Source organism: Aplidium turbinatum, chromosome 12 (genome assembly GCF_918807975.1).
Source record: "Aplidium turbinatum chromosome 12, kaAplTurb1.1, whole genome shotgun sequence".
In the NCBI taxonomy this organism is placed as follows: domain Eukaryota; kingdom Metazoa; phylum Chordata; class Ascidiacea; order Aplousobranchia; family Polyclinidae; genus Aplidium; species Aplidium turbinatum.
The window spans coordinates 9629382-9701470 of NC_137483.1; the positions used below are offsets into that span (position 1 = coordinate 9629382).

General features: G+C 37.8%; 1 protein-coding gene across 1 annotated transcript; it reads right to left on the minus strand.

Annotated features, from left to right (window-relative positions):
* Positions 1–4702: 4702 nt before the first annotated feature.
* On the minus strand, positions 4703–41097 carry LOC145780735 (uncharacterized). Its single transcript, XM_082592361.1, has 20 exons — positions 41002–41097; positions 37553–37640; positions 33685–33836; positions 32267–32405; positions 31819–31970; positions 28152–28319; positions 26276–26482; positions 25013–25138; positions 21978–22122; positions 21342–21452; positions 20624–20795; positions 19698–19824; positions 17744–17886; positions 17306–17487; positions 17055–17183; positions 13657–13776; positions 12498–12716; positions 10527–10672; positions 9929–10135; positions 4703–7962 (listed from the first exon to the last, which is right to left on the minus strand). The coding sequence occupies exons 1-20, from the start codon at positions 41078–41080 to the stop codon at positions 7892–7894; spliced, it is 2883 nt and encodes a 960-aa protein (XP_082448487.1). The 5' UTR covers positions 41081–41097; the 3' UTR covers positions 4703–7891.
* Between the last annotated feature and the right edge of the window lie 30992 nt (positions 41098–72089).

The following is a 72089-nucleotide window of genomic DNA, read 5'->3' on the forward strand; positions in this document are numbered from 1 at the left end:
AACTCTGGAAATATCGTACTGGCAATAGTTAAACATACAAATATGTAATTCATAACCAGATTCAAAAGTAGGCTATTTTTAGACTAAAATAAAACAGTGAAGACAAACTGTTGAGTTGGCAATGGTCGATAGTCTGCAGAAGATTACCATACTCAGGGTACATTATTCTAGTGCAGTGGTTTTCAACCTTTTTGGTGGAACGGAACCCAATGAAACATTCCAAAAGCTCGAGGAACCCCTGTTCAATAATCTAATTGCCTTATGCAAAAAAACATCGTTTGATTAATAAAATTAAATTAAAACACTCATCTTCAGATTTATTTATGTACAATAAAAATACAAACTGTAAAAAATTACATTTATTCTCATAAAAAATTCAATGAGAAACTTGAGCCTGGTGTTTGAAAACAACGAAAATTCGGGATCGCAGTGAACGTGTTAAAGTGTACCAAATTTATTAATAGTGGCAAAGCTAATCAATATTTGATTATATTTAAACAATATGCATATACTGTAATACTAAAATAGACTCTCGGATTTGAATGTAAACTTGCGGAACCCCTAGACTTACTGACGGAACCTTAGGGTTTCGCGGAACCCTGGTTGAAAACCACTGTTCTAGTGGATCGCGTTAAGCTGCAAAATGTGTTGTTACTGGCAGCCTGCATCATTTCGTTTAGTGCAGGGCTACTCAACTATAGCGGACCGCGGTCCTAATTTGGACCGTCTAGGTGTTGAAGCTGGACCTCGGGTTTATGGAAGAATAACCACATTGTCACATTTCAGGGCCATTTTAAACAGATTTCCACTAGGGGAAAGCATTTTTTCTGTGGTTATTCAAGAAGCTGGTTGGACTTTTTCCCCCAGACCCTCCAACGCTTCGCCGTCTTTTCTGATGTGCAATCCACAATAGCTTAACGTATTAGATCAGTGGTTCCCAACTTTTTAATCGCGACCCAAATCTGAGTTTGGTGAACATTTTGCGATCCAAGACGCAGATAATTTCCGTATTCTACTATTTTTTTCAATCTATGGCTGCTATTAGCTATGAATAGCGGAGGAACGAGCGTGGGGAAGTAAATGACAGCCAACTTTCCGTTCGGAGACAACACATGATGATGATGATGATGATGATGATGGTTCCTGCTGTAGACAAGACACAAACAACCAGTCGAAGAATAGTCTACTATAGAGCTCGACCTGCTTAGAGGCTAAGTAAAAGCACTGGATTCGTTGCTGAGTCAAACCGGCTTTGCTTCTTGGTGCTTAAAACAATTCGCTCGTTTTTCGTATGCTCCAGCAGGTGCTTCGTCTTTAGATGTCTGCTTGACTTTGTTCAACATCATTTCATAGTACAGCCACATTACAGCTTCACAGCACTAGGATTGTGGATAAAAATGAACTCGGAATTTAAAAAAATTGTTCAGAAATCTTAAAGTGTAAACTTTCAGTACAATTCACGTTTACAATGGTTTACTGAAAGAAGTGACTTGAATGCGGCAAAACTGCTAAGGAAGCAATTGATTTTGGTAAGAGAAACCAAAGAAATACGCATTGATGCAATCGTTTTGTCGATGTTGGGATTAAAACCACTCAATAGAAGAAAAAAAAAATTCATTGGTAAGTCAATTTACAACATCACATTTTGGTAGATATGGATCGTTTCTGCGCGACCCATATTCCGACCCTTCGCGGTCCATGTCTGGGCGACCTATAGTTTGGAAAACACTGTTTTAAATAAAATACGTGGTTAGGTTAGGTATTCCAGTGGGCCATGTGTGTTGACTGAGGCCATCTGTCGGCAAAGCTTGTCGCATGCAGCCTGTTGGCAACTTGTTTTGTAAGAATTGGTAGGTACCTACTTGGCAGTCCATCGAGATGCAAGCATCTAGTCATAATACGCTCGTCGTAAATTGGATACTTAACTGAAGCGGGCGCATGCACTGTGGCACCAAAATCAGTGCGATGTAATCAATTAAACAAGGCTAGAAATGCTGTGCGCAATGGCCCAATGCCCTCTACCCCTTGCATGCGTCACTTGTAAACCAATCATATAAAGTAACCACGCAAGCATAGTGTAGCATACTATCATGATATGACGTTTGTGTAAATTCGCTTTGATATAAAATAGGATTGCTCTAATCTGTAGCTTTTAATGACAAACCAAGAGCACAAAAGCGGTCTCGTTTTTGAACACGACAACATTACTCCGGCAATAGATCGAACACTTGGACTAGAGAAAACTACAGCAATTTATATCCTACGTATTTTAATAGAATAATAATTATAATAAGCAGCTAATACGCACTAGCTTGATAATGCTCGATCGTGTCCTACCTGCAATAGATGCTAAATGTTGGGCACATGAGAGGTCTGGCCGTTCGTGTCTATGATCATTGATTGTTTTTATGTTGGACAATCAGAAACGAAAGAAACGCCTGACTTTATATAGAAAGAAACTTGAAGATCAGTCGTCGCTGATTCGACTCTCGGAGTGTGCGTTTGAGCAACGCATTTCACGAACAAGTCACCATTCAGCGGCGTCTATTGGATGGAATAATTCACAGACAACAACTCTGTAATAAGAAGCGGAAACTCACTCTGTCAATCTCGATGACCGCCCTGCGTCAGCGGTTCAACGCCTTTAAAAGTATGCGAAACAGCCAGAATTTAGCTTTGAAGGAAGCTTTCTCAGTCCGCGGATAAAGACTTTCACAACAAATCAATCAAAACGCCGTGACTTCGCTTTCACATGCTTTTTTTCAACATTTTACACGCACTTGAACTCTCGTCTAGGTGACGCACTTGCACTACTAGAACGTAATGGCGTCAATGTCGAGGGGTTGCGGCATTTAAAGCAATGCAAGAAGTACCTGACATAAAAGCTATCCAATTTTTAGACCGACGAAGTAAAACGCTATGCTTGTATACGCCACCTCAGATGTCAAACACACGAAAACTTTGCCATCATTGCGCATGTTACAAAACCAATTGCTGTCTGAGCTTACTATAACTTACCGGTAGCGTTGCCTTTAGTGTCGCAAGTAAATACGAGTAAAACAAAAATGAAGGATTTCAAGTTTAGCTTTTTGTTTCTACTATGCATAAGCAACATTGCAATTAATTTTCTTTGATTACCTATAACGTTCTGTTTAAAAAAACAAGAACATATTATAAACTTAAGTTTAACTACAGTAAGCTGGTTACAAAACGGCCTACTTTCAAGCAGAACAGGGCATCATGAGACTGATGTAGCAATGACGCAGTTGCCTTCACAAAATCGAAAGTTAAAACTTCTAGTAAATCAATAGTAAACATTTTTTAACTGTTTTTAATATTTGACAAACTATTTCTTGAATTAGTTGAATTACTCTTTAAGTATGGTCTAACTCTGATAAAATATCAAAAAATAGCAAATACAGTAGTTTAGGAATGACATATTGACAACATAGTCTTTCTTCGGCCAAAATGGCACTTGGCATCAGATTTTGTATCTTCATAATAGCCTACACCCCATGGAGATACTGATGTCACCAACTATCTGCTAAAGTTGACATATGGTTACTGAAATCCTGTTATCGTTTTCTAAAACAAATGTTGGTAGTGTTTTTTGTCTCGGACAACTTGCGGAAGCATTTTATGACTGGTACAAAAAAAGCTTTTATATAGGATATGACTTCATGTCACAATCAAGACGCTGGTTCTAAGTTGTGTAAGCGACTTTGCGCGTGTTTTTACATAAAACGAAAGCCCAGTGACATGACACTTCCTAAATGTACACACAATCTGACACAAAACTCATCGTTTGATATCTGAGTTGGACACAAATGTAGAACAATTTCAAAACCCGCTGCACCTTTCTACCTCTAGCCGTTTCGAACCATCAAGATTATCGAACAATTTGAGTTAGTTTTTGTGAGATTGCTCAGCGGATCAGGTGCTTGGTGCTCCAGTCATTTGATCTTGGTTCGACTATCACCTTGAGCCTGTTGCACAGTGGTGGACTGTGTACACTGTACTGTGTGTAGTGCTTCAGGTATTACTTCTAGCTGATGGTGTTGGTTTGAGTCTTGGTCACGTCATACTCATATGAAGGATTACAAGTGTGCTGGTTTGTGTTCCGTCTTGCATGCAAGAAATGAGAATAAGTCGATTTAATAGTTAATGAGTTTAAATCGTACGTTAAGTAAGTAACACATTGAAAGGTGCAAGATGCTAAAACACATCAATGGTTGTGAAATAATAGCAATGACGACTTGTAAGGTTTGCTTTGTTTTCTCCGGAAGTTTACGCTTTCTGTTGTTGCATAGTTTATGTTTTGATTGGTTGTGAGAATATCTTCTGATTTAGAATAGGCTACCTCATTGGTTGTTTAATCCTGGCAGTTTCGCATTCTTGCAGAGCAAAGTTTCCGCTGGTTGTTTAAGTGCTGTTTTATCAAACAGCTGCCACTGGATGGAAAGCTTTCCAAAGGAAAGGGAGAGCTTTAACTTTAATACTGTATTGCCTTTGGTTACATTATTGCTTTCAACAGTAGATTAGACTCATCATGTTGAACTGAAAATACGTAAAATACACTGCAGTTAATGTTAGCAAACTTTATGTAAATCTATTCTTTCTTGTTGTTCTTCCAACTTTGAAGGCTTGGAATATGCTACTTTGTCTTTCTTGAAAAAAACATTGGTCACAAATTCACTTTATTCTCATCACGTTTTATTTACATTTGATTCAATTTTCGTTCATCATGATAATCAGCACATACTACTTTCGGCAGTCAAACAAATTTGCTAAAGTCATGATATCCATGGAAACAAGGATGCACGAGAGAATAGGTAGAAACCAAGCATGACACATGAAGAAAAGCAAAATACATGAACTTCCAATCATTAATCTTTTCAAGGTAATCATTCTCTTAAAAACTCTTCAGTCTGTAGCATATCAAAGCGTTTTGGTACGGTAGTGCCAAACTCAATGATAAAAAAAAATGTGGCAACGTTTTTTATCTACTTGGGGTGTCAAGAAAAAATCTTATTTGCTTGAAAGAAAATTTTCACCAAGTAACGTAACCCGAAACAAAGTTCGCTTTATTTTAAAATATTGTTGTTTTAAACAGCTCTAGCTTCTGTGCCAAAGTGGCTTCCAGTTGATGATATGACCTAGACTGGCCACCGGCCCTCGATTTACAGCCGAACCAGGGGTGTTTGAAATAACATCTTTTCAAAAGTTATAACATGAAATTCTTTACAACTCTTTTCTAAAAGGAAGGTTCGAATACTTATAGTCGTAACAAAATTAACTTGATCACCCTTCAGTTATGTCGTCATATAATACAAACACAACATTGAAAACACATCAGCATTTCACATGATTATTTCTGGAATCGCACAGTCTAACAAAATAAGTACGCTGAGGTTGAAGAAAATGACTGCTGGAGTGAAATTTTTTTCAAAATTGTTTGAGTGTACGTAGATACCATAGCTACTGTAGGCTACAAAATGTTTTAAAGACAAAGTACACTATCACCAGAAAATCTGAAAACATTTTTATGACCCAGCACATCAGCTGGTATTTTGTAGGATAACTGTAGTCTATGTCTTTTTTGCAGATATTTTCCAGTATACGGTTTATTACATCAGAAGAGTAATTGACATCAAAAACGAAAAATTAAGGCAATAAAATCGACAGTTAAACAAAAAACAACTTAAGTAAAGACATAGCCCAAGACAATAGTCTACATTGAGTCAAAGCATGCAACATTGCAACAGGCTCACGCAAGAAAAGGTGTCACTTGTCGAAAAATAAATCAACTGACCAAATGACAACCACAGGTCAAAGTTAATAAAACATTTGACAAAAACAGTTATTTTACATTAGAATCGTTGCTCCGCATTATGAAAATATTTTTTGATATAAAACAATATTGAAATGCATCGTGTATTCAAAGGATAGCCTGATGACGCTGGTTCGACTCTCGGGGTGTGCGCTTGAGCAACGCATTTCAGGACTGCTCTCCATTCAGTGGCACCTAGTGAATGGAATAATTCTCCGGCAACAATACTTCAACAATCGGAAACTTCACTCTGCCAATCTCGGTAACCGACCCTGCGTCAAGAGCCTCTACAAACAAGTATGCGCAACTACCAGGAATAACCAATCAAGGCTTTGTCAGTCCGAGGATAAAGATTCAAAACCAACCAACTTTGTAAAAGTCAAAAGTGAAGTGTGCTACAGCTGCAAGATTGTTTCAGTGAGAAAAATGATGAGTTGGTTTAGATCTCACAATAACATCGAATCGGGGCTTTCTGTTACTTACTGTCGTTACTGATATCCTCAAAAGCTCATGAAGATGAGCATTTGTGAGTCTCGTTCTATGCTTGTTTTTACAAAATTCATTGATGAAAACAACGACTCACAACAAAGGTGCGTAGAACCGAAGCAAGTAAGGACCCTTCTAGCCAGCCTGGTTATAGCTGGGTACCTTTCCAAGGTTACAAGTGATAACCAAAACACATTTAGATCTGCGATACAAATCTCATCTCCTTTAAAATTACAGTCCACCTGCATTTTAGAGACCAGCAATGTATATTCAGTTCAGTGGAAAGTTTGGTTTTCCAAGTGTCATCAACATCAGAAGACAGTGGATGAGTGATTAGCTCTATAACTGAACTGATTTCATAAAATTCTTTGAACCTGTTACAGAACTCAGGCTTCAAATTTTCCAGAAATTCGACTAAGCATGACAAATCATTATCACAGTTAACTTCTTGAAGAGTCACTTTCAAGCATGGAAAGTGGAGCATGTCAATCTAATGAGTGGCAATAAACATATGAGGGCATAAACTGACAAGTCTTTGAATGCAGAATGCTGAAGCACACAAAACCAAAATGCTTCACTGTCATCCACTGGTATCCCATCTTTTCTGTTGACATTGGAAGATCCACACAAAAAGTTGAAAAGATCCGGAACCGGATCGAGATCCGCCATTTGAACACCCCTGGCCTATACTGTTGCAGCCTACTATCAAAGGCAACTTGAATTTCTCGGTCACGTCATTAGAAACGAAGAGATTGAAGATCTGTGTCTACAAGCGGTCGCCTTCTCGAGAGATGTACTCGTGGCAGACAACGAATGACATTTTTACCTAATTTTCAACGAAATAAATCAATCAGCCAACTAACAACACTTTGGGGTACTGCACGAAATAGGGAACGCTGGAAAAAATTACAAACTGAGCATCTGGTTCATCGGCTATGATACTATAATAGTAGTATGTAAGCAGTAAAATATTTCACAACTCATCTCTCGCCCATTATTCTAAAGAAAATAACGTTGAATTTTTTTTTCATTTTTACCCTCAAAAGAAATTATCAAGACAAGAAAAAAACACATTAGGCTAAATCACTCAACAAAATAATGAAGTGATGAGTTGAGAGTATACATTTCATCTAAACTACCTTCAATAAAACGCAATTTCACAGCGGCTTTATAAATGAAAAAGGTGCCTGCATGCAGCAATAGTCCATTCATCATTTCACTCTTACAACAAAAAGCTTTAAGTTCTAAAAACGGTACTCAAAGATGAAACTTTTTTTTCATTGACGTACGGTAACTTTAGAAAGGAAGCATTGGACATACGTTTACTTACACCCAACATAGCTACAATTTTTATTGTGATTTCAGTTCACCTAGAAACGGATCTTTGCATTTGTCAATGCTCAGCATCTCAAAACACAAGACGCTTCCTCAATAACCTACACAATTTGAACATTACAACAACAATAAATTTTCAATATCGTTTACTGGATTCTTCTAATCACTGATGAAGTTGTCAAGACAATGATGTAAGTAGTTCTGAAAAGGACAGTTTTCGCAAAAGCTACTGCTTCGATTTTAGAGCCTGCTGAATTCTTGTGTCGAAGGTGTAGATGGACGGGTTGCAAGGTTATCATCTGTGACTTTTGCTGTAAATAAACACGTTTACCAGATTCATGCCATATTACTCGTGTAGCGCATTAAATTGAATCAGTAGCTTTTAAATATAATACACATTAACTCAAGATTAAACAACAATTTTTACAATTCCAGGTATAACATAGTCACCGGAGTATAGCTACTCAGAAACGACGAATTTTGCTGTGTGGATAAGGTTTCCTGCACCTAGAAACAATGACACGTTGCACTCCCTAGATCAGTGCTACTCAAACTGTGGTACACGTTCTGGCGGCGGTACGCAAGCACTTGACTGCCATTAGTTTAATATAATAATAAATGAAACAAATTCGGAGGGGAACGCGGCTGTTTGGAGGCCCACTCATTTTGATATGTTTAGAGTTTTTTAACGGTTTAGAAAAAGCTGCTACAAAAGCTCGATAATCCTGCAAGGCCGTATTTACTGCTTTCCGAACCTCCGGCTGGCGACCCACCTCCGCCTACGGGCCCACGCATAGTTAGTTTGCGCTGTATTTTTGTCTTATAATGTTACGTGCACCGGTAAGATTTAATACATAATTTTTTTTCCATTTTTACAAAAGTTTCTTGCTCGCTTTACTCGTTCAATCACATTTTATTCATTTAACCAGCCATCTTGGGCAATGGGCATGCATAGTTTTGGAAAGTGGATGAAGGGAGTAGAAAGCTTTTATGTCCGACAAAAACTAACAAAATAATGCAATATTCCGAAGTAAACACTGCACACTCAAATAGCCTCATTAATTCTAAAAATGCATCATTGAAATCCTTCTGTGGTCATGAATGAAATTTTTACGAAATGGTAAGGTGACTTAAATTCAAACCAAGCCTTCTACCCAAATCCAATTTCAATTTAGTAAATTTGGTTACACACAAAATGACTTATGGTTACATACAAAGTGTGCATTTTGATAAAAAAACGTTATTACGCCAAAAATTCAAAAAAGTAATCCAAACAGGATTATAGGCTATTTGTCAAATTTTTCGGGACAAGCCTCTCATACCCACCTGTCCAACTTTACGTTTCAGACATTACGTTTTGCATTGTCTATTTATCTTATAGAATTTGTTTTACAGTATTAAAAGTCTGGTTCTTCCACAACTTCTGTCCAGATCCGATACTGCATTGTCGGCCTATTTACTATTTTTAAAATCTCACAGTTGTTTACTCTTTGCTAAAATGATAAATGCAAATTTTTTCTCTACATTGAAAAAGTTTACCGCTATAACTTAACGCTTTCTTGCCCTATTTTTAAGAGCCATCAATAAACATAAAGGCACACTATTGGATTGCGGAGGGGGCAAGATAGTGCTCACACTGTCACGACTGCATGTTTATGTTTATTGTTAATGTAGGTTAAAAAGCAGAATAATGATATAACATTGCTTTTTTTCAACAATTAACAAACATATGAATGTTTTCGATTGATACAGCTGAATTTAGACTTCATAGTCTCCCACAAGCGCTTGTTCCATGACAATAATGTTATACAGTAGATTGTGTCTTAAACTAAAATACGCTGATTTGTTGTGATAGCTAATTCGTGAACCTTAAATAAGGTAGATAGAGTACAAGCTTGTTTAAAGAATTTAGGATCTTACCAACTTAGAAAAATATTTAGGCTACTACAGGTATTTATGACTAACTTGTTTTGACCCAACCAAAATAGCAATGTCTGAGCAAAAATAAATACTCAGTAAAAATAGTTTCCAACTGGGAAAATACGATAGATAGGCTATCTTTTAAATATTGTACCATTAATGGTGGTTTCGTTTAAAATAGAAGTTTGGTTTCGTTAATATTTTTCACACTGTAATGTCCAGCGCTTAGCCTACCCAACCAGTGAGCGGGAGCTCTTAACATAGGGCGGCCAACCATTTTAAAATATTGAAATTGTCTTATCGCTATAAAACCCTGCCATACTGCTATGCTTATCAAAACGAAAATACTTTGCGTACTTCTTTGTGCAGTCTGCATGGACACATGCCGTCTTGCTGAGCCAGCGAACTGTCTTGATTCAAGCCACCTTCCACACGACGACTCAGCAAAAACTTTTTTCCAAATCAAATCAGGCAGGTCAGAGTAAAGAAAAGGATTAAAGGCGCTGTTTATTGGCAACAAAATGATGGCTGAAACAGCATAAGCCTCTTCAGTCAATTTGCCACCTGAAAATTAAAAAAATGGCTTTGTCGTTAAGCAAAAAGATTGTGTTATTTTGTATATTTTTACACAATACATTGAACAAACAAAACTGTTTGTATGGCTATTATTTTGTACCTATGTGATGAGCGACGCCCGATTGAAAATTTAGAAACGAGAAACAAGGAAGCCAATCTTTGTGCAATGTTCGTGTCCACCTTCAGGCATGGCTTTAAGTGTCTTCAAAAAACACAGGCTGCGTGCTCTTGGCGGTGTCGAAACAGTGTCTTTTCGAGTGCCGTATTGAAGCTTTTCCTACTCGGCTATGCATTGCAGCCGACTTTCGCTATTCTCAAATTGTAGTATCAAAAACGTTTTCAAAGCTGCTGCTTTTAGAAATAGAAATAATTTTTTTACCTCCTGCGCTCACAAAACCCATGATGCAAATTGGAATCCAACAGCAAAAGTTCGTGAGAATGATTCTGGTGATCTTGCGTTGAAAAGCGGAATCGCTTTCGCTGGTTACAGTCGCTCCTGCTCTTTGGCTATTTTGGATGGTGATGCTAAAGTGTATATTTATAAATAATTTCGAGAATAACAATGTTTCAGTTTTGTCATGGTGTTTCAATTTCTTAAGTTTTATAAAAATAACCTGGGAACTTTGATGACCGACTTGTGTTACTGGTTTAAAGCCTCTACATATAGAAGTACACAAAAAGGCCTGAAATAAGTTTCCAAAGCCACTTTCTATGTCCTTAAAGAAACATTCCTCTGACAATCAATGTTGTGTGCTGGGACCATATTTATTTTTTATTTATTTGCATCAGGCACTAAAGAGACAGGCCCATATTCATAAACACAACACAAGTCACAAAACACACGTTACATATATAAGCAAAACTTATGCGTACATAGTCACGTTATAGAGAGACGTGAGACGCATAGTCAGAAGAAGCATAACACTCTGAGGTAAAAACTGCAACTAACCACTTGTTAGATGGACCTGACAGCGGTTGACAAAATTAAATATACGATTTCGGAATAGGGCATGAAACGTAGGAATACTAATAATAATAGTTTTGTAATAATAATAGTTTTTTAATAATAATAGTTTTGAATAATAGTTTTGTACGTATTGCTTTAGCCATTCGACTCTCATCAACCTTGGTTTGTTTTTGCGCATTGTCATCATTATTTTGTCATAGTAGTTAGGTTCGTGTAGTTTAGTTTAAATATAGTTTAAATTTGCCTATAAATATTTTACGCAGCCAGTTAATATTTACGCAGTATTCTACCAGTTAGTTTTGGCAGTTAGTCTTGGTCAGTATCTTAGGCTACTGCAGATTCATTTATTTATTTATTTAGTGACAGTTTTTAGGTTTTGCTTTCTTATGTTTGCTTTTTAGGCACTAAAGATGCTCTAAAGTTAGAGCGAAATGCATATGCCAATAGGGCTCTGCTGATTTTCCATGTATTTTGTAATAAAGAATGATTAATTGATACTTGATGGAGAATCGCTGGCCCGCTGCTTCTTAGTCAGGAGATCCCCTAGCATATCCTTAATGGAAATCAATATATGTAACGTAGGAATATGATGGTACGTCTGAATACTACTAATGCTAACACGCCTCGGTAATTTATGCAATGTTCGAAATGCATTAATGTAAGCAACACGCAATTTATTCACACTTGAGGATAAGTATCTGGCCTACAGTTGACATAGAGAGCTTGTACCTTTAAAGAAAACCCATTAACTTAGTCAATCTTAATGGTTCTCCAGATGATTTCTATCCTTTTTTTTGTCAAGAATTTGAAGCGCTAAGGTTATTTGTGGTTTCAGATCTTCTTTACAAGCACAATTGTTTTTGTCCAATAAGTAGCCTAAATTCGGCCTTATGAGATTTTTCGCTCATGTGTAAGGCCGATGAAGGCGTGACGGAAAGAGAGCAAGGGCTGTTTACGATATGTTTATTGTAGGATACATTGATAATAATTTCGATTTGAAACACATTGCAAGTCAACCTACTGCGTTTGACTTCATACCGCAGTATGGCAACACAAAATTTTAATAGCCCCAACACACTACCCCTACAAGGTTACCACTGTGCAACATGAAAATGTTATTGAAAAGCTTATTCTTTGGATTTTGACAATTTACATTTTAGAAACACTCCCTCCCTAGCTGGTCAATAAAAGTTCATGATATGTAGTTGACCACAAGCAACAGCGCTACTTTCTGCGTTGATCTTTGCTAAAGCATAAATTTTGAGGTACGATTTTTAGGTGTAATCCAGAAACTTAATAATGTGAAGTTAGTTATATTGTAGTCTACAAGGCCATGAATAGGCTAAATGCTATTTGGACTGTAAAGTTAGCTAAGCTTCTCACCTGTAAATTGCAGTGTAAGCGCATAACATGTAGATAAATGCCAGAAAGTTTATTATGATAAGAAACAAAGAAAATCCCCATGAACGATCAGTTGAAGAATCCGGAAATATTCGAGGAAGACATACTCCGTGTGCGGAATAATATCCGAAGTAAAGGCTTGGTTTCGAATTCTCGTTCAATTGAGAAACCGTATCGATCATGTTCTTCCATGTTAGAGATCTGGTGAAGATGACTTTGTTATTACCTGCTATGAATTGGCGCAGCCCACTTTTCAGGTTAACTTAATACAATAAATGAGTTTATTACAAAACAAGGTAGGCTATGTCTGTCTGGTCAAAAATTTCTTACGTCTCCAAGCGGTTAGGGCTACGATTGTCGAGAAATCATTACATCTCAAAACAGTTGGGTAAAAAACATTAAAAACGAAAAACAAAATATTTCTTGTTTTGAATTGCTGTAGCCTACTGCTTACCTTAAAGGTTAATTCAATAAATGGGCCAACTAAGTTACAAAACAAAATATGCATAGCTGGTCTTTTTATCTGTACTGTACAAGTGAGAGGAGTGAAACTAAACAATGACAGCATCAGTTTTCCCTCACTTTATTACATTAAATATTTGTTCAAGATCAAGTGATATTTAGACACCCTTGTTGCTAAAACTGTATACATCGATGATATGACATAATTAAAGATATTTTGAGATATTTTCTGTAACTGTAAGCAAGTCTATTCAGTCGAACTTTAAAATAGTAACACCAAACACTGCACAGTATCTTACACTTAGCTAAATTATATTCATGATTGGTTTTATTTGCAAGTAACAAAGTTCAACCATACCGCAGTAGGCCAGCCTGTCACAGACCTTCTATTTTCAGTCAAAACTCTTAGTAACAAAATATAGGTTTAAACTAATTTGTCAATATAAGCTACTTAGAACATAATTATGCCAAACCAAGTAAATTACAGCTGCTTAATCTGTAGGTCTGGAATTGTAAACTTAATCGGAGTTAGGTGTAAACATGGCAACCTAAAGTATATCGACCGTTATGAGTGTAAAATATTACAAGTAGCCTATGTAGGTAACGGCCTGCATTTGCGCTGCATTGATGTTAAAGTTATGCTTTTTTTTCAATAATTTTTATGGTCTGCTTGATTCACCTGTCCCTGTTCCAAGCAAAGGAATCGTTGTTGTCATTGCCTTGCAACGCCCACAGTCTGGTTGTAAAGTCTTCCATTTCTTTCCTGTCAACTAACGCCAGGAAAGGATTGTCTTCATACCTGTTTCAACAAGACACTTTGTGAGTAAAGTTGTCCCTTATCGCAAATATAAGTATATTTCTATGCTACAGGTTTTTTGAACGACTTTACATTAGGGCAGCCTAAGCTTACTTTACGAAAAAGTCGTTCATACTGGCAAGAAACGTCAACATAAACTCTTTATCCTTTTTGTCATTGCGGGGCCTCTGATTCATTTTCACGTTTGTCGGGGAACCGCACTAACAAAACTTCAAATTACAGTAAAACAATAACGTTCTTGCTAAAAGCGTAACAAAGAACAAGTGACGCAACAACTATCAATGTTTCTGCAGGTGATCTAAAAATTTAGCATGACGCAGCAATATACTGAAGCAAAAAATCAATTTCCCTAAAGAAATTAGGAACTGTCATGGAACCATATGGAACCCTTTAATCTCATGGAACCTCACTACATGGGTTCCACTGAACCCTTGTTAAAGAGCACTGATATAGACTGACGAAGAATATGGACTAATTACTGTAAATCATATAGGTACTTCAGCCTTCTGTAAGAAAACAACCCAACCAGACGTCGTCAAGTATGTACACATGGATACCTAGAGCTACAGCTACCATGTTCAGGTGGCCATGATTGTACACTATGTAGAACAACCAGTTAGCTTGCTCATTCAGCATAGTTGTGGGAAGGTGGCTTCAACAATGAAGATTCTTGTTGAAACGAACAAAACCAAAAAGTGGATTTCATCACTTGTTTCGGGCTGACATTTTGCAAGCAGGGGCTCCGAGAGGGGGAAGTCGTGCAACTTTTCCCCCTAGCATAGCATTGTAAAGGAAAAACGAGTAGTTTTTCGTTTTTTTTCACTTTGAGGGGAGCCCATTTTTGCCACTAAAATAATAGTGGACCAATTTAAAAAATTTACAAATTTTTGAATGAAATAAGCAGTTCCAAGCATTGTTCGATCATGGTAGATGCTACTTCAGATGTTTCTCATCAAAAACAAATCATTCTCGTATTAATGTAGGATTGTAGGCGATGTTAAACTGCTTCAAGACGTAAAATTTGGTGCTGTCAAGCCTATTGATTTCTGCATCATTAAAGGGTTTCTATTGTTTGAACTTGAAAACTGATGCTTTTGCGTTCGGCTAAGCGCGTAGCCTACTATTTTTGCTTGACTAACTGAACCTTCACTTCAAAAACTGCTTTGGCCAGGCATATTGATCCAACATGTCTGGAAAGATTAAAAATGTTCAAGCAAGATGCAATTTAGGGGAGTAAACCCTTTTGGTCTATTGTCTGCTCATGGATACCATTGCTTAAATCTATTTGGAGTTCGTAGTGTTGTCCAGATTTCATATCATTTTTGAAGTAATTGATCGATTGCAGGCTAAGCTTGTATCATTTTTCAATTGTAACCAGGCCAGATAGGAATTCTAAAGAAAGCTGTCTCATACAAGCAGCCTACTTGAGCAGTCTCAAATCTATGCTTTTCTGCATTTTGTGGATTAGTTTTAAACAATATTCACTCGACTAACCTATTCATACAGCGATAAAAAACTGTTCTATGGATGGCTAGATAACTTATCCAATGAATAGATGTCCGCCCCGATAGCTCAGTTGGTTAGCGCGTGTGACTTCGTGAACGAAGAAGCTTCAAGATCAAGCGGCGCTCGTCCGACTCTCTGAGTGTGCGCTTGAGCAACGCATTCTGAGGACTGCTCTCAATTCAGCGGCACCTAATGAATGGAATAATTCCCCGGCAACAGCACTTCAATAATCGGAAACTTTACTCTGTCAATCTCGATAATCGGCCCTGCGTCAAAAGCCTCTACAAGCGTTTTGAAAGTATCAGGAATACGGTAATCAATTCAAGGCTTTGTCAGTCCACGGATAAAGATTTAAAACCTAATTTTAGGACACGGAAATTTGTAAAGAATTATTTATGATTCACCATGACTCAAAACCGATTGAACAGCCTATGCATGATGTACATTAAATCAGACGTTGAAAAATCTTTATTACTTGACGCTGTGACGCGTAACTTTGAATTGCAAAAGGTCCGGAGTTAATTGACGCTTTGTTGAGCCATTTTTATTGCTTGTATTGTGTGCTTATAATTTTTTCTCCACTTATACAGTACCGGTACTAAAATTACCAGATACAATAAGTTCGATTAGTATCATGATTGGAACAAATAGTTTACTGGTACGCAGACTTGTCAAGAAGAGGAGACGTCGTCACCGACCCAACAATGCCTCTTCCAACATTTGACTCAACAAACAGACAAAAGTGGATAACAGGATCATCAGCAAACACTCCCGCAGTGCTCAAACACTACACATAGGCAGGGTACCTTCAGCAGTCCTAAATGCCTACTGCGAATCCATCATTCAGGAAGTCGATCTCCTGGTCCAGGATCGCCCAGCCACCAAAATCAGTGTCGGATATGGAGCAGCATGTGTAGATATTGATATATGACAGTACTGTATAAGTGTATATGTGACGACATTTTTAAAGACTGGTTGAATGTGCCAAAGGCATCGCGTATGAGATGTGCCAATGATACGACTCTACAATCTTTTCTAGACAAAACTGTGAACAACCTCAGCAATTTTGCTGCAAGTGTAGTCGCGTGGTTTTGTTGATTTTCATATTGTAAAATGTTTTTTTTTTCCTATTGATATGTTCTTAAAATCTAAACTTAAAAGGAGTTCAATTTCACGCTGAGAAAAGTAGACCAAGCTCAGCTTACAAGATATGATGCAACGCATGATACAAATTTGTTGCTTTTATTTTTGCTGAAAAAAAAAAAATTGTTGGAGCCCATTTTAGGTATTGTTTCCCGACTAGTCCTGATTTCTCTCGGATGCCCTGTTTGCAAGACAACTTACTGATCGAAATATGTCACGTAGGCACTGCCATATCCTTCAAAGGTAAGGTAACGAAATCGCGTCAGTAAATCTATGTTTTGGTGAGGCCTATGTCAAAGTGAGTCAATATTACCAAAGCATAACAGGAAGCACGTTTCATTGGTCATGCACGCTTCAAGCAGGAAGTGCATTAAAAATAGGATTACGGTAGACTCATCTTGAAACGGTTAGGAAATACTAGCTTATTGTCAAAAGCACACCAACGTTCACTGTACTGTTGGTTCAAGATGTTATGTAGTTTCAAACTTATTTGCCGTTTTGTTTTACATGAATTAGTTTTTGCGCTCGAACTCTAAATTTCACCGCTTTGTTGGTATACTGTTTGCAATAGCTGTGACAACTTTCCCGTCAAGATTATATGTTGAACTTACCAGACTTCAGAGACAAAGTAGTCCGTCTGAGATTCTGACAATGGTGCCAATGCAAGTATGAAGGCAGCAAACCAAGCAAAAAATATGGCCACAAAGATATATCGTCTCTGCGAAACTGTGTTCATTGGCCTAAAGAAGGATGAAAAAATTAAACTTAATCATTTCCAAAATACAAAAGAAAATATATTGTAGGCCATGGATGATGCTGTTATAAAATTAGAAATCATGAAAAATTTAAAGGTTAAACCTACCTTGTAACAAGAAACAAACGCATAGTAGCCATGATGGTCAGCAAAAATACTGAGCATTGTACGCTTATCAGAGCGATGGCTCCTATTCCTGAACAAGTCCTGCTGGCTCTCCACTGAATATCCCTTCGGCAATATATTTCACTGTAGGCGCTGTTGGCTACCCCGAGGCTAATCAGATAAATCTAAGAAAATCGTTTGATTGAATGAATGAAGAAAAAGAGAATAATACTATCTACAGACAAATAGGCTAAGCTGCAAACATAATAGCCATAGAAAACTACTGAACTTAAAACTTTATGATCTAACTTAAAAATTAATCAAGCCACAGATTTGAATAACATTTCTATCCAAGCGCAAAAGCTTTGCAACTAAAATTTCATTTATTCTTGAAATTTTACTTTTATAAACTTATGCAGGTGCATCAAAGTGAAGTCTTACCCCAAGAAATAAATCCGCCAGAGCCAAGTTCGTGACTAAAACTCGATGATTGTAAGCAACAGGAGATAAGGAATCTTTATTTGAGTAGAGTTGGCGAGTATTGTGAAGTATTACTCCAATATTTCCAAAGGTAGCAAATATGCCTGCATGAAGGCAATCAAAGTGTGAAAGACAGGCCTACTTTTGTATTAACCAGATAAAAAAATGATACGTAGAAACGTTAAGCAACAAAGCATCAGCGTAAAATCACATTATCGGAAAGCTTAGTAGCCTATAGAGTTAACTGGGTTGCCAGCAATAATTGTTACTTGCTCAATTGAAACTTGCTCAATCGTGGTTGTTTTGGTTAATGTCGGCTTGAGAGATACGGATGCTGCGTCTAACAACCATTTGTTTGACTGCCTTGGCTCTATGCCGCTCAATCAAAAAGTATGCGAACTCTATGTGGAGTTTTCAACACACAAAAAGGGTCAATCTCATATGCTGCACTGGCTCCCTAGTGAGTTGGACAAAAGTTCACGCTATAAGACATGGTGTTATAAACCCAATATATCAACATCAACTTACTCAATACTCATCATATCGTTATAGTTTTGGTCTCGCCCGGGACGATAAAGATACTACTGGCTATAATAGTCAATACACCGGTACGTCAACGAACGGGAAAAGTGGCAATCAACTGTACAATTAACTGTACTATACATTTCGTCTAGAACAGGGGTATGCAAACGTGCATCATTGTTTGGCCACATACACATAACAAGCTTGGTCCAGGGTCCACAACTGGCAATACTGTATCTTTTGTTCACTACATTATGACCCATGTGGGAACCTCAGTGAGATGCTCAGCGAAAGGATGTTCAGTTGTTCACTCCTCGTTCAACCGCAAAACAGCAACGGATTTTTTGTCTGGTTTTCCGACTTTATGGGCTACTACAGATAAAATGTAACTACAAGAGATGTAGCCTATGGTAAAGATTTGTTTGCTTGATTTTACAATGGTTGAACTTGTGGGGTTGCGTATCAAAAATAATGCTTAGTAAATGTTGTAAACTGGAGACATAGCGGAAACTGTCTAAAAGGTCACACATTATAAACTTCACCCCTTTCCGCCGGCCAAAAATTTTAAGCTCTTAATCCACACCTCTGGTCTAGAATCGTCTCCGTTTGGCATAGTGAGAGAACACTCTGGTGGACGAACATGCTTTATTTATACCAGTTGATGTTTTAATCAAAATACTTGATACATATTTCAACGTTTGAACACTGATACTGTTTGATAAGTGAAACTATGTTGTCTTTTGCTGCTAAACTTGTCACAATCCACATATCAACCGTTCGAAGTAAGCAAATTAGTTTTTTTATATCGGTTCAACGTTTCTTGACAACAAGTCAATGTAAAAATGGAATCGTTTCAAAAGCTGACAAATATCCCAGCTTGCAAAATTCGTTCTTTTTGAACAATACGAATTTTCGTGAGGTGGGAGATAGCAAAAAAAACCGCAAACACTGACATCTTAAGATAACTTATCAACTTTCAGTTTCCGGGAGAGGATAGTAAATCGCAACAACTGATCATATAAAATGATATAAAAGCAAAACAAAGTTGTTGTTTTTAAAATACATTTAAAAAAAATCATTGTTTGTGTATTACACAAAAACAAGAAATTTTTAAATAATTAAACAAGGATTTCACAAATTTTATAATCATAGAGAAATTTTCTCCCTCTTGTAAACAAATGACGATGATATTTGAAGTAAAGATTTGTAAGCGTATGGATTTAGTACTAAATAAGGACAACCTGAGTCTTCAGTCAAAACGGGAACCTGGGCATGATTGGGTTAACTTAATTTCACTACAGACGTTGTTTACTGCAATAATGATGTATTGTACTCTATAGGTTAGCTGGTGATGAGTTACATAAATTTTATAAACTAATTGTTTAGTTTTTACCAATAATCCAAACGAAAGCTTGAAGCACGTATGAACTGATAAGATACGTATCAGATGAAATCGGGCTCTTGGAGCAATTTTGACATTCATCTTCACCATCTTGGCAATCTTGGATACCGTTGCATTTCTAAACAAAACGGAAACAAAAGTTAATAAATATTTTTTCCATAACTTAGAGCTGTATATCAAAGACAAAAACATAACATGAAGACCCACTCATTCAATAACCAGTTTCAATAACAATTCGTTTGATTAAGCTTGGATGAAGTTTATATATTATACGCTTAAACCCAAAAGTTCACTAATTGATTTTATTGAACACTGTTGTTGCTTCGATCTCGTTAAGTGGTGGTAGCCTACATAGTCTTTTTCTCAAATATTGTAAACTGATTGGATAGTTGTTGTGGCTCGGAAAAAGAGCATTCTACTGTCGTTGAAGAGTAAAGTAGCTGCTTATGCAATTATTTTACGCCATTTTTCTTTTCAATTTCAAGCCTCTTCTTTTTTCTTTGCTTTCGGCATCAAACAATTCAGAGCCCAGTGCGAGTTCATGGATTGGCGGTTGTTTGTTTTGTTTGTCGTATCCAGGCTTACACCCGGTGATTGAAGATTTAGATTAAGTGGACGGGAAGGCAAATAAGCCAATCTTCGTGTCCACCTTCAGGCATGCCTTTAAGTGTCCTGCCACAGACACAGCCGCATGCTCTTGAGCGGTGTCGAACAGGCGCCCTTTCGATTGCCGTTCCAGGGTTCTCACCACTCGGCTATGTAGCCGACAACTTAATCGAGATTGGCAGTTAGAAACATTAAAGAAAAAAGCGTAATGCAAAGAAACAAGAATAGGCTAAGTTTAAGACCACAGATGCTACGCTTAAACTTTTGTTTAGTTTAGTAGTGGCAGTACTGTAAACTGTAAGTTACCTCACCTTGTACTGGGGCAAGTAGCGCGGCATAGTACCGAGTTTGCAATAAAAATGAGTTTTACTGGTACAATTCATCTCATCGCTTTCGTCGAAACAGTCTGAGACGTTATTGCATTTGGCTGACTCAGGAATGTGAATTGGAAGCCTAGTTGCTCCTTTGTCTTCGCAGTAAAGTCTTGATTAATAAAAAAAATTGACACATAAAATAGAGAAATAAACAATATTTGCGAAAAAAATGAACAAAAAATATTCAATTGACTCTTTAGCCTTTAGCTAGCCTATAGCTAAATGCTACAATTTTGCAACAAATTGTACCGCTATAGCTGTTCTGTGTTGTTTACGTCGTACACGATAGATACAAACATTATTCTGTGTGAACTGTAGGCTACCTGTAGCCTACTACAAGTTGGGAGAAAAAAATATGAAAACTTGATTTTTTTCTTGAGCGCTATATGGAGACCATAACAGCTAACTAATTACAGTATTTCATTTTAGAATCCGTTTGACAGCGTTTGTACTAGTAGTGTCCTACCGTATCATTGGTAGATGTCGAAGCTGAGTAAAAATAAAAAAAATCAGTTCAACGCCCTTCGGAAGGTAAAAGCTTAGCCAAACATGTGTGCTTTCGTTATTCATAGAATGAAACAGATTTTGCAGTAAAATATGCTTTGTAGCGTTATTCCTTTGAAGGGCTTAGAGTTTACATAATTTTTATGTTTACCTGTTTGGGCAATTCAATTCGTCATCAGATTTTGGGGGGTCGGTAGGATTGCAGTCCGGCATTTGGTCGCAAACTTCTTTCCCAATCAAAGCCTCCTTTGAGACATTACAACTGAAAAAAAGGCTTTTTAGAAAAATCGTTTTTAAGTTTTTCGATGCCACAATATCATTAAAGATGTACCTAAAGGAAGACAATAAAGATTTCAAAATTTTTCTTCGCTACCAAAGTAATATTTACTAGATAAGGTGCGCATTATGCAATGCCAAGCGCTTATGAACATGCAATGCAATACCACCGCATTGTTTTTTTATCTTTTTTCTTGAGGTAAAATAAATAAAATCAAGAGCGAAAAAGATCAAAACATATGGCATCTTGATTTTGCAATAACATAGCCCTATCCTTTTCCCTTGTGTACGAAACTAAAATAGTCACAATTTTCAACTAGTTAGCATTTACTAGCTTCTATGACGTTCCATACTAATTTGCTTGTATGGTCGTCTCGTTGTCTCCCTGTCGGTATGGGAACTTGTGTAACTTTTGTACTGTGTATATTGCATATTTCAAACATGTAGGCTACCTATGTTCCTGTTACTGACAAATAAAACATTGATTGATTGATTGATTGATTGAACTTACGTGAATGCACAAGCATGCCGAACATTGTAGCAATAATCAGGTAAAGGCGATGGACAAAGTGTCGCGTTGCATTCGTCTTCCGAACTTTCACAGCTTGCTATTCCGTCACATGCGGTTGTATACCGGGGGCGGTTGACGTCGAATACTGGAGATATGATATTGGACGGTTCATAAATTACATTTACAACCTTTTTCGGTTTTGTAGAGTTGTTTTGAGGCCACAGTCGTTTTCGAACAGACTTGGAATTGGCGACAAAGAAAAGTAACTGGACGTTGAAATGAAGACTTAAAGTAAATGTTAAGAATGATCATGGTAATAAACATTAGCAAAATATTATAGGTTTAAGTTAGGAGTGCACGCACTGCTAAGGGATGCGATACCTCTTCCGCGGGAGAGCGTGGATGCTGAATCATTAGCAGTGCCGGTCTTAGGGTATTTTAGGCCCTGTGCGGAATATGCTTTGCGGGCCCCAATACAATGATCCAATTCAGTAGCGTAGCTAGGTATTTTGAAAAGATAGGAGGGGGTTTTTGACAGCCGGCGGGCGAAGCCTGACGGGGTGTTCTCTGAAGGCGACACTCAGAGGCGGAGAGTCTGGGGGTATTCCCCCAGAAAATTTTGAAAAACTACTTTGAATTTGGTGCATTCTGAGAGCATGTTCAACAAAAATTTGGGTATGAATATTACTGTAAAATGGTGCTGTCCGGTGGAATAACAAAAGGATAAGATCATGTTTTCTTCGGCATTTTTCGGAAATAAAGCTGAGTCTCTATGTTTTCTTGTTAGTAATTCCTGACTGAGATATTTAAATGTTTTATTGGAAATGACAAAAATTACTGCATTTTCTGAGTAAATTGCGGGCCCCCTAATTTGCAGGCCCTGTGCGATCGCACGGTTTGCACACCCCAAAGACCGGCACTGATCATTAGGATTATAGTTACAAAATGGCGTTAAGAACCTGCATTTATTAACCGGCCTTCAACTAACCTTCTGAATCGTTGGTGACTGTAACGTTTTAGGCGTTTTAGGAGGGGTGCCAGAATTAGTGATTTCATGGTGATCTCAACAAGGAAAAAGTTTATAACCTACCGATTTAAGTGATCATAGTTGTAATCTACAACATATGATCACTTAAAATCTACATTAGGTATACATTATACAATGTACATTATTTTGTAGTATTACCACATTATTTTGTAGTGATAGCAACATTGAAGAGCTGCTTATGAGAATTACCGCAATCACATTTTGAACAAAACTCAGTTATTGCTTGTTTTGAAGTCCTTTTGCAGTCCCAAGTCACCTACTAAAATTTTTCAGATGACAGTTGTAGATAGGCTACTTAAGTTCTCTATAGCAAACTGGCATCGTTCAAAAGTCAAACTTATGCAAGAAAAGTACCGAAGTTTATTTTTTTTTAATTTCTCAAAACTAGCCAGTAATCCAGATAATATGCCATTTTAAGTAGGCTATGCTTAATTGCTACGAGACAACACACAGAAATATGCAACAAAAAGAGGAAAATCTTTCTCTTGTTGATTTTAAGAAACACATCAAACATTTTAACTGTAGGTATGTCAAAACCAATATTTTGTAACTTGGGTAATTTTCTATTACCTTAATTTTTAATGCAGAGTCAAATAGTTGACAAAGTAGGCTACTTTTATATGTGTTTGACTACTAGTAACAGTGGGAAGTTGGAGGTAGAGTATGCGTCGCAAAAATTGTTTGGGCATGAATATCCGGATTTGGCAAAAGATATTTTCAAAGCCCCAAAAACAAGTCTTCCCCATACACATACAATGCCAAACGTTGATAACACGACAATTAAGTGTGGTAAACGTGTGACTTTGAAAGCCAAATGTATTGAAGGCATGCAGTTGAACAGGGAAGGCTCACACGATTTAAAGCTAAATTAAACAGCGTTGTCATTGTCTTAAATCAAAAAGCGTCGTTGGCTGCATGGCAGAGTGATGAGAGCCCTGGGACGGCATTCGAAAGTGTAATAGTGGAAACGTGCCTTTAAACTTTTAATTTCTTTGAGAACTTGCCTTTTAAGTTTGTATCGCGTTTTCCATGACCTCTTGATTGGTTGCTGTTAAATACGCTTTCCTGACAGCGTTGCGTCTTTCCATACTCGAGTTCCAATAATAAGTCAATCGTTTTAGTGCTGCAGCTATGTGGGCGTTTACGTTGCTAGTTTATGTTGAAGTCTGAGTACATGTTGAGATTCAAATAAAGTTATCTGTTTGTTTATGACAGTTCGTCCGAGATAGCTAGACGTCAAGGATTGCGCAAAACATTACAGAAAGGATGGCAAGATACAACAACAAAAAGCGTTCACTAATGGCTTGTCTTCAGTACGTTTTTGCGATGTCCTAAAAGGACGCTGGTTCGAGACCACTCAAGAGCATGTGGCTGTGTCTTTGGCAAGATACAACAACAAAAAGCGTTCACTAATGGCTTGTCTTCAGTACGTTTTTGCGATGTCCTATCACTGCTTTTTGGGCGAAAAAGATACTAGAGCATATAGGCCATACGCAGACAACTTTCTGGCAGTCAATACAATGCTGAGTCCACACTAACGCAGCGAGCAATTGCAATTCGCTGACCATCACGGTGTATAGTCTCCACGCTAGCTATAAAGACTCACCAATTAATTATGTGTTTTTCGGCAGCCGATTGTAGCAAGAAGTGACAGCAATAAACACGGTGTTTCGCCCATGAGGCTGGGCTCATCATTATCGCGCCACTAATCCTGTGGCGTGAATGAAAATGTCTAATGCCTTCACAGATAGACGAAATGCAAATAAAAAAACAACTTATCGTGTCATCACCAAATATTTTAAATGGTGATGAGTTTGCACACACATTTCCTAAAACTTTATAGCTTTTTCGAGACATCTTATAAATGCATCCTACGTCATCTCATACAAAATGCATAAACAGCGAGTAACCAGCTAAGTAGAAAATAAATTTGCAATAAAACCAAAATTGAGATAATTTTACGTTAATCTATTTTATAAAAACTGACTTTTTTGTAAAGAATTAAAGAGCCGTGGATCAGTAGATTCGGGGTCTTGATAATAAAATGTATGACACTGGAACAACTCGATGTCGCATGATTCCTCGTCCGATCCATCACCACAATCAGAGTAATCTATTAAAATAGAAAAGTAAAAACTTTCACAATTAAATAGTGTTTTCTGCAAGTAGGCTACAGTCTAAACACAGTTGATAATTCATAAATGTAGATACAAACGACCTGTTTCAGCCTGATGCTGCGTGTTCGCTGTGATAGTAGCGGTTTGCACTATAGTTTTCGGAACACAGTTCCCTATAGTCATGTGCTATGACAAATGAAATCGAAACTCAATCTATTGTATAACCTTCAACTGAGCCACGAAATCCTGGTTTCAACAAAAACGAAACTCAATCTACTGCATAGTTGATAATACCGTACTGGCGTACTATGCTATGTTTGTACTATATCAATCGTATAGCGCTTCTGAAGTTGATGCGTTTGAAATTTGTATCATATACTGTAATGTCATGAAATGTTGTAGGTTAGGCTACGTATAAGTGATCTCATGTGCAAAATCACGGTGTATAGTCTCCACGCTAGCTATAAAGACTCACCAATTAATTATGTGTTTTTCGGCAGCCGATTGTAGCAAGAAGTGACAGCAATAAACACGGTGTTTCGCCCATGAGGCTGGGCTCATCATTATCGCGCCACTAGAGCACCAAATAGTAACTTATATAGTAAATAGAATGTATGAGTGTGAGTTGTAATAAAATTGGTGAGACTTTTGCAGTCTGTGATTGTTATGAAAAAATGGCATTAAAGTGTTGCATGTAGACGATTTTCAAGTGAATTTCCTAATTACACCAAATTTCTTTCACAAACTGTGCTACATAATTTGAATATTTTAATAAGCAACAGATGTTTGAGAATCACAATTGTTTGTGTCATGCAATCATAATGGTGATGCATATGGTGCAGTATTCACCGGTATCATATGTATACTAGGGTGGAGTACATGCATAACGTAGCTTATTAATCAGAAGTCCTGGCCGCAAAATTAGAAGTTTCAGTTTAATCTTTGACTTGCGCTGATTGACATTAAGCTAATCCGATCACAGTTTCTGCACATCCAAATCAGCTAAGTGGAATATGTTTTTCACAACAACGATCATCAAGCTACTGTACAGTAGCCCATATGACTTTCTCCTGCGAGATAAGTTGAAGCTAAGAAACAATCCCACTTTTTATGTGTTTCAAAACCGCACTTACTGTCACACCGTTGATCCATCGGTATATACGTTAACCCATTGGAGCAGTTAAAGTTTCCCGCGGCATTTGCAACGCAATTCAACTCATCTTCATGGAAAGGGCAATCGTACGTTTCATCACACACGTTCGTCTTATTGATACATGTAGCAGGGGCGCTTGAATCATTTTTCTTACAAAGTATCTCACCACTTTTGCAAACTCCTTCACCTTGAACAACAGCAATTTTCAACCAATTATGAAATGGGGTTTTATTTTCTAAACTCAAGTTTTTGTAACCAAACTTATATAGCCTAATCAATGGTGTGGTCTATACTCCATTTATGTATTATTGCCTAAGACTTATGAAAACAATAACTCTGTCTCCGTCTTTCACATAGGTCAGAACCCAGACAGCAACTTTATTTGGTCCAGATATTTACCAGATCGGGTACAGATCTGCCCAAATCTTTACCAGATTTGGACCAGTTAAATGGCTGTCCGGAGATGTGAGAGTATAGGAATAAAAGCAGCAGATTTGAGAGTAGGCTATAGGGCTAAAAGAACGGTTTTCAAATAAAGACTTGATGAAAAGACAGTTTTGAAGTTAAAAACTCAGTGGTTCTTAAACTTTTTGAGACACGCCTCCCTTATACAATTCTAACAAAATTCGCGCCCCACCTTGTTTCGAAATCAAAAAACATTACGCAGAACAGCAATTCGTTTCCAAATAAGTTGCGTTAATGCAACGGATGTAGGCCTAACTGTTTTTTGGTTACCATTTGTTTAATTCGATGATTAGTAGCAGATAATGCACATCTCAGTTCGGCTTCACAATCAAGTTTGTGTCTAGATTTTGTCTTTAAATGTTCATGGGAGTAGAAAAAACAGTTCCGCACAAATGGATGAAAACTGGAAGAAGTGTGCGTATAGCCACAGCACCCACACTCTTGTAAATGTGCACATATTTCACCCAGAACTCAGTTAGCGGCCTTGCTTCAAAGTCATCCCTTTCAGTAGAATTTCATTTTAGCTCCAAGAATTCCTCTTGTAAATTGTCTGTGGTGGGGTTTCTTCTCCCAAGCTATCATGTGAGCAATTCCGAAAGACGCTTTTACAACTTTAGCCGACGACAATTGACGAAAGCACTCGCTACTTGCAATCTTCATTTTTTTTAAAAGAGTCTTTCTTGCATTGGAAAATAGCTAAATGTTTATTTTGCTGGTCAAGGTGTTTTATTTTCAAAGATGACGCTGCGAACGAGTGGGTCTCAAAGCGTCGTTGCTCAGATTTTGAAAACATGTGACGCATTGTGGTACAACTTGGTCATTTACTATGGCATTTATAAAGTCAAAATTCAGATAATCTTCGTCATACTTTCTACTTTTTCCACTTATTTTATTTTAATAGAATTGATTAACTAAAAATAAACTTAATTAAATCAATGCTAAAATTAAAAAAAAGTTTACCCATGGTACTGTTGTAGAGTTGGGGATACTGCTGCACTTCTTGCCGCTGTCACTTGTCAGTGAGTCGTTGCCATTATTATTACAATTAGAGCTCGAGGCTGCTGTGTCAGAAAACCGTTGTGTTACGAGAGTTAAGGCGTCGCAGAAATGTTTATCAACGTCTAAAACATCACAAAGAATGCGAGATGTGACAACAACACGCTCTACATTCTGCAAACACTGGTACTGCTGTAGCACAAAGTTGCATCTTCAACAATCGACTGTTCAGCGTGGTTGTGAAGACATGTTTAGTCATAATTCATGCAGAGTTTTTCAATTTCTTGTGCCCCCCTTGTGAGTCTCACACGCCCCCCAAGGGGGGCGCACACCCCAGTTTAAGAACCACTGGTCTAGAGAATATCAAATTAAACATTAGCAAATGCATGTACTACCTTTGCTTATCTGTTTGCAAATTCCGGGTATCTCTGGATTGTCTGGGCTTTCTGGACACAAACACTCGTCAGATAGATCTTTGCAATGGAACACAGTGTCACAGCGTTTTTTGTTTGGAATTACCAGTGATCCATCGAGGCAACGAAAACAGCCGTCGTTGAAATAAGCTGAAAATGTAAATATAAAATTAATCAACTTCGACGCCTTTTCCAGAAACACATACCACGTCATTTAAAAAAAACAGGTTGTGATAACTAAACAACTAAACTCGAAATAATAACGCAATACCACGTAGTAGTAACGTCCTTGCTGCTTTATCAAATTAACTTTGGTAGATAATATTTTCCGATATTTTACCAAAGTTTTCTTTTTTTTTTGCGAAGCAGCTTCACAACCTGAGTTTTTTTTTTCAAACCCTTTTTGTCCACCACATTAGGACAGTTGGTTAAATTCTCGACTTTATGAGCAAAGAAACAAAAAGATCACGCGGTACAGGTTTGATTTTCGGGGTGTGCGTTTCAGCAACGGATTTCAAGAACTGCTCTCTATTTGGCGGCACTTAATGGATAGAATAATTTGCTGACAACAGCACTTCGACCATAAGCGTAAAACGTTACTCTTTCAGTCTCGGTAATTGGGCCTCGTACTTTCTGTACATAGCTGGCCAAACAAAATAAATCCAGCCATTGAACACAGATATTAAAGTCACTGGTTTGAAATGCTTATTTTAAATCATCAGGTATTTTGCAACACAAATCTTTTAAGCCGTGTCAAACCAATGCGCATATGAACTTCGTGTGGATTTCGTAATCATTGCGTCACTTAAGTGGACGACCAATAAGCCACAGTATTCTTTCTTCTTTGTTTGAACCCTTTTCATCACCAGACCAATAGGCCACAGTATTTTTTCACTCTTGAGCAGTGACGGTTGCTCATGCTAGATATTAGCGAAAATGAGACGAGAGCTGTTAACTAAAGCATTAAACTTATATTAACCACTCGTAAGCTCCAGTGGTATGGCTAGTGGTAGAAAAACAGGAATATTACTAACAGTTTGATGGAAGAAAGGCATACAGCAAATATATATGATATTTGGATTTTTCCCACGTAAACAATTCAGGCTGTTTGTATTTGACCTAACTCTTATTAAGAACTTCCGGTAAGCTATGATAAGAAGATAAGCCACCAAGAAACGCAACTATGCTGCATGTATGTGCATCATACAGGAATTCATAGAATCCCTGCATTCTATGCATCCCTGGCCTCATATTTTGAGAATCAAAATGAAAAAACAAATTAAACAATACTGTATTTTTAGAGGAGCGTGTTCTATTCTGTGCTCAGTTAAACTTTTGAAGCACAGTTAACGGCTTTTAACAGCAATAGCCGTTAACGGCAATAGCCGGCAACACGTATGAATTACTTCGAGGTAACCAGCAGTGGCTTTAGTTACCATCATATGTAGAACGTTCACGGAAAAAAAGCAACGGGGCCTGCGTCAGTGCCTGAAATAAGTCTCTACGCTAAGGTCTCTACAAGCAGGCCTATGAAAAACCGTTAAGATATGCTTCCAGAGGGGCTTACGTGGTCCAAAGGGAAAGATTTTCACAATGAATGAATTCAATCAATAGGTGGTAGTACTTTCTATTTAAATCATTATAACTTTTCAGAAAAGTAAGTTACATTTCCAAGGTATACTTTTGGAATAAATTTTGTTCTCAACATATATTAGAATGTTGCTCTAAAAATACATGAAACGTTTTCGAATGACAAACATATAAAAAGGCATAGACGATATTTACACTAAACATACAAAACTGTTTTCAGCATGCAAAACCGTCACATACGTCAAACCACAAATGGCGCATGTTTGTTTTCTTTTACCATTCACACCAGAAACTGGATTCCTAGTGTGAATGATAAAGGAGACAAACATGCGGCATTTGTGGTTTGACGTATTTGACGTTTTTGCAAGCTGAAGACAGTTTTGTTTGTTTGGTGTAAATCTTGTCTTAGTCTGATTTCATACAATAACATAAATACATAAAGTTTCTCAACTTGAAGCAAATGATATTGCGCATTACGGTGATTATGGGCATGATTAAATTATGCTTTTGTAGTGTAGGATATTGAAAGCATAACATTGTACTAAGTTGCAACAATGAGTTGACAAACAAAATATTAATAATCTGTTGCAATGCGCAACAACAAACAAAAGAAAGCTAAAAAAGACTCAAGTAATAGCCTGTAGCATAACACGTCAGGATTTTCTGCAGGGGGGCATTCATTGTTTTGTAGATTACGCTTGTTTGCTAATAATAGCCAGCATAAGACAATACCATACCTTGGCTATGCGTCAGATCAAGCTTAGTCTATTCGTTTTTCCTGTCAGTTTCTGATCATAAGTTGCGTAAGTTGCTAGATGTTTTGCGCTGTGCATGAATGCACTTGGACGTTTCAGGAGCTATCAAGGAAGCCATTTTGCCTCATCAGATGCAAATTTAGAAAAAGTAATGTTGACTGATATTTTCAGCACTATATGTTGCAAGATGTTTCACAATACAGTAGATGAATATAAATAAGGGCGAAACCAGCACAAGATTTCAGGAGAGGGAGGAAATCAGTATTATTGCACATGTCAGTTATCCCGGCAACGAGTCGGCGAAGACGGTGCACTCGAAGGAGAGACTGAGGGGTCTTCCCCATACAATTTCAATAACAATACCTAAAAATTACGCATTTTGAGAGTACTTTTGGCCTAAATCAATAGTAAAACTTTGTCAAACGATGCTGTAACACAGGTTGAAATGTTCATTTAAAATATTTCGGGGAGAGAGCAATTTCTTTTTTTTCCCTGACTACGTCCCTGGATCTAAAATTGATGGCTGTTGTATGTCGCAAAACTTTTTAATTGTTTTATAAACTTATATTAGTTTTTTATCATCGCATGTTATCTGTGTAATTTGCTTAAGTTATTTCTAAAATGTCTTTTAAAGAGCTGATGGGTAATCCAGTATCTGGTAATGACGTCATTTGTGCTCTGTTGCGTCATGAGACAAAATAAGACCGAATTTCACTGAAATGCGTTTTTAAGTAAAAGAAATACAAAACTTTTCAGCCCTGTTGGTTCAGTGGTTGCGCGATTGACTCAAAATCATGCGGCCTTGGTTTGACTATATCGGGGTGTGCCCTTGAGCAACGCATTTCAGAAATGCTCTCCATTCCACAGCATCTAGTGAATAGAATAATTCCCCGGTAACAACACTTCAACAATAAGCAGAAACTCCACTCTGTCAATCTCGATGACCAAGCCTACATCAATGGTCCAAACTCTGTACAAGTATGCGAAACTGTCAGGATTAAGCTCTCAAAGAAGCTTTCCCACTCTGAGGATAAAGATCAAATCAATCAATCAAATTAAGTATGTCAAAAATTAAGTATGTCAAAAATTACAATAATATTACCATTAGAACTAAACCAAAAATATTTTTACATTTTTTTAACTTTTAACATAAAATTTAAACATTTAATTTTATAATGAAATTTAACAAATGGCAATACTGTGCCAAAATTGCAAAGTGGTCAAGTTTGAAAAATCCAGATGTTATGATAAGCTGATATGGGCAAAAATCAAAATTAATGATAAAACTTTAGTGTTGTACTCACTAGTTGTGTTTGATTCCGTGGAATCGCAGAAGCATTCATCTATTCCATCGTCACAGTCTGATATCTCATCACATAAGAATGTCGTCGGGAGCACACAAGAAGATGTACGGCGTAATCTGGTTACTGGACATACGAAACCTGATACACCAGGGCTAGGAAAGCAATATAAGATAATTTCCATTGCTGTTGTTTTTTGCACAAACACTGGCTTGTTGCAATATTTTGATTGGCATCAAGAAGCAGGCAACGGGATGTTAGGTTCTGTCGAGCTTGACAAGAAACCAAATTGAGATCTTATCGAACACAGTTTGATAGAAATGGTCTGTCATAGCTAACAAATCAGTCCTCTTTACATCTATTTAAACTCTTCAGACGTTATAGCATAAATACTCTTGATATTGCAATAGTGACGTATGCATGTGAGAGCCGTTATTATTATTGTTTTCACCTGGGTGTTATCTCATCCTCTCCCAAGGGGCAATCCCGCGTGCCATCGCAAAAGTAACGTCGTGGAATACAAACTTCAGGATGAGTATCGTACTCTTTCTTACAACGCATTGTTGTGTTGCAATCGCATTCATCCCAACCTATAAATTCATACATCATAGTGATGTGCAAAAAAATAAACTTTGTCAAAGTAAATTTTGTAAAAGGAAAAACTATTTAGGTTAACAATCCGACGTTTCAGCTTAAGAAATATGTAAATGGGGTCATTCAGAGGATAATACGGAGTTACTGAAAAACTAAAACTTTTTTTCTAAAGTTATTCTGTTTCGAGTGAAAGTTTTAATGGCTTTGCGGCAGCACTACTGATTGTTCAAACTTCACCAAATTTTGCACAATGGACTTGATATCTTTTAGGCAATAGTCATAACAAAATTTCACCCCAATTTTTTTCGGGAAATCACAGCAACCAGTTCTAAAGTGGGTTGAAAATCAAGAACAGGTCTGGTACCCCACGGTGGTGTAGGTTTCTCTAGTTAAATGAGCCAGCGTTGATTTAAAACAAAGACTAACCGATGTTAAGCTGTAATGAAAGAATTTAAAAATGAGTTAAAAAGTGAAAAATTTAATTAAGGGGACTAGACTTTACTCAGTGAATTGATAGACATGACATAGACATTTCAAAACTGAAAATTGATAAACGTGAGCAAATACAGAAATAAATTGCTACTAAATTGTTCCGAAAAAGAGCCAAAAAATCATAAAACCGACCGTGCTCACAACCACCCAAACGTTGCAAAACCGATCCGAAAATAAACTTTATTCTCAACACTCTGAACACAAAAATGATCAAAATTAAACCAGCACGCTGGGCATTTGTTAAAAAAATAGGAAGAAACAACTAAAGACCAAGATTTAGCCTCCTGACCTAAATCCTAATCTTTACGTTTAAAGATTAAAATTTTTACAAGATTTCCTTGTTATAGACGCAAAACGTGTTTTTTTCGAATTGGTCATACTGTATACTCACTCTTTTACTTTGATTTAGAAAACTTTCAACGTTGTGGTGAGTGGAGAATTGAAGTTTTAATAAAATACCTCGCACAAGTGGTACACTCTTAGCCAAAGCTATGATTTAGGCTGGAAAAAAATTAAGACTTCTGTAAGAGTAGTCTGTCTGTAAAGTTAAGACTTCTTCATTTTGCCTTCAGTAAATATTATTGTAATAAATTTAAATATGTTAAATTTGATTATGTTGCTGGGTTTCGTATGCTTATGGTTCAACAAGACAAACTCTCTACCGAAGCTCTAAATACGTTAAGACCTTAACAAACAAGCGTAGCCTACAATAACGGCAAATGAATTAAGACATTGAAAATTTACAAAATTGCTTTAATTGTTGAGCGCTTCTAGTTATCTTACCGAATAGGCAATCCAAAACGCCGTCGCATATATGTTCATTTGGTAACAAGCAAAAGTTGTGATGAGTTTCATTAATATACTGAGAAGGGCATCTGAAACCGTCGTCGTCAGTGTGAATGGTTGCGTCATAGATTATTTCATCTTTACCGTCGCTACAGAAAAAAATACTGTTATTGACTACAAAACGATTACGGCAGGCACAAGAAATTTTTCATGCGAAGCGACTGTGAGCAGTACCGTGTTAAGTCGGGAGCAAGATGGGCCCACCGTCTCAGAGGGCCAAGTAATAGACTTTTGCGTTTCAGTAACAATGTGTTTTTTAGTTGTTAAAATTTACTGCGTGTACTTCCATTGAGAAGATAAGTTAGGTCTGGTACCAGTGAGATGCTGGGCCCTTATACCAAAACATCTCTAAAAACACCACATTCTCTTGAAGAAAAGTTAAAATATGACAACATTAGTAAAACCACCTGTATTTGAAATACAACAGGTTGGTTGTAATTGAATACTTGAAACCAAGAACGGTCCAATTCCCACAAAGGTGTGTTTAAGATAAATATGTTTTAATTATTTTATATTATTTTATGCAATAATTATTTTATTATATTAATTACATTTGAAAGAAATTGTAAATAGCGCATGTGGTGTGGAAAAAACAACCCGACAGTTTGTGTTAACGTTTTCCACATACTATACTTGTTCAAACAAAAAACTATAACTTGTTTTCCGTTTTCCATTCCGCATACTTCGTAGCCTAAGGGCGGGCTTTTGTAGCTGTGCTGGTACTATCGTATATATCAGAACAGTAAAAACAACTGGAGAAAACTTGTCCAAATATTTGTTGAAAGTTTAAGGGTATGTAACTATGTATTGATAAGACAGCAGTCTACGACAGGCTGTTCAAAATCTAATAAGCTTAACCGAATGTTCATAATTGTGTAGTTTTTTAAATAAGTTAAATAGTTCAGAAAAAGCAAACACATTTTATTCAGTTAGGCTAAATCAGTGGTTCTTAATCTTTTTTGTACGTTTTACCTTTTAACAAAGACGAATATCAGATTTACCTCCAATAGATAAAATGGTAAGCCTACACATTTATTAAAAACGAAAGTAACAAATTCCATCAGTTCTGAACTTCTGGCCTATTCAAAATTCAATGCGACGGCTGCCCTTGCTTTTTGGCAACGAGTTGTTCAATGTCTGGTAAAGTAGGAGATTTATTATTTAGTTGTATCCAGGCTTACACCCCGTGGTAGGCGTCTCAGTCTGCTGCGCCGTGAGCTACCGGTGGTGAGGGTAAAGCTTCGATTCCTGACAAGTTCCATAATCATATGAACCATATTATGTCGGTCAGGAAGCAGGCGAAGCAGCTTGCAAGTAAGGCCGCAATGCCATACGGTGTCATAGGCAGCTGTAAAACCTAGAAAAACAGCGCCGGCCTTCTTTTTTGCCTCAAAGCAATCCTCGATGTCTTGGGTTAAGAGTGTGACTTGATCTACGGTGGATTTTCCGCGCCGAAACCCAGCTTGCTCTTTTGGAAGGAGCGGGTCGATGATTGGGTTGACGCGTGCGTAGATCAGTCTTTCGAGGATCTTGAAAGGAACACAGAGAAGGGATATTGGACGATAACTCCTTTGGGTCCTCTGGTGGCTTGTGAAGCTTAGGGATCGCAACTACTAAAGCTCTTCTCCAGAGGCGAAGCAGACTGAGACGCCTGAAAAACGGCGTCCCACAGGGATCGGTCCTGGCTCCACTTCTTTTCAACATTTACACCCACGACCTGCCAACTACGGTCTCCGCAAAATATGCTTATGTGGACGACCTGGCAATTCTCCACTCCGCAAAGTCGTGGAAAAATTTAGAAGACACCTTGAGCCAGGACATGAACTCTCTCAGCCTATCTCCAGAACTGGCGACTGAAACTCAGCGAAACCAAACCTGTGACAGCAGCTTTCCACCTCCATAATCGGGAAGCTGATCGTGAGCTACACGTCCAGAACAATGGAAAATTTCTGTCCTTCTGCCCCGAACCAAGATATCTTGGGGTGACACTGGACAGATCGCTCACATACCGCCACCATTTGGTGTCACTGCGCAAGAGACTCACATCCCGCGCTGCGCTACTCAAGCGCCTGGCAGGCTCTAGCTGGGGGGCGAGTGCTGACACTTTGCGTATAGCAGCCTTAGCCCTTGTCTACTCTTCAGCAGAGTACTGTGCACCTGTTTGGTGCCGCAGTGCTCACTGCCATAACATCGACACTACCATAAACAGCGCCCTGCGCACAGTGACCGGATGCCTGCGTCCCACACCATTGGACAATCTCCCCATTATCGCTGGCATCCAACCCGCTGAGCTTCGTCGCGAAGAAGCCACTCTGTCCCTCGGTCGACGGGCACTGGAGCCTAACCACCTTCTCCACCACAAGATCTCTGCTCTCCCAAACGAGCACCCCCGTCGACTGAAATCAAGACACCCATTCGTGCCAGCCGCTCAACTTCTTATCAACGCTGATGTACAAGACATCTCTGCGGCTGCTTGGGCGGACCATAAATGAAGTTCTGAATGGAAGTCAACCGCCACCAGACTCTATTCGTTCATCCCCGACGCCGACACACGCCCCATCGGTCTAACACTACCAAGACAGGCATGGGTGCGCCTCAACCGTCTCCGTGCGGCGTCGGGCTTTTCCGCTCAACCATGCACCAATGGGGAATGGCCTCTTCCTCCTCCTGTGAATGTGGTGCCGAGGAACAGACCGCAGACCACATCATGAATGACTGCTCCATCTTCAAGCCACCTAACGGAGTGGAAGGTCTGCGTGTCATGGATGATGAAGCCAAAGACTGGCTGCTCTCTAGTAGCCTTCCAGTGTAGTCCGGGAACATCGTGAATCTGGGGTGGTTAAAGGATAGACCCTCGGCCCCAGACGCTCACACGACGACGACGACGACCCGGTGGTAGAAGATTTACTGTAGATTAAGTGGACGGGAAGGCAAGAAAGCCAATCTTCGTGTCCACCTTCAGGCATGCCTTTAAGTGTCCTGCCAAAGACAAAGACACGCTCAAGAGCGCCGGTTCGACACCGCATGCTCTTGAGCGGTGTCGAACCGGCGCTCTTTCGATTGCCGTTCCAAGGCTCTCACCACTCAGCTATGCAGCCGACTATGAAGTAGGAGGTAATGCACAACAAATAACGGATTCAAGATGAAGTTGGTTTCGTGCTTTAGGTTTGATAGTAAGCAATGCAGAGAAGCCGCATTCGCATGGGTAAGTTGAAGAAAACGAAACCAGAACATTCAGAGCTGGAATACCTATCCTTGGATAGCAATGTTATATTTTAACACAAAACTTTTCTAGGTTGCAAGAGTGAGATTCATCTTTTGCAAAATAATCGTTTGTTAATTTTATAAATTCTTCTTGGATTGCTTCAGGAACATCTTTCACTTTACATACACAAGGATTATTATTAGTCGCTACTTTCATCAAAATGCTGCCAGTATTTATCTCGGAAAAATATCGTTCAAACTCCTCCTGCAAGTTTTGAAGATAGCTGATGATGTCATCCTTCAAGTTTTGATTGAGATCATCTCCAGTTATTTCCGTCAAGCGGTGAAATGATATATACAATACCAATACCTACAGCTGGCACAACTTTTCTGTCCCGTCAACTGATGTGGATATTTTGATTGATAGCTCATTTAACCCCCAAAACGAGGAAATTTACTCCCAGGGGTAAATTTACCCCAGTTTAAGAAATGCTGGGCTAAATCATCGGGATGCGACATGGATTTAAAAACTAGCAAATTATATTGTTAATTGGAACTTAGCTTCTCTTTGTAAACACATATATCAGACGTGGTTATTTACCTGCAGTGACTTTCAAAGTCGCAGAAATTTTTCCGGTGAATCGGCTCTCCGGACGAGCAAATGAAGGGCTCAGTTGTAAAGCATTCTTCTGCAAATACAAGATTGTTATTTTACAAATGAGTTTTATCTATCCACGACCTCTTCTAATTAGCAGTTCTGCTTGACGGACAGTTGTTGTGGTGCAAATGAACAAATGTGGTGTGCAGGTTTACAGGGTTATAGCCTACCTGAGCAAAGAGCATTGAAGCAAATTGTGTCCCTCAAGGCAAGCATAATGTGGAAAATTAGTATCTTTTACGTAACTTTTGCGTTCAAAAATTGGTAGTTACATCAGAACTATACTGTATAGCCAATAAACATCTTTTAGTTCTGTTTGCCTCAAAGGCACGACCTGAAGTTACACCTCTAGTGACAAGAAATGTTTAGTTTATTGAACCGCAAGTTTATACTTGTGAGCACCTGCTCAGTGGCTGAGTGGTATCGCCTTCGGTTATGGTGCTGGTAGACCTGAGATCGATTCATGGTCGGGTCATACCAAAGATTTTAAAAGCGGTAACGATTGTGTTCCTTCTTGCATAACGCAGTGAGGGCAAATCCGGTCATGACAAACTAAATCTGATACAAAATTAAAACTGGCCCCTTGTCGCTGAAAGATCTTAGCAATTGTAGAGCTGTAATAAATGAATTATAACATGATTATTTTTATGCTTGTGAGAACAAAAGCCAAGCCTAGACAGTTTAACGTGGCCCGTTGGACAATCTTCTTTGTGCTACCGAGTTTACCAGGTGAATGTTACATTTCCTGCCAAACGAGGCAAAAAAAAAGGACAGAGAATCGAGTACTTATCCTTATAATTATGATCCCAATATCAATTGATTTGATATAGCTGCGTGTGCAAAGTCACAGACTCTATGCACAAAGTAATAATTGACGACGATTCTGACCCCTCCCAAACCGTACTCTACCGTCGGGGTCACCGCCCCCTAAAGCCTAACTCATTTCAGACTGATAAACGTGTTTTGGAGTTTGCTAATGCCATGAAAATTAACATGAATAATAAAAAAACTAATAAGAAAATAGTGCTATAGAAGTCATATATTCAACAGATCACATCAACCAATTATTAATTAAAGTATTAATCGGCTCTTCGTACCACCGGGTTAGAGATTATTGTCGTCTATAGACCTAGCTATTTTTAGTCCGTCCAGCATTTTATAGATACTTGAAATCAAAAAAGTAAACTGTTACAAAAGTTCAATATTTAATAGCTCACGTCATATCATGAAATTTTGTGTTGTCGGTCTTCATATGGTATGACGTTGTCACACCATATATTCAATTATTTGGTATGACCAATGCAAACCAATAAAACCAGTAAATTCATGTTATTTTGTTAGAGCTAAAAAAAATAACACTGCACTTTTGCATTCTTGGAAAATGTATGTCAATACTGGGTAGAATAGGACTTTTACATTATAAAGACCTCGTGCATTGCCGAATATGCTGCATATTGACAGCTAGCACTGTCGACAAGGGTAATCCAAGGTATATTTTTGATTTTAGAAGCTTGAAATCTTTTTAGGGACCTGCAGCCAAAGAAAACTCCACAACGCCGCATTTCAAAGCAAACCTGTTATTTCGAAGTGGTGCTTTTGCATCTATCCAAGATTTTTTTTTTTTTTTTTTTTTAAAGCAAATATGGCATTAATCAATAATTCATTCTTGGTTAATAATTTTAAAAATAATTTTTCTTTTTCCTTGACTTCAGTTTTTAATGTTCAAAAGTGTTGCAGTTGCAAAGATTGAAACCAGACCTTTTCATTAGGCCACGATTATCCTTTGAAAACGGTCTTGTCAACAGCATCCTACTAAAACCATTCACAAAAAGAAAAATGACTGTTTGATAAAGAAGATAAAAGCATTGCAGGATGCAGTATCATGTTTCTGAAAAGATGAAATTCAAAACCACGATTTTTCTGCAGTAATTAAATTGCCCGATTGAATCTTTACAATATCGCATTCACAAAGCACATAAGTAGCCTAGCTGATATTTTTCAATTGGATGACGAACATTGTCATGCAAGAAACGAGATACAAGATTTTGTTTACAGGTGACAGAATACAGCAAGCCATCACCAGTTTGCTATTATTCGATTGATTATTCTCCGTTATACTTGCTTTAAATTTACTGACAAATACAATGGTCAATGAGACAAAAAATGATCACCACAACATTTCAGGAAAACTTACTACAAGTAAAGCAAGTTTTTGTTAAAGATCCAAATACAATTTCATCTGAACCTGAATTCTATGAAAGTCAAAACATTTTCCTTATTACTTTTGCTTTTAGGCACAATGCTTGGAAAGAGCTGCATTTAAAAAAGAAAAATGCTGCATTATAAAGTTGCTGGAAATAACTAAAAAATATCTTGCTGTACAGTATCGGTCTTGTTCATTTTGGAAACCGTTTGAAGCTGTAAAGAAAAGTTGCTAAAGCTTGCCTTATAAGCTACAGATGGTTGTTCAATGTTTAATCATTTTCAAGTCGTTAAAAGAAGTTAGTTGTTGTAGACTGTAGAGCGACAATTAATTAAAACCATAAAATTATCATTTTCAAACACTTGCAAAGACAAGGATGTTCAGCCAGTGAGCTACGTCATCAAGAGTAGACCATGACAGGCATTATTAATGAATCTGTAAGAATATTTGCGCTTTCCTTCGTGCTGTCAAGACAACCTTGCTCGAATCAAATCCTTTTGTTTCCTGTCATGGTTCTGATCAAAAGAAATTACAAATAATTAATTGACATTCGAAAGCGTGTTTGCTTGCCAATACATCATCAAAAGTCAAATAACTTGCTTTCAGATTTAAATCACAGTTTTTGTTTCTTGCCTTCATAGGTAACGTTTGTTAAACAACTTTTAGAATTTGAAGCCAAAATATCTTGAATATCACAAAAAGTGAAACTTTGGTTAAATTTATAACTATTTCCTATTTCCAACTTTATTGTTTTCCAATAGCCTATGTTGGCGAAATTAAAATTCGCTGATTTGCATCGAACTGCAAATAATGACAACTTGGCTTGAACTTTAAGGGCACAATGAAAGAACGACTTTTTCAATCATGTTTTTATGAAATGCAACCCTGTGCCCACTCTACATAATTATTGTCTTTTTTGTCCAGAGAAAGAAAATTACAAGCTAACTTATGGACAAAAAATTATGTAGTATTTTAAAAGGTCAATTTTTTGTATAATTTCAACTCAAGTTACTAAAATGAATCAAAATACTGAAACAAAATTAAATAATTGTCTTCAAGTTGACACCTTGAGAGACTCGTAAAGATGTTTCATGCATTGTTATCAGCCTGTGCACAATATCACACGTTAAGCTTTTAGTTTTAAAGAAGTAACTTCAGGTAAAAACTGCAAATACATTGATCCACTTACCTGAGTTGGTAGTGTTGCTTTGTGTTGATAAGGTCGCAGACAACATGAACAAAAACAAACTATATTTTATTAAAATCATTGCCTTTGTTAAACGTCCAAGCCTATAGGCTACTCTGCACACATTTACACCACGAAGTGTTAATAAGCAGCTAGTTCAACACAGTGGCGGATCGAAGCTACTTTGTACATCAAGCATTTACAAGAATGGATTAATACGAACCAACTTATCGAGTTTTATTAAAATCCCGTCTAAGGTTAGTTACTGGATGCGTCCCTGGTGCAATATGCAACAACATTACATTGCGCAAGATTGTCAGTAACAAACCAACTTTTCCTTGTCACTTTTGTCTGTCACCTACCAGACACTTCCCAGACAGTAAAATCCGTCGTTTTTTACATTAATTCAACGTCTGCACACGTCGAATCACTGTAAAAACGACAGATTTTTCTGTCTGGGTCATAATCTTATCGTTTTGTATTTATTCCCAGACAGCAAGATTCGTTATTTTTGCATTGATTCAACGTCTGCACACGTCTGTTAGTTTTTCCAGACGTGTGCAGACGTTGAATCAATGCAAAACTAATAGATTTGTTGTTTGGGTTTAGTTTTGGTTTCGTTTAAATTTTGTATACTATGTTGGTGTGACTAACCAAAACCAACAAAACTAGTCCATCTATGCCAGCGTTTCTTAACCTTTTCTGACTTTAGCACCCCTGTAAACAGGCCTGACCAGTCTAGCACCCCCTAACTATCATTGACATAAGACTACTACAGTACCGACCAAAAGTTTAGTACAGGCTGAAATTTTAACATGCCTTCAGATCGCTGGAGATATATTTTGTAATGAAGTCTCTTGTTGTTTAACAAACTGAGCAGTTGTTTTAACGAAGTTGATTCAGGATTTGGTATTTGGCTTTCATTCACCAACAGAAATTCAATTATAACCATATGTAAGTGAATCAACTCTCTTAAAACAACAGCACCGTTTGTTAGGCGACAAAAATATACAAAATATACCGCCAGTGATCAAATAGCATGTCAAAATTTCGACCCCGCCATTAAACTTTGGCCTGCACTATTGAAAGGAAAGCGAAGTACAAATTGATCATTTTGTTTATTCTTCAAAACTACTGCCGTCATTGGTGATAAAAGAAATAGGAAAACCCGAGAATAGTAAAAGAACATGGACAAACTTAAGCATATTTAAGTTACCCAGCTGGGTAACTAGTTACACATGTATCAATGTGATTTCTGTTGTTGCTTATGTGTGACCAATTTCTCTATTCGAGGCTTCGTGTTTGTCAAAGCCACTCTCATATCGTGGAGCAACCCATGTTGAAGGCGGCTCCGGCCAATTGTTTTGATTTGGAGCATGGTGGAGAACGCCTTTTCACACAGGTAGTTAGTCGGAAATGGGACGATCAATTCCATTGCTGCTCGTGCCAATGCAGGATGTGCCGTCAACTGGTCACACCAGAAATCAGCAAGCGGAAGGTCGAAAGTTTGTCCCACAACTCTGATTCACCTGCATGTCAATCATAGCTCCTCCTTTAGTCTATTAGCCTATGATCACTCATGTCTGCCAAGAAGGCTGTTGTATCCACTCTGGATACTTTGCCATGGTGGTTTCTAGAAGCGAGAGGTGAGCAACAATATTACAACAAAACACCCACCAGATAAGTTCGCACAATCTACTCAGGATCAATTTGAGTGTTTGACTGGGAGATGACTACAATGACAGCAAATCATGTAGGCTACTTCGAAACAGCAATCATTGATATGACAACTGCTGATACTGGCAGAATAACAAAAAAATGCAGAAAAGTAAAATGGCATTTTTTGATATTATACTGCATGCATTTAGCACCCCCTACAGTCTATTCCAGCACCTCCAAGGGGTGCTAGCACCCCCGGTTAAGAAACGCTGATCTATGCTATCAAATAAATAATAAAGTACCGTAATACATAAATCAGCATATCTTAGTTACTTTTATCAACCTCTTACGTGTCTTCTTATACAAGAAGCACTTTGACTAGAAAACCGCAAAGTTCATTGGTGCTTCTTGTAAACGTTTATTAAATTAGCAGTGATATATATAATTCTCTTGGTTCGTTCCAATTAAGCAATTTGCTAGTAGACATCTTACTGTTGTTGCATTGCGCATGGGTTTTGGAGGTTAAAACGTCCCCATTGAGCTTGATGTTTGCAATTTTTGTATTGTTCATGGCTTATCATGGCTTTATATAAATGCGCCATCTTCTATATTTCTTAGTTTTTATGTAAATCAAGTTTTGTGAACACGTATTGGTGTTACAGCAATTATAGCCAAGAAACTATCTGCGACGAAACAAAAAAGTGAAAAATTGAGCAACTGGCATCGAAATTTCTAAATTTTTCGCCTGCTTTTGTTGTTTACAAGTTCAGCACAGCTGCTTGAAGCTAAACAGCTTGAATAACCGGTCGTTTTTTTGCTGATAGCTAGCCTATTTTTTAGTAGGCGACAGTTTCCACCGTTTGATTGGACATCTCCTAGGTCCTTGCGTGAACAACTTGTTACGTTGAAACATTTTTAAAACAATGTTTTGTTTTATTTTGACGGAAAATTCTTTTATCATCTTTGATTTCGAGATCTCAGCAATTTGGTTGCGCTATGCTATGCGCTGAAAAAATAAAAATGAAATGCCAATGCACGAGAATCGTAGGCTACAAGGTAAAAAGCGTCAAGACAAAAATGCGTGGGATTGTGTAAAGAGTGTTTATTTTCAGATAAACTGACTGCTTTCACTCAGGGGTGTTTCAAACAAGACACAACGTATTTCAAAACTCTGTTTTGTTTGTTAAATAAATAATAATTAATCGTAGGGTTTGTAGAGATTTTTATTCTCTTTAACCCACCTTTTTCAGTCGCAAAGTAAAAGCAAATCACTGCAACGACTATTTCATATTCGTTTTTGTTACAAAATGCAATCTTAACGTAACTCAAATGAAAAACGTCTTTGTACTTCACAGGAAACACCGGCCAAATTTTGAATCGACGGTGGATTGCATTCACGATTTGCATCGCATGTTCGCATTAACCAACAAATTTTTAATAAAAAAAAAACGCACGCTAATGTTCGTCAAGCTTTCTCGACCATCTTGTAGCCTTAATCATCAGCACAATGTCAAGTGTACGTTTAGTGACCTGTCATAGGCCCACTTTCGTTTCAGCCGTGAACTACATGTAGGCTACGATTTGAATGGTCTCATGAATTTTTTTCAATCCTTCCCCCAACAAGGGAAAAATTCCTGCGTACGCCACTAGTGGTTGACAGTACGAATTGTGATTACTGCAATACTGCACTAAGTCTGAGGGTGGGATGGCGCAGCCGATAAGAACCTCCCTTTCCAGTCATGCAATCCTGGTTCGATTCCAGGCTTATAAGCTGGTTGTTGAAAAACATCGCTCACCTCTACCCAGGGTGCATTAAATTGGGTGGGCGTAGTTACTGCAGAAAAGGCGGCCGAGACAAAGGTACTCGTTAGCGCTGAATGCTTAGTATAATGAGAATCTTATCTTCACCCCGGATGCTTGGATTTAAGTATGGAAATCACCATTGCACTGAAGAGACCTAAAAGTCGAAACAGCGATAACTTGTCTGCAGTTAAAGATATATAAGTTATATTTACGCATTTGTATTTGTGACAATGATACTGACCTCCTTACCTGCAGTTATTTGCTCATTATGTATTTAAATTGTAATATCTAAAACTACTGTAAACACCCTCTACCTCACTATCTAACTTTCCCTCTACTCCCAGCAGCAGCAACATCGGTTTGACACTTATGGCTCGGCTGCGCGTGGAGATAGACACGAACAAAGCCATATTAACCTCCTCTGGCCGGGACCAAAAGGGCAAGATGGTAGTCCACGGCCCTGGACACAAAGTTTAATCCCTTTACTTTCCCGTCCATTCACTTTTAAGCTTTAGCTACCAAACATAAATTCGAGATCAACGGAAAGCTCACTGATGCTATGCAGTAATGATTAAATATTTATTCTTTTCTTTGATATACTTCACTGCAACTGCCTTTTTCTTGTAGGCTATGCAACACGTCAACTCATTACCAACGGGCAACGAGCCAGGAAAAACACAAGCTAGTCTGCTAAAACGTCAAGCTCAAGCTTAAATCGAAAAGAAATAATCAAAAATTTTGCAGCCATTACAAGGCTGAATTTACATCTGCGCTGCTGCAAAGAATTTGCAACTTTCATCAGCTGTTTCTCGGCAGCCGACTGTAGCCTTATTTAAGTTATATCGCAATATTGTTAATGTAATTAAAACAATTAACTTACTGTCTACGTAGGCTACAGTTTTTTCTGATATTGCTTTGTTATGGTTTATTAAAAGTTGAGATCTGACTCTTCTTGATAAGATAAGGTCAAGTTTACCCTTAATTAGAAGATGAAAAAATGGATTACAAAGCTGACTTTTCTTACAATTATTATCGCCACATATTTGTTGACGAGCTTACTTTTATTCTGCACGGTAATGCACAAACCGAGTTGGACCTTAAGGACACTTGAAAAATATTTGTAGCAAAACTGATCGTCTTCTCAAAGGGACATCCAAACTACCACTGTCTATTATTTTAAAACACTTGCAGAAATACCCCTATCTTTGCAAAGTTAACCTTGTTTAAATTAACATGTATTGTATATGCAAAAACTAACGTCAATTTTGCAACGCGTTTCTCTTTCAAGATTTTCTGTCTTTCGCTTCAGTATTATGTTTCTTTTTCTATTCTAGCCAAGAAACAGCGAAAACTTGGATTGGTTTACTTTTGAAGGTATGCAAATCAATTACTATCAATGTCAAAATGTAATTGATCGATTTCAAGGCATTTTTATTGCCTTTATTTCCATTCATCGGTTTGCAGGAGTCACAGAAATCAACCGAAAAAGCGATAACTGATAAGACTTTCTCGAATCGATTGAAAAATGTAATAAGCCTCCACATTAGCATATTGTGAATCCATTCTGAAGTGATTTAGCTGTTTATAAAGCGTAAAAAATCGTTGTTTCACTATTTGAAATCACTTCATTATGCGAAAGCTCTCGATCTCTCAGATCAAAAGCTTTTCAAAATCTTATGAACTTGTTGGTTAATCGGACTTGCTTAGTCATCGCTTGCTAAACTGAATTTGCTGACTTATGACATGCCAAGTTTTGGCTTGCTCAGTTTCATCATTTGCCAACTTCAGCCACTTGCTGAAATGTCGCTAGCTCAGTTGTCACTTGCTCAACTGCCATTTGCTCGGTTCACAACTGCTGACTTGTAGGAGACTCCAAAAATGTTGGCACACAAAGTTGTTAACAAACATTTTTATAAATAGCATTTATTATGCAGGCTACTATTTCGTTCGTTTCAGGTGTTCAGATATTGCTAAGTTATTCGATTAAATTACGCACATTCATAAATATGAGCTTATTAGCCTACTTTTATACTAAAATCTTTTTATTATCTCCGTATTGCATCCCATATGTTTCAAAATGTGCATTTTTTGTGTAAAGACAACGTTTTGCGTGGGTTCTCAATTGAGAAAAGGTACTCCTTGCAGGCAAAGTAACGAGCTCCTGGGGGTGCCCCTAACGTTTCTAAATATTTTCAAAAAGATTTGTTGAAGCTGTGAGCAAAAACAGGTAAAGTGTAACATTGTGCTATTATCAGCGTAACTCAAAAACATAAGATAAAGATTGACTCAAATGGTTTCAGGTTGATTTCAAAACACTTTCGGCTAACATTTTAGTCTACAGAATGGAAGATAGAAATTGATTTCACTTTTAAAAACTCCATATGCTTTCAGGATTAAGTCGTTCTGTTTGTCAATACATGAACTTTGTTCCTGTCAAAAAAACAGGTTTAAAGGAGTCGCTTGCTCAGTTCACGTTTCTCTCGGCAGTCGGCACGCAAAGGAAACTCGCAAAGTCAAGTCATTTACATATACCTCGGCCGGTTTTGGCGAAAACTTGTTACGACCGCATTATGTCATGCAGCTGCCGATACATTATGTCGCTTGTAAACTAATATGTCACGATACAACAGTGACGAGTTAACTTAATGATTCGCCTCACTAAATACAGTACCAAGCTCTGCAAACTAACAAGAAGGTCAACCAGTGACGGTTGACGTTAATACATACAGTAATGTACAGTACAGTAGTATATTTTTGCTTAAGCAACGCCCTTCAAGGACGAATCTCAACGTTCATCAGCAACAAGCAGATGAAATAGTTGATTTAGAATCAACATCAATAACATCTACTGCATAGTCTGGTGGTGAGAGCTTTGGCACGGCACTCGAAAGAGAGTAGGGGGGTATGTCTTTAACAAGACACAAAGGTATGCCTAAAGGTGATCGCCTTGCCTTCCCGTCCTCATTATCTAAATCTTCAACCACCTGGAATAAGGCTGAATGCGATAAAAAGCATTAAACATTCAACAGTGTCAGCCTAGGTAAGCTGAACTACATTTGTGGTTCAACGTGGTTCAAAGCCACACTCATAACAAACTTTTTTGCTTTCTTTGGTCTAAACGAAATTCTTCACGAAGAAACTTAATTTAACATGAAACAAGACAATTAAATTTTGGATCAAAGTGAAAAGAAGTATATTGAAATTTGAAGCATTTTCAAAATATTTTAAAATTTGAAACATTTTTGAAAAAGTGATAGCCTACACCACACGAACATAAAACAGTAAAATTAAGATGACATTGTTAAGATAAGAAGTCGTGCAAGCAAAGTTGGCTTACGTGCCCACAACCAAGGGCGCCGATTCCTATAGGACAGTGGGGACATGTCCCCACCATCTTTTTACATGTCCCCACCATCTTTTTAAATTATTTTTTATAACGTGCCGTACCGGTAATGGTTTCTTGGAAATTCAAGCATCTGTAGTCTACCTGAATCTTTATTCTGAAGAGTCTTTGCCTCAGGCGGCATCAAAACTGAAACCAATTAGTCCCAACAAGATGGCTCACACGTGCAGCTGCTGTAAAAGCAGTGCTTGATAATTATAAGTCAGTAGGCTACTGGAAGTCTTGGAAGTAGCCGTGAGTCAATTTCATTGAAATGTAGCAACAGCTAGGCCTACTAGTTGGCTTTTGAAATCTTTTTCTCGTGGGTCGAGTGTGATTAGGTTATTAGCGGCAGTGTCTGCATTCAGTGTCTGGAACGTTTTAACAAAAGCCTTGCAAGGTTGCACGGTGACTGTGGCTGGCATGCTTAAAGGTGCTGAACCTTGTAGTGCTAAACTCCGCCATCTACGCAGTGAAGAAGAATTTCATCGTGTCTTTGTAAATGCTGAAAGGCTTGAGTTATTGAATCTGTCACGTCCCAAAAAGATCCCAAATTGTCTCCAGCATGGACATGGCCATGGTCAACCTCCTCAACTTCAAACACCTGAGACGAAATATCGGTCAGAGTATCTTGCAGTCATTCACAGCGCGCAGCAAAATCTTACTGACTATTTCAAGTCAACCAATCTTGAGCTCTACAATATTTCTGCATTCTACAAAACTCTCCATTTAGTGGAAAGCTACGATCACATGTGATAGACGATTATCCTGAGTTCTTTGATACAGAGTCCCTTGCACAAGAGCTATGCTTCTTTCGAAAGCAGTACAATGGAAAGTCGGTGGAAGATTTTTGAATGATATTCAAGAAGATGCCATTCGCCGTTCGGCAAATGTTTCCGCAAGTGGAACGTTTTGTGCGATTTTTGCTCATTTCACCAGCCAGCTCGTGTTCAGCTGAACGGTCATTTTCAACTTTGCAACGTGTCAAAACTTGGTTACGATCTACCATCACACAGAAACGGCTAAATCATGCAATGGTCTGCCATGTGCAGAACACAGTTTTAAATTCGATCAACATCCATGGCCTCTCCGAGGACTTCGTTTTTAATTCGCCGGAGACTCGTTGCCGAGTGTTTGGACGTCTGCTGTCCAATGCTGACACTGGCAATTAAAATACATTTGTCCGGCAGGCGAGCTCAGTTGTTACGCGCCCGTCTCAAGTTCGACTCTCGGAGTGTGCTCTTGAGCAACGCATTTTCATGACTGCTCTCCATTCTGCGGCACCTAGTGATAGAAATAATTCCCCGGCAACAACACTTCAACGATTGGAAAACCACTCTGCCATTCTGCCAATCTCGGTAACTGGCCCTGTGCCAAAAGCCTCTACAAGTATGCGAAACTACCAGGAATAACCAATCAAGGCTTTGTCAATTCGAGGATAAAGATTCAAAACCAACGAACCAAATACACATTATACAGTCTACAGCCTACATCGCATTAGACTTGTAGCCTACCTACTATTTTTTTTTTTGTCAGAACAGACCCCCAATCTTTCTAACTCGCTTCGCTCATCGCCCCTTCCTACCTTTCCTAGTAAATGTCCCCACCAATTTTACAGAGCGATCGGCGCCCATGCCCACAACTATTGCTGATTACTGTTTTTGCAAAGTCAGATATCATCGAAAAGTTTTGAAGTTGTACAAATTGGCACAACGATTTCACCAGCAGCCGACTGCCAACCCTCACTTGCGATGAAACTTGCTAGCAGAGCTGACAATATCTGTGCTGGCTGTTAAAACAGTAGTTTTTAAACCAGAGACGTAGCCTGCGGAGGTTTCGGTTAGTCTTCTTTGTGATAAAAATTCAAAACCGGGCAAGCATGATTATAGTGGAGTGAAAAGGGCCTGGTATGCATTATGCATAAAGTCTCTCATCTTGCGATCATTGTAATACATTTTTAAAAAGTTGGTGCAAGATCACTTTGACCTGAAATACGAATTTTCAGCCCTTTCTGCGATTTGAGATTCTTGAACATTTTGTTTTGAAACCATAGGAAACAAATCCAAGACAGGAAATTTTGAAATGAAATGTTTTTGAATAATTTGGCGGTTGAAAACTTCTGCAACTGCCAGATGTGAAACTGTCCGGAAATCTTCAATGAGAATATTCCAGTCCAAACATAGAAATTTTCACAATTAACCAATTCTCAAGTCAATACAATGTGATGTCATTCAGTCAATCATTCATTTCATTTTATTTTTCGTCATTAACGCGTCCGGGACGAAAAAGATACTACTGTAACTACAAAAATCGATACAGACCTACCAGCATGGTGAACGGGAAAAGGTGGCAAAACCTTGAAAGGTTTAAAACGTGCCTGAATGAAAAATTATGTAGTAGCAGAGATGGGCGTGATCTTGATCTTCAAAATCACTTTTTTTTTGGTGATCTTGATCTTGAAGAACAATAAGATCAAGATCACTTTAAAATTGAAGTTTACTTATTAGATATAGAGGCATTATTTTAGAACTTGTACCGTACAAAGTAGTTAGTGGCAACTGCCAACATTAAGCCACTGTTAATATGATATGTGTACAACAAAAGACGATTTAACTTAGTCTCCATCTAATCTGGTCAGTGTTGCCATTTCAAAATTGAAAAAGTTTTTTGTGTTATTCATAATAAAGAAGTCAACTTCCGCGTACTTTATGTTGACGCATAATAAAAAATGATTTAACTTTGTTCACAATTTCCATGTGTAAGTTTTAAAAAAATGTTTGCTTTCTTTGACCCAATTTTAGATGTTTCAAAAGTCTAGAGTCGCGATGTAAAAAAATCTGGACTCTAACCGACTTTGGTCATGTAAAGTGGTTTATTGCAGCAAATCAAACAGACCAAGGCTTGTTTTTTGTTTAGGGTCTGAGTATGGAGCGGTTTGTCTGACCACAAACCTCTGAACATTTTTGATAGCAGACTACAGTATCAAGGTTACCAAGTGGGTAAATAGTGCAATAAACATAGACATAATGCAGTGAAAGTTAAAACTACTTAGTAACACGAATAAAAACTCCAACACGGACCAGACAAAAATTTAGTAAAAAATGATGCAGCTCAAAGTTTATTTTTATTTATTTATTATAAATAAAAAGTATAAAACTAATTGAAAATTTTGTGACTTTTCTGTACTGTAATTAGTTACCCTCGGCTTTGGGTGTGACGTTGCGATTCTCCACAAACTACGACAACGATTGATAGGCCTAATAGCAACAGTCACTAACTTATTACAATTCTTAGGCCAGCGATCGAGTAGTTAAAACTAAAAGTTAGCAATACCAACTATATACCTTTACCCAGGTTGCTTAAAGTAATTATTTTTTGCAACATCATTGATCAAAAACTTCATTTTTTTTTCCAGTACACAAAAAGTGATCTTGAAAATGATCTTGATCTTCAAGATCACGATCTTGATCTTCAAGATCACCTATTCTTGGTGATCTTGATCTTCAAGATCACCAATAGCCTACTGGTAATCTTGCCTATCTCTGTGTAGTAGGCTATATATCAGTAGTTAGCACGACCACAAAACTCAAAAAACAAGTAGCAAAAAATAAAACAGAAACAGAAGGAAGCATACATGTAGTAATGAATGACAGCCTAATGAAAAGTGTTGTGGATTGAATTTGGCAGTTCCAATATTGATGTGGATGAGCATTGAGCAGTCATAATAATAATAATAGGATGTCAAGTATCATGCAAAATATTTGAGTCAAGATAGGTTCAGTAAGGCGTGGACGTCGATCAAGTTTATAAAAAGGACATTTTCAACCGAAACTTGCGTTGGCTTAGTCAAAGTACCTTTCTAGTCGCTATTTTGGTTGCTAATCGAAATCGAAAAAATAAAATATTTTCTATGCTGCGTTTCTACCCGTTAGCGAAGTATTAATGCTAAATATGGAATTTGGATGTGTTGCTACGTCTATTTTGCATTAACACGCACTGCGGGCTCTTTTCAAGCTATTTTCAGTCGCTGACGCAAACCTTCAATTACGTTTTTGCGCATTAGCAGCTGTTTTGTCAACACGTTTAAGCCATTATTGAACTCTTTCAAACATACTGTACATAAAGCGATGACATCTGTGGATCTTATACTTGTTTCTTTGCCAGGTTAGCTATCACACTACTCCACACCATATAATTGACTAATAAAACTTTTCTGTTTTTGTGAACCAACCCAGCAAACTGTCCACTCGAAGCGGTTGACTGACTCGTATCATTACTACAGTACAAGCCTTGTTACTCAATGCAACAAACAGTGTAGGCCTACCAGCCTCATGTGTTAAACATAAATGGATTTCGCTATCACACATGTCAATTGTCAGCTGTCAAGTCAAGAGCGAAGTAATAATAAAATTCTTCAACAATTTCAAGTTTAGGTATTGTGGCACAACAATTGCGTATGTTGCGCCTCCATGGAAACAATTGGTATTGTGGCGTAACACCACCATGGAAACAAATTGTTTCCATGGTGACGCAACATGCAACGTGCAATTGTTACGCCACAATACCTAAACTTGAAACCTTTGAAGAATTTTATTATTATTTTTGCTGTGTGACATGATCATTATACCATAGATAAGATATCTATGATCATTGATCATACTGAGAACGCTGTAATAGTGAAATCGACCTATGATCAAAAAATGAGGCTGGTAAAGCGGTGGTCGAATACCTTTGTGGCAGAATTAGTGGTGCGATACTGACGAGCCCAGCCTCATGGGCGAAACACGGTGTATATCGCTGTCAATTCTTGCTAAAAATCGGCTGCCGAGAAACATATGGTACACTGTTTGTTGCATTGAGTAACAAAGCTTATACCACACCATATAATTAACTATAATACAATATAAACGTTACTATTGCAAGAAAAGTTCAACTTTGGTGATTCAGTTCAGAAGTTAAAATGTTCTGCTTTATTTTAGCACCACTTGTCATCTACATAGCCTAAGTGCCCAGGTCCTATAGAATAGGGTACTGGACAACTGAAAAGACTAAATTCTTCTCTCGAACAACTTGAAACCTTCTACTCTGTGCTATTGGCTTATTGGTGTCCATTTTCAACACTGCTGGAATACATTGATTGCTAGAAAAAACTTCGTTTTTAAAATTGTCACGAATTTGTTTTTTAAGTGTCAGTTTACTCTCCATTTCAAATTGTGAAATTAGAGGCGTGACATGCTTAACTGGAGTGCTTGTATAACCAGGTTTATTTTTTCTGCCATTTTCGTCCACGCTTACTACTGTACTTGCTTCTTAAATTACTTGCAGTCAGGCCCGTAGCCAGGGGAGGTTCTCAGGGTTCCCGGGAACCCCCCCTTGAGCCGAAAAGGTCCACATTTTGGAGAAGGTGTAGTGTACGTATAATCACAGGATCAGCTGAAACCTTCCAGATAGTTCTAAATCAGCTAAAAAGAGGTTTCTGGAAGATAAATGGAAGATTGAAAACATTTTCGTCCCGGACGCGTTAATAATGAAAAATAAAATGATTGATTGTACGATAGTAAAGTCTTAAACTTTGATCATTGCTACCTCATAATGCCTTGTGTTGCGCTAGCGAATGTGACGTAAGTTGTTAAACTCGTATTTTCTCGGTTACAGAGTTGATTGATTGATTGAATCTTTATCCTCGGACTGGGAAAGCTTCTTGCAGAGCTCAATCCTGGCAGTTTCGCATACTTGTAGAGGCTTTGAATCACTGACGCAGGCCCGGTCACCGAGATTGACAGAGTGAAGTTTCCGATTGTTGAAGTCTTGTTGCCGGGGAACTATTCCATCCATTAGATGCCGCTGAATGGAGAGCAGTCCTTAACGTGCGTTGCTCAAGCGCACACCCCGAGAGTCGAACCAGCGCCGCTTGATCTTGAAGTTTCTTCGTTCCAGAAGTGACACGCTAATCAATTGAGCTATCGGGGCGGATACGTAATAGTTAATAGTTAGTTACGTAATAGTTAATCTTTCTTGCATTCTACCTTCTGGATAATTCTATTGATAAAATCTTATGAATACAGTTCTCGTGATAAAAGATAATTGACGTGAGAACAGGCAACGGAATCATGTACGCGTATTGGTTTAGTGCAGTGGTTCCCAACCTTTTTGTTGTCACGGACCTCTTTAGACAAATTATTAATTCTGCGGACCCCTACCTAAATTTTGCTTGAAACTCAATTAACATGCTAATTGACTATTGTAATAATTATGCTACTCAACTACTGTACTATGTCACATTGCATTGCTGCTATGACTCCTGCGGCAAATATTAGGTTAAACAGTCGCTCAAATAAGAAAATGAACGAATTGTTCAAGAAATGTCAGCAGTATGTTTCTCGGCAGCCGATTTGTAGCAAGAATTGACAGCGATAGACACGTGTTTCGCCCATGAGGCTGGGCTCATCAGTATCGCACCGCTGTACTAGTGAGTGCTCAGCCTTGTGCTGATAGCCGGGAAGAACGCTCCTTTCTTCACAAAATGTCAGCAGTATTTGATTATTGCGCAATTTAAGAAGAAGAAGATTTGATTATTAAGGTGACCCAAAGTACCAGGCCGAAACTTTTTCAACGTAAGCAAATTTAATGAGAGAAGTGAAAGTAAAAAGATCGCTTTTCGTTTTTTTTCCAAAATTCATCAAGGCAATCACGGACCCCCAAAGGCTTTCTCACGGACCCCCAAGGGATCTGCAGACCCCAGGTTGGGAACCACTGGTTTAGTGGATAGTGTGAGATATACTTTAAGCTGAATTACAGTGAAATTCGTTGAAGCTTACATGTATTTGGGCCATTGTCCCATGGACCATTTTTTTAAGAAAAAAATTCCATAGACCATTGGCAATTGATGTCCATTATGTGAACCAATAAAATTCTCTTTGGACCACCAGTAGCGCAAATTGTGCAGTAGCTTACATGACCTTATAAGGGTATCTGCCCTCTCCCCTCCCGCTTCCGGCGCCCCTGTCGGTTCCACTGTAGATGTGCTATTGTTAATGTGAAAATTGTTTGTACCGGTATTTATTTATTTTGTTTTTTTATAATTGACAATTTGAAGTTTATTGGTACATGTACTGCCGCTTCTTATGATTTTGCTTGCTTGTGGACACACCAAGAAGAAAGCGTTTTCAAAAGGTCCATATTTTTGGATTTGGGAACCCTCCCTTGAAAATGTCTGGCTACGGGCCTGCTTGCAGTAGAGTGTTTTGCTGTTCAAAGCGATAATACAATAGTTCCCGCTTATTAAGTCTACGGTTAATAGGACCACTCGCTTATTAAACCCAATTTGGTCCGGTCCGGAATTAATTCTATTCATTCCTGTAACAAAAAAACGCCTTATAAGCCTAAAATTCCCATTTATAAGCCTAATTTTTGATTACGTTTGCTTAAAATTGAGTGAAAAAGCGTCACAATTTTGTTTTCGATGATTCCACCATGGACTTCTAAACAGTGGCGTAGCTAGGGAATGTGCTGCCCGGGGCGGATTCAGATTTTGCCGCCCCTTCAAGAAAAAGCATGTGAAAATGAAATTTTTTCAATTGACCTAAAGTGGAATTATTGTATGTTTTGAACCAGTAGCGTAGCAAATAATTTTGAAAGAGGGGTTTTTAAGGGCCGGCGGACGAAGCCCGACGGCGTCCTCGCCAAAGACGACACCCAGCAGCGGAGGGTCTGGGGGACCTCCCCCACAAATTTTTGAAAAATTACTTTGGATTTGGTGCATTTTGAGAGCATTTTCAACAAAAATGTGGGTATAAATCCCCTAGTATAAATATTCCTGTAAAATGGTGCTGTCCGGTGGCATAGCAAAAGGATAAGATCATGTTTTCTTGGGAATTTTTCGGTAACTTAATAAAGCTAAGTCTCTATGTTTTCTTGTTGCTAATTCCTGGCTGAGATATTTGAATGTTTGGTATTGGCAAAACTCGCTTTTTCAATGGAGTTTCGTTTAAAATTAGGCAAACTTTGTTTTAGAGACATAGAGACTGAAAGCATCATTCTCAATATCGTGACGTCACATGCGTGCCAAAGGGGGGTTGTAACCCCCAAACCCCTCCTCTCCCTTGGCTACGCCACTGTTTTGAACGTTGCCATTCTGTTTGCTTTTGTTTTCCGTGTACTTTTGCATTATCAACAAAAAAAACAAAACGTCCTGTCTGAAAGTGCCGCCCCTCAGACGTGCCGCCCGGGGCGGTCCGCTCCCCCCCGCCCCCTGTTGTACCAACTGTTTGGCCTACTGTTGTCCACTGCGTTTCCAGTCCAGATTCTACTATTTAGAAGTCCATGATTCCACGCTTTGTTTCGTTGCTAATTCAGTTCTTGATTTTCTGTGAGCGTTGAGTTGTCCAAACACGGCTCTTTGCTGACACAGCTCGTAAAAAACACAATTTTCGGTGCGCCGCAAAATGAATGGCGTGTAACAGAAGAACCGTTCGTTGTGTGCAGTTGTTTTAGCAATCTTAGCGATTTAGCAATATTTAGGCATAGTACAGTCGGCCATATTCCATTATGCGTATGGGAGTGGCAGAAATTCTCCGCCCATTAATTAACACATGCGCTTAATAAGCCCAAATCGTACGGTCCCGAGCTGGCCTTAAAAAGCGAGACACAGTAAGCCTATTTGAAAAATAATAAATTGTTTTACTGCTGCACACGTTTTTTTCTTTCGCCTCATCGCACAAAAGAAACAAAATTGCTTTTACTATGAATGCGAAACGAAATGGCTAGTATATAATTCAGGCTCACAAATGCTTAGCACCAAATGTTTCAAATTTTCCAAATATTTTGTTTTGCTTCAACACAAGACTCATGTTTTACTCCTAGTCTCACTTAACTTCGATGATTTTTTTTCGAATTGAAAGATTCTGTATTGGAAAAATTGCTTTTTTTTCGTTCAATTAAAATTCCAGATGGTGTATTTTAGATGAAAAAACTCTATCTTGTTTACCACTTGTTCTGAATTGTTCGATGCTATCTGCAGTTTTAGAAATGTCTCATTTCCAGCTATAGAATGTGAGGTCTCCAGTGATGTACGCGTATACAAAAAATATTGATGCCGTCAGCGTAAACGCAAACGTTTGAAAAACCATACACCGTATGCGTCAACGTAACTTGTAAAAAAAGTTGGCGGCGTCAGCATCAGCGCATACACTAGCGTAAACTCATATTGTTTGCTAGGTGCCAAATATTCACACGGTATAAACCACTCGAAACAAACAAGTTTTATTTTGAATTTCCACGAAGAAACACAAGCTTCTGAAAGTGTTCATCTGACATTTTGCCGCGTTTTGGTTTCAAAATGTCTTTGATCATTGAAAACATTCTTTCAACTGCAGCGCTGGAAGGTATTGGCGTGTTGTAGCGAAAAAACATTTCGCAGTTTGATAAAAAAAAAAGTGCAAACAACAGCTAAAACATTAAAAAGTATACGTTGACGCTATACGCTAAAAAACCGCGAAAACTTTACGGCGTAGCTTAAAGCGACCACTATCCAAAAAAATGTGGCCATAAGCGTTAGCGTAAACAAAAAATCTACGCCGCATCGCCGGCGTATACGTACATCTCTGCATCTACGCCGGCGTATACGTACATCTCTGCACGTCTCTGTATTTTTGCACCTCTTCAGCCCCTACGTCGTTAGATCAATGTAAAAAAGTTTCCGTTTCCGTACAGAAAGTTCCTGGATATTGAGTCTCTTAGGTTTATACTGTGTAAACCACAAAAAGAATACAGCAGTGTTTATAACTAAGCTTACTTACAAGTTAATTCTATGTTTTTTTTTTTTAATTTTAATTATGTAAATTATTGTAGCCTACGATGTACAGCACACCTGAAAGAATGTTTCGTAGCTCGTTGTGGTTATAATAGCAAGACATGATACAAGAACAAGCTCGTTCATTTAACGTTTCCTCTGCCCTTTAGCAATGTACTGCACTTCAATCTGAAAAGACCGAGGAGCGTAGCCACGGAAGGGGAAGGCATGGGGAATAAGTTGCCCCACGCCTTTCTCCAAATTTATATTCGCTCTCGCCCAAAAAAAAAGTAAGATGATTTAGATGTTGTTTACACATTTTTAATAGATGCAAAACGTCACGCTGAGTTAATTGCGAAAAAACAAACCATTACTTACTACTCAGGTTTGTAACCACTGAAACTGGCCAAATCATGTGACATTATATGGTCATTTCATTTCTTGCAACTTTAAAAGTTTTTAAAAAGATATGGTTCTGCTTTAGGGGTGTGCACTTGAGCAATGCGTTTTCAAGAACTGCTCCCCATTCACCGATATCTAGTGAATGGAATAATTCACAGACAACAACACTTCAGTAATCGGAAACTTCACTTTTCCAATCTCGAGGAACAAAACCAGTGACTCAAATCCTCTCCAAGTATGCGAAACTACCAGATATAAGGCTTTCTTAGTCCGAGGACAAAAATTCAAACCAACTAACCAAAGATTGCGTACGGTGCAGGGCACGGTGGTAGATACTTTAGCGCTTTCCCTAGCTGACGAAAACAGTGAGGGTGTCTGTAACATCCCTTCTGGCATCTGCTCGAACAAATAAATGTCTAATTTATTCTTCTCGTCTTTTTTGCGCGCTTCTGCAGTGGTAGTGAATTTGCGACCCAAGTCTACAAAGAAAAAGCTCAGTTGTTTTATCCTGTGTCACCTTAATCGACGAATTAAAGGAAAACATCACCAAATTTAATTCCAACAAAATTTTGATGCAAGGCACCACACTTGCCGAAAAATATGACATTGACACTTTCGACATTTGAGTCGCAAGCCGACAGCACCGGATTTCTATAGCATTTCAACCCATTATACAACCGTCCAACCGACCATTCGTTGGTTGGACGCAGCAAAATTACTTCAAAAGAAGACATGTTGACCTCACTTGGACAAGTTTGAGGTCAAATCTTAACAGAGCTGCGCCGCAGTGTTAGTTGGTGAAACTGGCAAATGGTTACTTCGCCTTTAAGAGCAACTTAATGGTTGAAGATCTCCTCAAATATTCCTCTCGCTATGGTATTTGCATTGTCGACTGTCAGCGAATTGTTTACAAACACTATTTACTACACAATAGAAAGGCGGTAAATTTCTCCTTGATAATGTGTTAGACCTCAGGCAAAAGCAAGTATTTCTAAATTTGTAATCTCTTTCATATCTTGCTCATGTTTCTGCAAATCTCAGTCTCTGTTGAGCGTATGATTTCCTCAGTGAAACACCTCAAAATAGGCTTCTATCTCGAATGAACACAGCGAGATTGTGCCTGCCTTAAAAAAGAAAACTTATCGAATTTTAAATAAAGAAGTTATTTTGCAACATTTGATGAAAAACAAACGGCTACGTTGTTCGTAAATCACAGATGTCACTGTTTGGCTGCATTCAGTCGCATAATTTTTAAACAAATCCATTATTTCTAACATTAAAACACTTGCACCCCTAAAAGACTTCCTAGCTACGTCAGTGAACCTGATCTGGCACGACCTAGCATGAAGCACAAGTAGAATTTCAATTTTTACAAGATTTAGGCAACTTTTAAACAGGTAGGCCTAACCCCAAAAGGCTATAATCTAACCAATAGTATTTAGAGTAAGTACTCAGTAGTTAAGCTAAGCCGTTCAAAAGCACAAATCAAAAACTTTATTGAAACCTTGTATGATTATGTTCAAAATAAAGCTTTTCTACCATCACCGAATGTTATCAACTGTTCACTGCCCTTTTCTAGCCAAAACGGACTAAATTATTCAAAACTCTGAAAACAATTGTCTTTAAAGATGAAATCGCACATCAAATGATGCTCATATCAACGCTATTCCCTTAAGCCTAAGGCTATATTTAAACTCGGAAGTTTGTTAAGTTTTCTGGGATGATGTAATAATTTTTTTTTTTTTTTGATTTTGTTAGTTGAACATTTGCTTTGCTACGGTCAATGACAATACAACAAAACCAATGCTGACAAAATCGTCAAAGTTCTAAAAGAAAGCTATTATGAACTCTGATGCAGTCACGTCGGGTACACTACACAAAATTTAATTTGAAAGTTGTCACGCGTTTCCAACTTTCTGTCCATCAACTTGACATTTTATCCTAAATATTTAAACTTAAGCTTTCAGCGCTGCATGTTGTTGTTACCGCGTTAGTCGCTAAAACTGAATAAAGGAAGTTTCTGTTAGATTTTGCTGAGAACAACAAAATTCGGTAACGCAATTTGTCTACTGTTCTTAAAAGTTTCTTTTTCGGTTTTCGACAAGCAACAACAACCTGAAAATTTGCCGTCTCAACCTGGGTAACGGGAGATTGAGTTTCTGTTGTTCAGTTACGAAGTTTCTTTTAGCATTTTAGCACTATGGTTCCCAACATTTTCAAGCTTACGGTACCCTACAAAAAAACAAAACTATTTTGTGGCACCCCTGTGACAGACCAACGATCTTTTACGGGTGTAACCTACTGGGTGTAGTGTATCTGAGTGTAGGCTACATTCGTTCATGAGAAATAGCTCTGGTTACCCCAGAGTAGACTAGGTCTATTGTACAGTAAATGGCACCCCAGAATGCCGCAGCACCCCGGTCGGGAACCATTGTGTGTAGCCTACAAGTTATCACAATCTCTGCTCTATACTGTAGGTCTACGGTGTTTCTAAAAATGGCTGTTTTTGAAAGTTTCCACGTTTGACTATGGACTTCAAAAATGTGCATTCCATCACTTCTCTTCAAAACTACACACTCGACAGAGTAAAAGATGCCAACTGCAGTTGGCTGCTATTGAAAGTGCAGCGGACACATTGCAACCGTTCAAAAGTTCAAAACAACAACTTTTATTGAGCGGAAGCAATATGCTTCAATTGAAACCATTATTGCTTTTATAACATTTGCAACTTTCGGTTCTTTGACATCTTACCATCTTTGTCAAAAATTATATTAATTTTTGAAAATTTAGTTTTCGTAACTGATGGATCTCGTATAAAACTTTGGTTTCCAATAGCTTTTTTAGAGCATAGGCCCTATCCTATGACTTTAGAATTGCTGCTGAGTGGCGATGTTACGGAGCTATTTGTGTCTAATTTATAATTTGCTTCAAAACAATATGATTTCGGTAAAATAACGTCTTTGTGTTTGGTCTTAAATACTTGGAGCAGGCTACTAACCTACTTTTAGATAACACATTTTAAATCGCCTTTTTGCAGCCATACAATAACGTCTTAGACTTGTCAAAATGTCATTTCCAAATCATTCGTTTAGTCTTTAGTGCTTTTCTTATTTCACCTGATACGTTTTTATGCATCTGTTGAAAATTAGTTTTAACGTTCTTGTGTACAAATTACGATGCTCATGTAACAACAAACTTGTTTCATATAAATTTTTTATGAGGGAGTTTGTGCTGGTAAAGACAAAGATAAACAAGCATCATTGGAACTAAATGAGGTAAAAATATTTTGAGATGAGTTAGTGGACTTTGCTTTACGAATGCAATAGGAATGCAGGCTTTACTTTTTCATGTCATGCTTGCAGCAAGTTTTCGAATTTTCAAACGTTTTGCTTTGTGTAACGCAGATAAGACGAAATAAATATGCTGGCGATTTAGATCAGTTTAAAAAGAAGTGTTATTCTTTCTTTAATTGAGATAACCTGTTCAGTGGAACTTTAGATAGAGTGCCTTGTTCCGTGTGAGTAGGCTACTAAAAGCACCTTCCCTAACCGTTAGGGTGGCTTGTTTTTGAACTTTTTTTAAATTCTCTTGGGGTAGTGGGGAAATGGTGCCAATGAATGAAAAAACTCATGACAAAATTTGAGATTCGTAACAAATTGTCTTCAGCCTCCTCATGGGGTTCAAAAATCGAAAAATGGGGCCATAAACGCAATTTTTCCAAAAATATTTTTAGTTTGGGTAGATACAATATTGTTTAGATATATCTAAATAAACTAAGAAAAAAAATTGGAGTGATTTAAACTATTCCTTCAGCTTCCTCACAGCTTCTGAAAATTTCGCATTTTTGTTTGTGGTTACGTGATACATAATTGCGTTAGACATTTTGCCAACTATAAAACGTCATTGCATTTCTCTTTATAGACCTGCCCTGAGCTGTTGCGTCATTTTTTAATGAAATTGGGTTAATTTGGTAGGAAAAAGTGACGTCTTTTATTTGAATTTACGTCACTGACAAAGTTTGTGGTTAAGTAACCAACGGTGGGATGGCGCAACGGATAAAGCGTTGGCTTTCCAATTATGCAAACCTGGTTCGACTCCTGGCTTCAGCTGGTTGTTGAAAACACTGCGCACTTCTACCCAGGGTTGAACAAATTGGGTGGGCGAAGTTGTTGAAGTAAAGGCGGCCGATAGAAAGGATTTAGCCACCCTACTCTCCTTAGTGCCGAAGGCTTAGTACAATGAGAACCTTATCTTCTCATACCTGACATTTGAATCAAGTATTGGACCCCCTTTACCTTTTAATCACAAACAAAAATGTAAAATTTTCAGCAAAATAAAATTTTTCAGAAGCTGTGAGGAAGCTGAAGGAATAATTTAAATGACCCTAATTTTTTTCCTTAGGTTAATTAGATATGTCTAAACAATATTGTAAACAATATCACAACGAAAAACAATATATGACAAACATAACTTAGCAAAGGTCTAGAAAAAGGTAGAAGCGGTATAGAAGCACAATAATATTCTTCCGACTCTACAGTCATGTCTTACACTTACACTCACCCGACCAACATGTACGTAGCTACTATCGTTTAGCAAATTTTTATCTTTTTGTGTTTTTTATATTTTGGACACCAGTTTTTGAGATTTCTTTTACATTTTCTTTAGTTTTAAATTTCTGAAAGTGCTGTGACCATGCCAAACTCTTGTATTTAGAACAGCACTTTGGTTTCGAACACATTTTAACGTTTTTAACTTTTACCTTTTTCAAGACTCATGTTATGTTATGGCAAGTTATATTTTTTTCTTTGAAGGTCAGAAGCAAACCATAAAACTGAACTGATCTTTTCAGTTTCATGAGCATCAGATGTTACGAGAGACTTACTGCACCCACTATTAAAAACCTTGTAACTTTTTTAAAGAGGAAAATGTGTATTATTCTTTCTTCTAATAACTATAATAGAATAATCTAGCATAGATATTCTAGATTTGTTTTGAAACAATAAATCATTCCAAACGATAACGTTTAAAACAAACTTTTCAACTTTTTCCTTTTCAAATAAACAAACAAACTGAACCGACTAAAAGCGAGCTAGTCTTAGACAAAGGTGCAGACCTCTTCATCCCAAGGGTATAGGCTATATTGAGGTTGGGAGAGGGCGGTTAACACGGTCTTGTGAAAGAATGGCGGTGGAAAAATAAACCTATACAAACCGTGATTTTTACTATTAGTCTGTTCACAATGGATACAACAAATAAGCTTCTTTGTAAGAGTTTTCATTAAGCCACTGTAGACATCCTGACTGACTCTGAGCAAAGTATCTCATGTAACTATCGAAGTACTGGATTGTGAGCAATAAGCAATTGTAGATATGTTAAGATGCAATCTTCTGGAACGGGTAGTAGCCTACAATCTAGCATAGACAAACTGTTTGCTTCTTCTTCTTGCATTTGAGGCCGCCGCAGGTCACGTTGTTCTATCCAGGCGCAGCAGCCAATGGATTGTGTGTTCATCAAGCGTCGTTAGGTCTAGCCTACATGTCTATCCTTGGATCGGTATACAGTACAGGGCATTGGTAGAGAATGTAGTATGCAGTCTGAAAATCTGAGCCACATGCACAAGATGGTGAGTCGGCGAGGCCTCATTGGAACATGTTGCTATTGAAACGGCCCATCTCAGTTTGCAAGCGATTGAACTTCACCCATTCGTTTCGAGTTAGTTCTGCTCCTGGTGGAGCATTGACGTTGGGAAGGACTATGAATTGTACTGGTCTCGCAACTTCTATTCATTCACTGTTGCAAACTTTGGAAATGTGAAAGTTGGAGTTGCAGATAAATGCAGCATGGTGGGAAAAAGGGCGTCGAAATTTCAATCGCTGGGAAATTTGAAGGGGCGATTTTAAAACCATCTGGTTGAAGAGGTGGTCATCCTTTGACATAGCTTGTGAAACCAGCCTATGTATGTGATTTGTCCTACGGCGTCAAGCTGGATCAATGCCTGATAATAGAGAAGCAATTACAGAAAGATTTGAGACTCATCTTGCTATCCTCCTTGTGGTGGGTTCCAGTGATTCACGTTTGTGAAGGGAATGGCAACAACCAGAGACCGCAACTCACAGGGCACCCGGGGCGGTAAAAAGGATAAACCCTTGCCCCTTTTTCCAACGAGAGAAACTCATCTGACCTTTGCCAACCTAAAAGACCTTTACCAAACCGTAGCATCCCCAACGTCTTTCCAAAGTTTCAACATAGACCATCGCTCATCATCCCTAAAAATCCCTTCAAACAGTCCCAAGCAAACCTGTAAAAAGTGGAACTTTTGCAAAGCAAACTGAACCAAGTTTACACTCCTGGTTGAAAAGAAAACCCGCCACCTTCCAGAAACAACCTCTTTCGGGTTGGAAAAATGTTATAAAGCCTTCTGCAAGACCTTACTCATGGCAGCAAAGAAGTTCATCCCCCGTGGTTTCCGTCGTCAGTTTATCTCTATCTTGGATGAAGAATGTAACAAACGCTATAATGAGTTCCTGGCTTCAAAAACCAGTGAGGAGACATCCACGACTGCCATTGATCTGTTGGATCACCTCAACGTAAAAGGCAAACAACGTTGGGAAGATACAATCCAAGGCATTGACTTTATCCACTCAAGCAGAGCTGCATGGAAAACTTTCAATCGCCTTACAGGCCTCAGCTCCAATCCTATACAATGCCCTGTAACTGCTAACTTCATAGCACAACAGCTCCTAGCCAATAGCAAATGTAAAATAGCAAATAAGAAACACGCCCTTGCAGTGAAGGAGGAATGCAGCAGGCTTTGGAACGCCCAAGGCGCAGGTAGCCATTTGTCAGCCCCCTTTAGCACCAGAGAACTTGCATCTGTCATCAAGCAAGTTAAAAGCAAGAAAGCACAAGGGCCCGACAACATCCCTCCAGAATTTCTTAAGCACTGTGTCTCCAAATGTTTGGCATGGTTGAAAAACTTCAATTCTGCTTGCCTGACCTTCCAGGTATACTAAAAATCCGGCGAAAAGCCACTGTAGTGGCACTATCTAAACCAAACAAGCCAACTGATGATCCCAAGAGCTATCGCCCGATATCACTACTCTGTGTCCCATATAAGATCCTGGAACGGCTCCTGTTAACTAGACTCAAACCAGTTGTTGATGCTCAGCTGCCTAAAAAAGAGTTCGCTTTCTGTTACAGCATAAAGTCTATCTTTTGATTGATTGTGATTAATTTTATCCTTTGACTAAGAAAGCCTCATTGGAAGCTTAATCCTGCAATTTTATGCATGCTCGCAGAGGCTTCCAACTTCTGAGGCAGGCTCGAGACAAAGAAATGTTTGTGCTGGTTGTTGAAGTGTTGCTTTTTGACCAGGTGTTATAAATGGAAAGCTGTCTTCAAAAATAATGGAGGTTTTTACATTTATATTAGAGTATATAGCTTGTTTGTAGGCTACATTAATACTTTTTGGATTAAATTTGTAATGTTAAACTACAAATATGTTAATACAGTAAAATCAATGTTAAAAGAAGTTAAATAGGCCCTAAACCTAATATTTTCTCATTGTTCGTCCAACTTTTACAGCTAGAAAAATACTACGTTGTATTTCTTGAGAAAACTATTGATCACAAATTCACTTTACTCTCATCAAGTTTTATTTACATTTGATTCAATTTTCGTTCATCATGATAATCAGCACATAGGCCTACTACTTTCGCCAGTCAAACAAGTTGGCTAAAATCATGATATCAGTGAAAACAAGCATGTACGAGGGAATAGGTGGAAAATAAGCAAAATTAGTAGACCGCCATCAGCAAGCTTTTCAAATTGATCATTTTCTTGAACGCTCTGCAGTGAATAACATAAGTTACTAAAAAAAGTTATTAGAGTGTAGGCTGCTTCCTAATGATATGGAAATAACAGCAGCATATTTTTACTCGTAGTAGTGTCTTGGTGCTAGAAAAGATTCTTATTTAATTAAACAAAAATTTTTACCAAGTAAACGCAAAAAAAAAGTTCTTTTTATTTTGAAATATATGTGGTTTGTACAGTTACATTAGTTTTTGTGCCAAAATGGCTTCCAGTTGACTAAAAAACATAAATTGGCCACTGGGCTCTCAGTTTACAGCCTAACCAAGGCAGTGCCGGATTAACCAAGTACGAGGCCTGTAGCAGATTGATTTGATGTACAGATAATGACTGGGAAGTAATTGAATATTTTCTGGAGAGGAGCAATCAATAGCAATGTGCTTTACGAATTGGTGTATGCCTTGCGATGTTGCTCCAGCGCAGATTGTAAGCTGTCTACAGGGTGCGGCAAAAGTCCTTGGACAACTTAAAAATTGAATAATTCTTTTAAAAGTTAATGAAACAAGATAAAATTTTAACATGCATTAGAGAAGACAGTTTGCAACATATTTACAAAATTTCATTCAATATGACCTCCTCTCGCCTGAATAACAAGTTCAAGTCTCTTACGGAAACTCTTAGCAGCGTTACACAGGGTTTGCTGGGGTATTTTGAGCCATGCTTTTTCCAAGGAGCGTTTCAGAGCATCCACAGACCCATGAGACGAAGCACAAGCATTTGCCTCCAAAATGGACCAAACAGAAAAATCCATGGGATTCAGATCTGGTGATGAGGGGGGCCAAAGTTGCTTGCTCCAGAAACTTAAGAAATTGTCTTGACACCATTTCTGGGTTTTGTTTGACGTGTGTGATGGTGCTCCATCTTGCTGAAATGTGAATGGCTTCTCCTTGAAGTGTCTCTGGGCCTCTTGAAGTGCCGGAGTCAAAATCAACTCGATGTAAGAATTTGTGTTCACTGTTTCATCTGTGTGCGTACCATCTTTCAGTTTGTTGAAGAGAATCTTCGCTCGAGTCAATCGTTTTTCTTTTTTGAGATCCGTGAGGTACTGGCAGGTTTGCATTTTGAGAGGCGATAACTTCAACTCAGTTTTAACAATTCTTCTCATGGTTTTTTCACTCACATCCATGTCATGAGCCATTCCCCTCATGGATCTCTTTGGGTTGCGCCTAACACGAGCTTTGACAGCTTTGGAGTGCTAGCAGTTTGTGGTCTTTCATTTCAAGGTCGATCTGCAGCATATCCACGTTCCTCAACTCTTCGCAGTGTGATAAACTGTTGATCTGGCAGCTTTAATCAGCTTTACAATCTCAGAGTTTGTCTTTCCCGCGCGTTGGAGTTCAATAATGGCTTCACGTTTAGCCTTCATACTATTAAGTCCAATTAAATTTTATCACCCAAGTAATGAAATCTGAAAGATAGGGTTTATTACATTCCATATCGAACAATAGCAATGAGGTAAAAAGATTAAAACCTACTTTAAATTAATTTACAAAATAACTCCAAGGACATTTGCCGCACCCTGTAATACTGCAAGGAAAACTTCCACCCGGAATCTGTCTTTGGTTGATATCCATTACATCTGAAACTGAACGGCCACTGCCTACATTCTCATCGTGCGTTCGATTTTGGACAATTCTTCTTGTGCTTGTTGGTCGGTAATCCGGCACTTGAGTCAGCTTCTGCGCCTCTGACTCAAACTTAGCAAATTGTTCTCTGAAACTCTGTAAGGATCCTGCCAAAGAGGCACACAACGCTGAAGCGATGTTGAGATTTTGCCGCTTTGTTTGAAGAGAGGCTTGACTTTCCTGGAAGCGATCGGGTAGCTATTTCAAAAAATCACTAAGATTCCAATTTCGAGCAACTCCATTTTCTCGAGGAATCCATTTGCCTGCTGTCGACATTCTGCCTTTTGCACTTGGTCATTTGCAAGTTTCTCCAGTGCCTTCTTTTTGAAAAGAAAACGTTCTTTAATTGCGTTAATGGCATCAGCTCTTCCTGACCGTCGTGTTTCAGAGAGCTTCTTTGGCACTCCACCACCTGAACACTCCAGAACGGACCACCGGTGTGTTGAAGCAGCAAAGAATAGCCTACATAAATATTTTCAATGAAGTCAAAGAAGTGAACTGTTTCTGGACACGATTGTGCAGTGCATACACCAACTAAATTCAACGAATGAGCATAGCATGGAACATATATTCTGCAATAGCACCATTTTTTTGACAAGTGCCTTTGAGGCCTACTCCGTTATATTTTCCGCTCATGTTGGACCCGTTGTAATCACTATGTCCAAGGCGATCGGCAAGATTGATACCCTTCTCACTGGTGTACAGTACAGTCGAATAATCTTTCAAACAACTGGTATCTTGGGCTTGTGGCACTTGATCAGGCAGTTGCCTCCTGCGGAAATTACCGGATTTTAAAGTTTACAATAATTAGGAAGGGATAAGACGTTGGGACTAAATAATTTAATCCTACAACTATAATATTCTCCCATGTCATTCCAGTTTGCAAGCCAAAAATTACTTACCAACTATGTTCGACAGTTTTTTGCAAAAAAATGTTTTTTTCACCAAGCGCGGGGCCTTGTGAAGCGCGGGCCGTTAGCAGCAGCTACATCTGCTACTATAGTTAATCCGGCACTGAACTAAGGGTGTTCGAAACAAAAATCTTGTCATAAGAAAACGGAACGAAATTCTTCAGGACTTTGACCGAAAGAAAGGTTCGAACACTCTCATTAGTACAATCACAACAATGAAAGCCAGAGTTAGATCAATAACACAGTTTTCAGTTTAATTACATTACAATTACACCATTAAAATTGTTAATTACGTTGTTCTGAAATTTTCAAATTACACCTACTTCAAAATGGAATTGATTACACGTTTCAATTTCAAAATTAAATGTTTCAATATTTATATTCACCGATGATTTTTTACAATTTGAGTTTATCAAGAAAATTAGAATTTATTTGATAAAGATTATGTTGCAAGGTAGAAGTCCCTTTTGATCTCCAACCAGTGGCTCAACAAAAGTAGGTTACGGATATTATGCGCGAAAATTACCAAAGTAATTGTAATCTAGACCAAAGCTTTTTTTAAATTACAGTTACCCAATAACAAAAGTCTCAATGACATGAAAATGTGTAATTATCTTCAATTACAATTGTAACTGATCTAACTCTGAATTGAAAACACATCAGTATTTTACATGATCATTTACGAAATTGCACAGTTTGTTACGTACAGTAGGCTGTTGAAGAAAGACATGAATAAGACTTTTTTTCAACACTTTTTGAGTGTAGGCTACATACGATAGAGACACTACTGAATGCTTTTTAAACAGGGCACACGGTCATCAAAAAGCCTGAAAACGATTTCAGGACACGACACATCAGTTAGTACGTTGAAGGCCAACTGCAGTTTTGTGTTTTCATATATTTCGTCCCGTATATGGTTTACAAAGTTAGAAGAGTTCTATAACTTATCGACGCAATTCTTTCTCTGTTCTTGAGCCTTTGGTGTCGAGGGTCTAACTCTTTAGCTACTACCCCAAGTAACAGATGGAACGAATTGCAAAAATGCTACAAAAACAGAATCGTAAGACAGAGTAAAAGTCTTGGAAACTTGAAACACAACAAAAAACATGCAAATAATTTTCTTGATTGATAAAGCTAGAAAACAACACTCCGAAAAATCTTGAAAATAACTCGAGAAAACTATAATGAGAAAATAAAAACTCTCATTCTTTGTAATGAAAATGGCCTAATGTTCTTGAAAAACGTTATCATGACATGCAGAACACTCATGCGTGTATAAGCAAATCGGATCCCATTATGACTTAAAATATTTTTTGTTTATGTATAAAAATGTGGAAGACTTCTGTGATGTTCTCCAGGAGAAATGATTTATCCGTTTTCTAAGTCCCAAGAGGTTGAATAAAAAACAGGGCTCTATAAATAAGCAAAAAAGATAAAAAGTGAACAAATGCTCAAGCCCGCAATAAAACATTAAGTAAAATGGCCTGAGCACTCTGTTATGATCTTATTACTGTCTTTTTGTTCATTGTTAACTACAATCCTAGCAAAGCAATCAACACTTCTACCAATTTGTTGACCTTAACAGGACTACTTAAACAAAACAGGAGTTTTTTCAACAAATGGAACATGTGGCTTTGTTCATCATGCTATCTCTTTGTTATAGTTGCTTTGGTTTCTTTTTTTATTGTTTATTATTCAATGGTTATTACTTTTGCTTAGTTACACTCGAATTACATGGGCTGCCCATTGTCAAAGGATGCTCCTTCTCTGTAGATGCTTTAACTTCATTGTATAAATGTATATTGCTATGCCTACATGCTTTACTTCATGTATTTTATGAATGTGAATGATGCAAATACGCTTTTGAAATGTGGTTCCATTGAGCATGATAAGAAATGGGTTAAAATTAAATATCGGTTGTTTGCAGCACATTGCAATTTTAAAAATAGAAAATTTGCCAATTGGTCATTGAGGAACAAAAGTTTCTCAGACATTGTGCTAAAGATAGTTTGTGAAGAGTTGATATTGCTTGAATGATGAATGCAATAAAGTCGATAGTTCAACAGCGACATGAACAGATACATTAAATTAAATCATGCAAGTGGTTTTACAAAAAATGTTTATGAAAATTTGATATGGTACAACCACGGCGTACCCAACCATCTGTTGAGTATGAGTACGCTATGGGTACAACTGATTGATGTGATAAATTGACAGCAAAAAGACTTAGCTTCAGTAAATACATTGAATCAAAGTACGCAATATTACAACAGGTCCTTACAACAAAGGGTGTCGGTTGACAGAAAATACGACAAAATAATCAATAAAACTCTGACAGCAAGCTGTTTCAGGAGCTATCATACATAATCATAGTTATGAAAAAATTTCAAAATAAGACAAATTGTGAAAATGTGTTAGTACTCTAAATATGTTGTTAAGTGTAGACAAAAACATATTTCATGGCCGTATTTTCGCGAAATTAAACGTAAAGTTTCTTCTTTTAATTTCACGCATAAGAGAGTTTATCAAGCAAACGTAGGCCTACTATGCATTGATGAAGAGATGATGTGATTTGACCTTTACCTTTTTCACAAATAATCTTTAAAAAATCATGACAAGGTTTAGAAATGGAAAAGGTATACTCTTGAGTATCCAAAGTAAATCGATCACTCAACTCTGAAGAAAAAGCTGTAAATATTAATTAAATTTTAAAAATATTACTCAAACAGAATGTTTTTTTTGTGCAAATTGGCGAACGCTACTTTTAGAAAATATTTTTTTGTTTGATGTTTACTTATAACCGATACAACTGTAAATATCCACAACAACATATAACGCGAATGTTCATTTCAATATACAGTATTTTTCCTTCGATTTGTTTGTTGCTTTAGTTTACTTGGAAACGCAGTTTCGCATTTGCAAATGCTCGACATCTTAAAACACAAAACAATTTCTTCAGTAACAATCTTAGGATAAATAAAAGTAATTTGCGTTCTTCTGGTGACTATTTACTAGGTTACCTCCTGATGTTAAAGATGATAACTAGCTTTTGTATTTCCGACGTTTCGTCAGTCAGCACGACTGACTTTATCAAGGTGGCTAAAACAGGTTAACACAACCTGTTCAGCAACGATGGCACAACACGTCGTTGTGCCATCGTTGCTGAACAGGTTGTGTTAACCTGTTTTAGCCACCTTGATAAAGTCAGTCGTGCTGACTGACGAAACGTCGGAAATACAAAAGCTAGTTATCATCTTTAACATCAGGAGGTAACCTAGTAAATAGTCACCAGAAGAACGCAAATTACTTTTATTATAAAATGCCTGGTGAACAGTCTCTCTCTGTTTTTACTAATCTTAGGATAAATATTACGAAAAAATTTACTTTACAAGAACGTTCACTGGAATATTCCAATCTTATTTAGTTCATTGTGGTGTAGTTCTGAAGAAAAGATAGCCTTTGCAAAAGATACACTTCTATTTTAGAGTCTGCTAAATTCTTGTGACGAATGCGTAGACGGACGGATTGCAAGGTTGTCATCTGTGATCTTTGCTGCATATGAAACAATTATGAGCATTACTGTATATAATAATCATACACTACATTAGAATGAATCAGTAAAACTTCGACTTAACAGACGGCAATTTATC

Excerpts from the sequence above, each read along its gene's own strand:
- LOC145780735 (XM_082592361.1), bottom strand. The coding sequence starts at position 41,080 with ATGATTTTAATAAAATATAGTTTGTTTTTGTTCATGTTGTCTGCGACC. Across the intron at positions 31,971-32,266 it reads GAGGATGAGATAACACCCAG|CCCTGGTGTATCAGGTTTCG; the intron begins GTGAAAACAATA and ends TTGCTTTCCTAG. Across the intron at positions 19,825-20,623 it reads GCTACTTGCCCCAGTACAAG|AAATGCAACGGTATCCAAGA; the intron begins GTGAGGTAACTT and ends CGTTTTGTTTAG.